A 69,742-nucleotide genomic window follows, 5' to 3' on the forward strand; every position below is an offset into this window, starting at 1 on the left:
GTGTAAACCTGTAAACTTCACGGCTCTGTCTTAGATTTCACATTTTACACCTCAGCAGCTCTGCAGCTCCTGTGTTTCCTCAAAGCGACTTGTCAAGCTCGTGCATATTTAATTGTTTGTCCACTGGGCTGCTATCAGATGAACATAAGTCTGTGAAGAAAGGGGGAGGTGGTGCTGATGATGATGATGGTGATGCTGACTGGGAAGATGATGTGTGAAGCAAGGGGCTGGGTTTGGAAAAGGCAGCTACACCTGCCCCTCCTCACCAGGGTTGGAGGAGTTATGAGATGGAGAGGAGATGTGAGCGGATCATTCAGTTCAGCTGTTGACAAAAGATCATGATGCTCACACTTTAAAAACTGGATCCTACACTTTTATTTGCTCTTCTCCTTATGTATCAACCTTGGATGGATCTTTTGGAGATTAAAGAAGTTCCTGAGGCTCTGACTGAACGGTTCTTTGAACGGAGGAATACTTCAACTTCATCACTGAAAAGCATAGAAAGCCCTTGTTACCTGTGAGGAACTCTTGGCGCCACTGAAAGGTGGAGCCAACCACTGGTGCTACAAACTCAGGGAGGATGAAGAACAGCTTCTAGAGGATTTTTTTTCTTTTATCAGAACAAAGTGTGCAAGGAAAACACAGTTTTAACATAAGTTGTGAAGAAAATCCAGAGACAACCTAGATAAAAATGCCTTTTGGTGGCTTAACGGGTTTGAAGGAGCAGGTTTTTAAACCTGGGACTCACGAAGTGAAGAGCTCAGTAGGCAACTCTCTAGGAAAACTGCAAAGGTGGGCTGGTTTATATGGAGATACATGAGGACTGTGTGTGAGCAGGATGTGTGATCCACACCTTTTATATAGCTTAATTATTTTATGAATGTTTTTCTTATTGTTCACATATTGCAGAGATTAAAACAAGTGAGCAGAAAGATCTGCCGTCACAGAGTCTGGAAACAAACCATGTTCTCATAGATTTTGACATTAAATAAATATTTGATTCTCGTGCTTGCCCCACAATCCTAGAGAAGTAATCACACGTTTTATTTTAAGACATAATACATATTTCATATCTGATACATATTTCACATAAGCATGTGTGTGTGTGTGTGTGTGTGTGTGTGTGTGTGTGTGTGTGTCTTGATGAAGGCAGGAGATAAAGCACCAAGTAGACAATTTCCTGTAAGAATATATTTCGTGTGTCATTTACATGGGTGTATTTTATTCATGTGGAGTAGCAAGGCAGTGAACACATGAAAAATCTATTATTTGCTAAAGTGATTTATATTCCTGCATTTTTCCTTCCTTCACATAAAGTAAATTACGTACAAAAGCTTTACGTTGATCACAAACTTGTTGCACCAGGCATCAAAAATATATGAATAACAATTTTTACAATAACCACATTTATTTGACCTGTAATGCAGATTACCTCTTTAAATAATATTATCTGCAGCCATCTATAGGCTGTTTTACAACAACAGGGCCATTCTTTCAAATACAGACAAAACAGACTAAGGTTAACAGTGTGCATACTCTGCTCCATCATAGCATTGGTCATATCACTGAAGACTGTGGAGTTACTTCTTAATTCACAAAACTGAATGTGACACAATAAACCACACTATCAAAGACAGAGGAGTAAAGGGAGGGATTGCATTTGAAAAACCGAGCCCAGCTTCTTCTGGTTTGTAGATACTCACATGCAGACAGACAGACAGACAGACCATATTCAAATATAAAATCCCAAACAATAAATGCAATGAAATAGCAATATAAATATAACATGCTATAGGAGTATACTCAGTGGCTATAAAAAAGAAAAGGAAAAGAAAATGTGCCTCCCCTGCCCTCTGCCAAAGAGATGAGCATTTTTTTATGTGAAGATTATGAAGTACACAGTTACAAATGTCCCCCTGCCATTTGCTCCTTAGGAAAATGGATGGTAGCAATGTAGAGGAAGAGGACCACATTGAGCTGACGGAGGACGGGCGTCCAGTGGCATCAGCACCGCGTCCTAAACCGCTGCTGGACTGCAGCTGTGGTGGTCTCCCTAAACGCTACATCATCGCCATCCTCAGTGGACTGGGATTCTGCATCTCCTTTGGCATTCGTTGTAACCTCGGTGTGGCTATTGTGGAGATGGTGAACAACAACACTGTCTATATCAATGGGACTCCAGTGCTTCAGGTATGTGGAGCTTTAGAAGACCGTATAACCCCTGGCTTACAGTGTCGGGGTGAACATTTCGACATGTTTTAGCAGGAAAAGCACAGGTGTAAGTGGTTAGGTTAACGATGCCTCTGTTTAGGTAATGCAAGTCAGGACAGTGCGAAAGTCAACCAGCCTGCACTGTGAAATGGAGGACCTGTGACCTGTCATAATGGCCACTGTGCAAAAGGCTCATTGAATGATGTATTTCAAACTTTTTTTTGTTTCTATCTTTCTATTAAATGGCACATACAATTCTTCATGTTCCGCTAATTTGGTAGGGCCAAGACCTTACAGTATTACAGGGGAATCCAACAGTTCATACAATAAAACGCAAACACTTGGCATCAAAGTAGACAAAAGAAAAAGAAAAGAACTCAGATGTGCAGCCATCTGCCTCGACAGGTTGGGGTGAAAGGACAAAATGGGGAAGAGGGCAGAGGAAAGGTGGAGAAAGAACAGGAACAGACGCATAGCAGTTGTATTTAATTACTCTCAGAATATGGTTGTTGTAATGAAATACATTTTTCTTTTTTTCTTTTTTCGCCAGAAAGCTGAATTTAACTGGGATCCAGAAACAGTGGGGCTCATCCACGGCTCATTCTTCTGGGGCTACATTGTCACACAAATCCCCGGTGGTTTCATCTCCAACAAGCTCTCTGCCAACAGGTCACATACACTAAATGACATCATGACAGCCCATAATTTTACTGTAAAATTGTTGCGTACCAAGAAACAAAGACCTTTCATGATGATAATTTACTTTTGTCTGACATTTTAATTAGCAGGTGATTAATCAGTACTGAAAACACTTCCAGTCTCACTGCACAGAAAATGGATGCTGTTGACAATGAGACAGAAACTGCAAACACTGATGCTGTTTTTTTCTTTTCATGTGGATCACAATCATTGCAGCCATGACAAAGTATCTGAAAACATAGGTTTTGGGGGAAGCTGACGAGAGTTAAAGGGTTAAATCTGTACGGTGAGGTGAGCGGGTTTGATGAAGCAGATAGGAGTCCTGTAATAAAAGCTTCACAGGAAAAGAGGACACGCCACTGACAGAGTTAATAATGAAAGATCCTACCTCTGATTTCTCTCTCCAACACCAGCCACTGGAATATTACAAGTGTCACTTACACACTGTTTCGGAAAAAGAGAAGGAAGGGGGGATGAGGTGAAGGAGAAAAGACAGAGGGGAGCTCAGTCGTGTGGTGGTGATGAAGGAGAAACTTGTGGGTTTCAAGGGATGTATTTATCTCTGAGATGCATGAGATCTGTCTCATTATGAAACTGACTGAGATGCTTTGACTGACAGCCAATATTATACATCTATAATATAATAATATAATATCATTCTTTACAACAGTCAAAGCACTAAAGTATTATTACATAACATTTTCTCTATCGATAAAATGAAAATATTTGCTCTTGCAAAGGAATCAAAAACCATTTAATGTTTGTAGAAAAATAGCTTTATGACACTCAATCTGCACTGAAACTAGCATATTTGTATCTTGCTAGCTTAGCCTGAAGACTATAGCTAGCTAGCTGAAGGAAAAGGGAACAGTGCGTTTACCAGCTGTCCAAAGAAGTCAACAAAATCACATTTAGTCTAATTTACACAACAAAATGTATGTATTCATAACACGGCGAATTATGTGGGAATTAAAAATCTGACACAAATTAACTGATAAGATATTGTGGTACGGGCTGGTGGATTTTATTAGCATTTGAGTTGCGCCGGGCTGGTTTTAAAATGTGGATATTAAAAAAAAACATAATTTCTGTCTTCAGGGTGTTTGGGGCGGCCATTTTCCTGACATCAGTGCTGAATATGTTCATCCCATCAGCAGCAAGAGTCCACTATGGCTGTGTCATGTTTGTTCGCATCCTGCAGGGCCTGGTGGAGGTAAGATATGGGTTTTTTGAGTTTTATGTGGGAATATAGTCTAACATATTACATTCTGACATTTTCTTAAAGCGCAGCTTATTTATTACAACAAAATACATTTTATCATCTAATGAGCTAAAAATGATATTTTTCGACTTTGCCATATGGTTCCCGTGTTCAGTCTCTGACCCTTGACATCTTCCACAACCTGTTCCTCCTAGGGTGTCACCTACCCAGCCTGCCATGGGATGTGGTCCAAATGGGCGCCACCTCTTGAACGAAGTCGACTGGCCACCACCTCATTCTGTGGTGAGTAGGGATGGGACTATAGGGTATTTTAGGTATCTTTGCACACAGCAATATTCCTTTTTCTGGATAATCATGAATGGTGAAAATTGTTAATATTACACATGTATGACTTTAAATTGCTGTTCAGTTTACCCACATGCTGTACAGTCCTGGTGATTTAAGTGCCATAGTAAGGGGCCAACTACAATTATTAATTCCAGGACTTCATGATTTATAATAACCTCAGTTAAAATTCTTGAAAAATGTCCACTAAGAAATATGTACCTTTAGTAAGCTGTTTTTGTAAGATTACAACATTTTTCATAATGTAAGTTTGTTTTTGCAATGTTAGTAACATATTTTTATGTAACACTGTAACACTGTAGTGATAACTGATAAATCCACATTTAAATGCTCCTAATATAACATTAAAATGGGACTGATCAGTCCGAGCTGTGACAGAGCTTTTTTTTTCTACACCGATGCCATGACAACGCATGGATCCAAACCCTCTTAACATTGTTTATTAATGAACACCGGTCACCTGTGTCATCTTCATCCATTCACCTGAATGAAGTGTCTCATGGCTTACTGTCAAAAAAACACTCTCGTTCTCCCCGCTCTATTCAAAACCACTGTATTCATGAATGTGTAGGATAATAGGAAACACATTAAAACACCTTTTCCCATCAAGACCGTGCCAATGACTCACGCTCACACCAACAAAATGTAATATATCCATGTACATGGTCACAGCAACATACAGACAAATGTAGTTGGGTAGTGGGTTTGCAACCCACTTTCACCGTCATGAAACATGAATTATTATAGTTACTTATCTTATTCATATTAATATGTAATAATGTACGTACAGTGCATGGATAGGAATTTTTCTCTTTTTTTCATGACAGCACAATATTGATTATACTATATGTATGTCTAAGCACTGGCAGGCCTTGGCTATAACATTTTAGTTTAATATCTTAATAAAATATTCAATGCAGAAAGAGTCATTTGAATTTAAACTGAACTACATGTTTCATATTGCTGTTGTTGAGTAACTTGCTCAACCATAGACAGAACTCTGAATCCTGGACTCTGGTTTGACTCTCTGCATTTTGGCTTTTTGAGTCGATATCAAATCGATGATATTTAATTTATATCACATGAATACATTGAAGTATTTTTGCATTTTGGGGTATTTAAGACACCATTTAATGTTGTAATGTAGCTTCAAGCATTTCAGTTGTCTATAATATGTAAACTTGTGAAAATCCCTCTGTGAGATCCTCTGTTGTGCTAAATCTCATAAATGTCTTTGTGAACAGGATCGTATGCAGGAGCAGTGATTGCCATGCCTTTAGCTGGAGTGCTGGTTCAGTACGTCGGCTGGCCTTCTGTCTTTTATATCTATGGTGAGTTGGATTTAAATCACATGTTCAAACTCAATACAATCGTGGAAAAATGTGCTCATCTGATCGCTTTTCTGATGGCTAATCAATCATGTGTTTTATTTAATAAAACAGGGTGTGAGTTGCCAAGTTGTGGAATATCGTCCACCTTTTTTCATTTACTCTCAAGACTCTCTCATGTTGTAATTCTTAACATGTATAACTGCAGATTGACTGTTTTCTAGAGAAGTAATTATTAATAATTCACCAACATTAGAACCAAAAAGAAAGGATGGATTACAGCTCATCTGTAATCCATCTGTAGAAATATTGATAACAAATTCTAAACCTTATATTTTAATGTTTACATGTATGATGTTCATCAGATGTTGTGTCAGTAAATATCCAGTGTCCTTTAAGTGTTTTTGTTAATCCCTTACTGACATGTTGCGCTGTCGCAGTAACACTTTGCACAATAAGTGTTATCTGAATTGGTTTTGAGTTGGATTACAATGATTAACACTCACATATGATTCATGCTTTTGCCGAATGTGTTTTAATAAAAATCTGCTCTGCTTCAGCTGTGATATTATCTTTTGATTTATCTGTGTAAATTTGCATTTTCCTGTCTGGACTCTGTGACTAATGACCAACTCATTTAATTTTAATAATGAAAATTCTTGCAGTCCACAGAAGGTCTGGGCTTGTTTTATTTTAATTAGTCAGTGCTGCCCTCAAGCTGCTCTGTGACACTTAAAAAAGTCGTCACCACTGAGATAAAGATCTTTAAGTGCACATGTATGGATTAATCTGCTATGTTGTCTCTGTCTTTGCTTTGAAAGGTGTGTTTGGGATCCTATGGTATGTTCTGTGGCTCCTGTTGGCGTATGGAAGTCCCGCCGCTCATCCGACAATCACAGACGAGGAGAGGTTGTACATTGAGACCGCTATTGGTGAAACGATGAAGCAACTGAGTGCAACCGAGGTTTGTGTTCCGCCACTTGTTGGTTAAGCTGGTTAAAATTCCGACACACAGGGCTTATGCTGATTTCTGTCTCACAATCACAGAAGTTCAAGACTCCATGGCGTCGTTTCTTCACCTCCATGCCCGTCTATGCCATCATTGTGGCTAACTTCTGCCGCAGCTGGACCTTCTACCTGCTCCTCATCAGTCAGCCGGCATATTTTGAGGAAGTTTTCGGTTTCCCCATCAGCAGGGTTAGTCTTAAACTCTCACTTCAGCAATTCACAGGACACATTATTCCTCAAAGGACTGATTTACTTAGTTGATTTCTGAATGTTTGAACTCGACAGGTGGGGCTCCTGTCTGCTGTCCCTCACATGGTGATGACGATCGTGGTTCCTATTGGGGGTCAGCTGGCTGACTATTTACGCAGCAACAAAATCATGTCTACCACTAATGTGAGGAAACTCATGAACTGTGGAGGTATGTTAAGGCGAACTCGCAATTATCCTGACACTGCAAATTTCATCATGAGACAATGTGGATGGCATGACAAAAATGGCTAGAATGCTTCAAGGAAACAGACAGAACAATCTAGTGTGGAGTGACAGCTTTGTGGAGAATATATAGTGATCTGTGGGGATGAGGAGAAGCAGGTGCCACTAATGCAACACGGGTGATGTCATCGACGAATGAGAAACATCACTAAAACAAGACACAAAATAAAACAGGGAGTCAAGTCCACCGTAATTTCCTCACCCACATGGGTGTCTGCAGTCTGCAGTCTGACCATTAGATGCCACTAATTCTTACACACTGGACCTTTAAAATTACATTGAAACTTGAACAAGTAATCTAGCACTCAAACAGGTTTTTTATAGTTATACTAATACCAATGCTGCACATTCTTTTGCCTTGTGTTTTCCCAGGATTTGGTATGGAGGCTACTCTGCTGCTGGTGGTTGGCTTTTCTCACACTCGAGGAGTCGCCATCTCCTTCCTTGTTCTGGCCGTGGGCTTCAGTGGATTTGCCATCTCAGGTATCACCACATCATTATGTTTTAAAGCAGAACTTTGCAAGTCAGGTCTCTTTTTCGCCTTTTTCTTCTACGGAGCGCCCCCTACAGTTTCGGAGTACATGACACACCCATAAACATCCATCCATTGTCTGTCGTATATTCTCATAGTTTTGCTTGCCTCTATGTTTTTCAATTCTTGCCATTTGAAAAAGCCAGGGCGATGTTTACTCATGTGTCGTTTCCTCTTCCTCGCTTTCCCCAACAGCGGTTTTCTCTGCTTCTTTTTCGCCGGCTCTGCCACAATAAACGTCTAAAATAATGTTAATGTAAAGCGATTCACGTTGCGACTCACAAGCTGTTATATTAGGTTTTTGTCCGTCTAAAAGTTCAACTTTTGGGGTTTTTGTCATGCATTCTAAATGTGTTTTACCTTTCCACAAACACATCACCTGAACATTTTATACATTTTTGTCATTGCAATGTAAAGCATTTCAATGTGCCTGTAGAACTGAACCATGTTCAGAATTGCTTTTCTCACCTTTCACGCTAATGAAATACTTGTTTGCTGTGTTTAGGTTTTAATGTGAATCATCTGGATATTGCTCCTCGCTATGCCAGCATCCTGATGGGCATCTCTAACGGGGTGGGAACTCTGTCTGGAATGGTGTGTCCCTTGATTGTTGGAGCTTTGACTATACACAAGGTACAGCAATTGTACATTATTTTAACATGTATTTATTATTACAAGTGAGCTAATAATGTTTGTCATAGTGCAGGGATCATATCAGTGGTGTGAGCTTATTTTAAGATGACATTAAAAATATATAATAATAAAAAAAAATGACTGAGTGAAAAAGACTTTATCTGACTTACTTAAGGCTGTAATGTTGTGATCTGACATGAAAAAGTGATATCAAGCCATCCCCATTTTAATCATCAAGTCATCATGACCTTGTCAATTGAAAGAAACTGAAATAATATACATTTTCCTCTGTTGCATGTAAAATATTGTATACCATGTTTGCTTTCTGGTGAAACACAGAGTTTTTCTATATATAATCTTGGACCTGTAATTTACAGAGCTGCAGAATTTATTATACCCATTGTTAAAATCCTTCTGCCTTGAGCAATTCAGGGGATTTACAGCTTCTCGTCAGTGGCATATCTTGGAAAGATCACTGACTCTTCTCCTCATCCTTCCTCAGACACGTCTGGAGTGGCAGAACGTCTTTGTTATTGCGTCCATGGTGCATTACACTGGGGTCATCTTCTATGCCATCTTTGCGTCAGGAGAGCAGCAGGAGTGGGCCGACCCCGAGAGCACAAGTGAGGACAAATGTGGCATCATCGATGAGGACGAGCTGGCCGAGGAGTCAGAGCTCACCAGCGAAAACATGGTGGCCCCCAAAAAGACTTACGGGACGACGGAAAATTCATCTGGCCGAAAACATGGCTGGAAAAAGAAGAGAGGTGTAACCATGCAAGAGGAGGAGGAACACTGTGGGAATGGGGACTACCAGGAGCAGTACCAGTGAGACTGGATCCTCCCAAACAATCACATTTAGTGAAAAGGAATTTCACACCTGTGGAAATGTCAGAAGAACCGAAGGACTGCCTTTTTTTGCTCAATACAGCCGTGTAACTATAATGCACTGCAATCAAAAGACTGCAGAACAAAAAATAATATAGGAACAGATATTGTAAAGGTTCAGTGTGTAATAATTAGTGACATCTAATGGTGAGACTGCAGATTGTAACAAATGGAGGAGTCCTCCATTCACTCCTACGGTGGCCTTTGCATACCAGAAAAAAGCCCCTAAAACAGTCCCTTGCCTAAAATATTAATTTTATTGAAAAAAATTTAATTGAAAAAGATTATACACTTCTACAGACATACTTATAAAAAGTAAATACAATTTATTCCAGCAAAACTTTCTAAATGTTACACACTGGATTTTTAAAAATCTTAAAATTAAACATGAAAGGCACAACAAATTAACAAAAATAACAAAGAATCATCCTCAAAAACAAGATCAATAATTATATTTCCCACAACCATACAGTGCATTGTAGATTAGTATCCTTACCAAAAAAAGAAAGTAACCCACAGATAAAAATCCATGGACCAGCTAATGCTGTGATAATGACACATATCAGCTTTCAAACCAGACTGCACTGATCATACGCAAACATTGACTCAACTTCATGTCACTTCCTTTTTTTTATGTCAGCTATGCAACATGAATGTAATAATGGCTTTGACATCAGATGACAGTGTTAATGTTTTTTTTTTCCTTGTATGTATTTGCTGCTGCCGAATGATTACGCTCTGTCACTGCTTTGCTGGCTTCCCCTTTGTCTGAGCAGCGCTCAGACAAAGTTCACCATCCGTTTGTGAGCCACGTCTTCCAGCGTCATTTCACCTCCATTATTTATAGCACTCTGAGCTCATAATGGGCCAAAATGGAGGGTGAGTTCAGTGCTGACATTACTCGGTGTAGCTTTTAGTGGAACTCTATTCATTCTTTTGGTGTTTGTCCTTTTTGCAGCTTCTTCAATGTTTGATCCATGGAGAAGCAGTTTGTTGCTAAACAATGTAGGGTAACGGAATAGCTTTAGAAATTTACACTGTTCATTATTGCTAAAGAAGAGAATGTCAATTTTGTACAGTCAATTATTATCATATTGTGTGAGAGAGCATTGATTTGATTTGCACTTTACTTGAACACACAGGAGATGGAATGAACTACATGTCTATTCTGTATTATGATCATTTAGAAACATAAAATTGTTCTGGATTACTGAGTAATGTGAATGATGTTATTCAATGTGTTATTTTGTGTATTAAAAACATATTATAAAAGGATATAATCAAATTGCAAATTGTTCAGTTGGTGTAATGTAAAAAAAAAGAGTGTATTTAAAAAACACACATGAAACCAGTTACCTGCACCTTGGTGGACTGCAACAAGGGGCATTTGCCAGGTAGTAACAAAATATTCATCTCTGCTTTTGGCTGCCTCAAATGCATAAACAAGCTTGACCAAACCTGTGTTTAAAGGTCCACTGTGCAACATTTAGGGCACACATTTCCAGAAGTTTATAAGTTTATAAGTTTATTTGGATATGTGCATAATTTGTTTAAAACCAGGCAGTTATTGCAGCCGAGCCAAAAGGCGAAGCTCAACTTTGGTCATGAGCGATGGCTCATCACTGGGTACAAGCGGCAAAAAATGGGTTTTCTAAAAATGGGTGACTGTAGGGAGACCCAGGGGCATACCAAGCACAAGGTGGAAAGATAATATCTCTTCACTGGCTTGGGAATGCTTGGGGATCCCCCAGTCAAAGCTGAACGATGTTGCCAGGAATCCCCCATCTCAGATAAGCGGTTGACAAAAGCTGTTTGGTTGTCATAGCTTTAGAATAAGCCTTTTATATATGTGCTTTAGGCAAGGGCTTGGCTATATGGTTGCTGCCATATTTGTACAGCAGCCTGAATGGACAAACTAGCCAGAGCATGCCCTTTGCACATGTTTATTACAGAAACAAAAATGGGGTCCTTTCTTTAGTTTCCCTGACAACAATCTGCAGTCTTTCTGTCTGATGTCTCTAATTCTTAAATGGACCTTTAAGACCAACATATGCTACTTACATGGCACAGGTGCATCTATTTTTGTTTTTACATGGGGCTCCGGACGGAAAGTGTTAATTTGAACCAAGGGAAGGTGCCTACTTGATGCTAAGTGAAAGATAAGGCCCCCCGAGAGTGTACAGCAGGTTTCTGTAAGATTGTACATGCTAATGATATCTTGCTAACATGCTAACGCTAACAGTGCTAACATGAAGAAGTGTAGCATTGTAACTGTAAATTACATTTTCTCAAATTACCATCTGAGAAAAGTGTTACAAACCGAAAATGTTATTTGGTTCCATCCTCGGGTGACAATAAATACCTGTGTATATAATAACTGTTTTACAGTATTTCAGTCTCGAATCAAGACGGCAATCCAAGAGGTTTGCCTTCATCCTTGCAGCTGCAGAGAAAGAAATAAAACATGCTGAAAATAAATAATCAAGCACTTTGTTCCTTCTACACTTTTTCCCCCTCTGTAGCTGATTTCCACTCTTGTCTGTCACGAGGGCATGATGATGTACATTCTCATTATCTTAAGTTGTCCCTAACACTGCCTGTTTTTGTTAGCATGCTTAAATTAGACATTTTTAAATATTCTGACAAAGACTGTTTCTGTTTCCCATCACCCTGTGGTAAACATCCTTTGTCTTATCTGCTTTTTACCCTTCTGCTTCATTTTCACCACAGGACATAATTACTGGACAGGATATTCCTCATGCGTGTCAAACTCACTCCTCCAAACTACTCCCACTAGAAGAGATGAGAACTGAAAAATGTCTAAATATACACAACAACTTAGTAATTATTAATGAAATCTTGTGATTATTCCCTCTTACACTGTCAATGATACGTTTTCAAGGCTACAGACGCTGTTGCTGGTCATCCTGACAGTGCCATCAAGTCCTCGAGAGCATGTGTCTGATTATGTCACTTTTGTGTTTTTGTTTTAGTGTGTGCGTGTCACTCACAATCCCGTGAATGGAAACACTAAAGCCCAAAACCAACACCTAATATCTGTTCTACTTTTCACAATAACAAACAGTGAGACAGATTTAAAATAGTTTGAAATCAACCTGATCCACACTTGTTAGAACTTTGACTACTGTACGTGTCTATCTTTTCCCAGAAGCCACCTCTGTCACCTCATTCCTCACATGTTGTGTCAAACAGAGACCACATAGTCCACAAACAACCAATGGCAAAGGTTCTGTTTATTTCAAAGAGACGTCTGTTGACTCAGAAGGGCCTGTGGATGGAGCAACAGCCTATCAATGATTAAACTATTGTTTGTATTTTTTTTGACAAATCAAGGATCATAAAGACATTAGGGGTTTGAATTTCGGATAATCTTAGAATACACAAAGCTATCAGGGTAGGTACACTCATGTATCAGAGTGCCAATGTACACAAATCTGGTGTAAACTGGTCCCTGCACATCGCAATCACATGGTGAAATGGCTTTGAGGTTTTCAAGGACGAATGGCAATGATCAACACACATGCTCAGGAGTTTTATGATATCCGATTTCTCGGGATGCTTATGAAAATATATATATGATATATCCATATGAGCAAACTAATAGATAAATAAAACATTGTTTCACACAGAAACAAGTGGACTTTAGAGCGATAGCAGCTCTGCTTGCTCAGATGTTTGTGTAATACTAATGACTGCATGTATGCTGCATGCGTGATGCTTGTGTATGTGGGTGGGATTTCTGACCATGGTCTGCTGGATTGGATTTGTGAGGCAGGCCTTGTTATGATAAAGTGGGATTTTTTTTTTTTTAAACGGAGATGGAGGAGGGGGTTGGCATGCACAGGAATGGACAGTTTAATTAATAACCATCCATTTCTCCCTGACCTAAACTGGTCACACATGCTCTCTCACTGAAGTCCAGACACATGCAGCTTGATGCACATCAGCTACTATTAATGGAGCTCAAAAACAAAGGCTGAAGAGAATTATTACCACACAGGAATAAAACATTAACCAACCAGAATAAGGTAAGAGCCAGAAGACTGAGTGTTGATGTATTTCATGTTCATGAGCCAGTGCCCTCTTATATGAGCCCAAAGGGAGCTTATGTATTTGACACGTATAGAGAGTTATGTTTGACCGTTGTGTGGGCTGGAAGTGTGGACGGGAGATTTCTGTATAGGTGTGGGTTGCTTTTTAATCTCAGGGGAAATTACACAGAGCTAATTAAAAGGAAATGTGGCCTGTGAGGTTTATGAAAGTATTGTTTCAAGTAAAGTTTAAAAACGATTTTCCGAGAGATTTTAACTCTACTGCTATTCATTTCATGTTTTCATGATATTGTTAAATGAGCTTTATATTCAAACTAAGCTAGAAAGTTTTCATAGATTATGTTTAGTTAACACTAATTTTGTCATGTATCATGTCAAGTCAACCCTGATGACTAATATGGATTTGAATATGAAATGGGACAGGACATTTAAAAAACTGATTTTCTTTCCTGATGTGCTCTCACAGAGGCCGTGTTGTAGCCTGACTTCCACCTCCAACCTCTTCATTAGCAGCTCCTGAATACATTATCCCTGAGTGGGAGAGAAGACTTGTCAGGTGTGTTGATGCAGAGACTCCCATGATGACGTTTAATTACTATCTGGTGCAAGTATACGAGCTCTCCTCTCATTATGACCCACAACTCACATTATTTCTATGCTTGTTACAGAGGTAAACAGAGGCACACCATTACGTTGGGGAACATTTCTTTGCTAACCCTGCGCTGGTGCCCGACGACCCTCCTGAATGAATGAGTGGGTGGGCCCCGACATCAATGTGGTGGGACCACTGCAAATCCCGCCCAACGATGAATACTCCATCTCAGAGAGCGCCCACTTTTTTGGTGAGTCTACCAGGCAGAAGCTAGCTCAAGGAAAGAGATAGCTGCAGTGATGTTAGTTAAATGCTAACAATGACAACATCATGCTGCAGGTAAATGTTGACTATAATTACCATCTTGGGCTACCATTTTTGGACGCTAATACTAGCATTTCAGAGATTTTTGTCTTCTCTTGATCACAGTCATTAGCTAAGTTTCCACTGAGTGGAACTGTTCCTTTGTAAGTATGGTATGTATGTTTTTGCGTTTTCCATTTGGAATAGTACCAAAATAACCAGCCCCAACCACACCATTCCTTGGCACCCTGCCCTACCAGAGGTACCAGAGTACATTTGTGCTGTACGGTCAACAACAGCTGATTGGGTGACAGAAAAAGCGTCACTCCCTGGCGATTGGTGTAAATATCCCATGGAATTCGAGGCAAAAGCATGCAGTCTATTTTCATACAAAGCTTGACGTCTTGTTGAGACAACCTTTCTTGATAATATCTTCAAGGAACTCAAGCAAGGCCAGTTGCCTACACAACTCCAGATGTTTCCACATGCAAGTGCACGTTTGTAGAAATCCAAACGCACCAAACAGTAGCAGCCAAATGGTACCACTGTCCAAATCTGACAACGACTTTACACACTTGTCAGCTACTTGTAATTATGTAAGAACGTGCATCTTGGATGTTAATGAGTAGCTGTCGCAACCTTTGCTCCCCTTGGCACTTCTCAAGCTAACACCAAGAGGTTTGGTTCTTCATCTGTTCTCTCGACTTTAGAGGAAACGTTTCCATCAGAATAGAGAAATTGATTTTTTTAAGCCAGGCATGGAGAGAAGGATTGACCTATTATACAGAATTGGACTGAGATCAGACAGTAAATTCTCTGAATACCGTGTTTGGTCACACTGAGATGGCCATGGTCCAGAGCAAGTCTTCAAGAGGTCAGTGGTTTACACATATTCTGTTTGTATTAACAGTGTCTGCTTTAAATACATGAGGATATTTCTGTACAGTAAAGGGATTCTTTTTTATAGCGTGTTCTTATAACTATGTATTTTTTAAAGGAAATGTGATGAACATACCATGGCACAATATTAGGATCCTATTGACATTCTTGCATCAGTTGCAAAAGTAACTTGTTTGGAGTGGAGTTACACGATGTCGGTAAAAGACACAGTGTGCTCTGTGCAAGCAAACTGTTAATCATTAACAGGTTTATAGTATGTAGTGTGCATTGCAGACTACTGCTGAGACTGTTTCTACTCTCACCGGCTTCTATAGACGTCAAACAAAACTGATACAGAGATTTCTTTCCACAATAAAACTGAAGTTCAAGGACAGAAGGAGCTGTGTTTTATACAGATTATAAATGCTGTAGTGTTTAAGGCAGTGTAAGAGTGTACCAAGACCAAACCATTGCTTTAATGGACTGTGACGAGCTTAGACCGAGCACTATATAATACTGGTTGGGCTCTATTTTATAGATATTTGGTTAAGTTTAATTTACCAAAAACCACTAGAAGTTAGAGAGTTATAACTCACCATTACCTTTTTTGCATTATGTTCTGCCAATATCAGACAACATATAGAGGTATATCTGAGTAAGTAGGCCAATATTGATCTACTTGTCTCACAACCAGGATTGGTTGCCTTTCAAAGAGGTTGTACAGCAATAATGTTTTAATACTTAATTTTGTATTTGAAGTTGTCTTCCTACAAAGAACAGAAGCCATGCCAAAAGCTGGTCCTGCTCACAACACTGAAAACACACAGGACACTATGACATTGTTAGCAATTATAATGTTATGTCTTATCTGCTAATTCCCAGGAAAAGTAATTCACTGTGTCCTAAAGTTTTTATGTGGGGACCCATTTTTAAAGATGGTACTCAATCATGAAATCACAATTATACTACTATAGCTGTAACACCTAATATCACTTTGAATTGGTAAAGAAATGATTTTATAAATGAATTACAACTTAATTTTATGCATGTTATTAAAAACGTAATTATACATGTAATTCTTCAAATGAATCAAAACCTTTCTTTGATCCCACATCATGAGAGCTCTCTCCCAAGTGAGAGCATGGTACAGCAATGTGGACCGTGGACCGTTTTCTGTTTTTTCCTGAATATGTTGTTATGCAAATTAGTTATTTGTGTTTTTAGGAAAGCGGATTTGAACAATTTGTTGACATTTCTCTCCCAGACTTTGTGTGAAAGAGTGGTGGCAGCTAATATCTAATCTATATCTATATCTATATCTAATATAATTTCGAGTACTTATGTTATTGGTTGTGTTTGAAGATAAAGGATTTTCCATTTAATCACAATAACAATTTGTACAAAATCAGTCAGTTGTGGTCTTGATATAAAATCCAGAAAATCCTCTATTGATCGAGACAGAGAAAGAAATCGAGTGAACATGTCAGACTCCAAGACAAGAACGAGACTTTTAAAAAGTGATCTTCAGTACAACAACACTGAATTATTCTCAGGTGCACTGAGCAGCATTCTCAGCTCTGCAACTTTGATTCTCTTAGGCAAACTTTTGGATTAAACATGATTTTTACTGTACATCCTGCAGTACTTGACTGCTCAGCTCGTAGACCAGCTTTTACTGCGTATGTTATCTACATGAGAAAGTTCATCCTTGACCTTGAAAAGTGCAGTATAATCTTTACTCAGTGTCCATTTATGAGTATTTTCAAAGCTCTCAACAATAGTTTATGATCTTGTTCAGGAGAAATTTCATGACTTTGCCTTTGTGTTCCTCTTGTTTCTCTCCAGACCTCAAGATGCCTGTTTTTTCTCAACCTGTTATTTTTATCAGTGCTATAGAAATTAAATTGTTGCCATGACAAGCCATGCAAAATATAGTTATTATTATTACATTAGATGTTATTAGGGCCACACGGTTGGTGTAGTGGTTAGCACTCTTGCCTTTGCAGCAAGAAGACCCGGGTTTGCGGCACGGTCGGCTCAAGGGTCTTTCTGCATGGAGTTTGCATGTTCTCCCCGTGTGTGCATGGGTTTTCTCCGGGTTCTCCGGCTTCCTCCCACAGTCCAAAAACATGCAATATGGGGATTAGGTAAATTGGACACTCTAATTTGACCGTGAGTGTGAGAGTCAATTGTTGTTTGTCTCTATGTGGCCCTGGGATGGGCTGGTGACAGCTGAGATTGGCACAGCAACCCTCATGTTGGAGGATAAAGCGGTAGAAGATGGATGGATGTTATTAGCTATACTTCCATATAAAATGTTCTCATTCAAACATCTGTGAGATCATTCTCCTCTTCTCGTCCCAGATATTCTGGCAGATCACGGCAGTCCTCTCCTGCAGGATCCTGACGTCTTACCCTTCACCGGCTATCCCAGCATGCAGTACCAGTCCATGGAGCCGACCATGTCGTCCACACAGTACTACTCCAGTCAGAACTACTACCCTCAGTACAATGGAGACGAATGGTACTCAAACACAGGGATTTATGAACTGAGGAAAGGATCTCTGGAGGTCAGCTATGATGCTGAGATGGAGGAGACGTCTGCTGTGGTGCCCACCGTGTGCAAGAGGACCCGGCACATGTCACAAGCTGGAAGGGTGAAAGGGGAGGAACTGTGTGTTGTGTGTGGAGACAAAGCCTCGGGATACCACTATAACGCTCTCACCTGTGAGGGATGTAAAGGTAAGATCATACTTTCATCCACACTGTGTTCATTTCAGCTGTAGTTACAGTGATTTCAGTGAGTTTGTTACCTATGTAGGAGATTTCCTGGCAGAACCTCATGTCTGAGGAGCTGGTTGAGTTTAGGGCTAACATTTGAATTGTAGTTGAGATTTAGGTTAGATATTAACTGGGTATGGTTAAGATTAGGGATAAGGCCTTGGGTAGACTGTCCAAATGTATGAGAGGATGTATGAGGTCCTAAAATATGAAAGAAATATGAGAATGTGTGTGTTAATAATATGAAAAATCAACGTTGTAATGTACTTTTCAGAGACATTCAACATCCTAAATAGGATTTAAAGCTCCAGTGCTTAAACGTGCCCGATGACATTCCAGTGCTGCACCGAGGAAGTGATTTTGTTTTGTGTTAGGACAGATGGAGGCAACAGCAGCGTGGCGCTAGTAAAGCGACTCGACTGCAAGCAGGTCGGAGTTTGACTGAAAACACAAAGAAGTGAATTCTACTGCTCAAAAAACTAAATATACAAACAACAAAAACAGGTGCTCTGCAGTTTGATTGGATAAACGCTTCTAGCCTCCACCCACCTCTGTGCTGCTGCTGCTGCTGCTGCTGCTGCATACACACAAACGCTCCCTCAGTCTGACAGTATTGCTTGTTTTCACACTGAAGCATTATCCAGTGGTCATTTATTTTCATTATGGCCACAAATTATTACAATTTGACTGTTGATCATTGCACACAATGGAGAAATGTGTCCTGTGCAATAAAAACTACTTTCATTCAAAAGAAAATTGATCAACTTTTTAAAATGTTCAGTGTATTTATTTAATCAAGGCTGTATTTCAACTGTATATCCAGGTCTCTGGATATGACAGAATACATTAGTGCTGATTTAGAGTGACATTTGGCCCACATTCAGAGATTAAGGTCTTGTTTTTAGCTGTTGACTTTTAAGAGCCACACATGACAGGGCCTGCTCATATCTACGGCAGCAGCAGCAGCAGCTGTATGTGAGTGTGTATCCTGTGAAATGTGTAATCTACTTATAGAGCTAAGACATTCTGGTGAGGACAGAATATGGTTTGATTACCAATATTTCGTTAAATGGTAACTGGTCTGTATGTATTTTGACAATCATCCACTTACACTCACATTTAAACAGCACTTCAAGGACTAGATGCAGAGTAACAGGCTGAAGTGGCACGGAAGAAATCTGATGGTCGATTTGAATTTTCTTATCAAACTTGTGTGACTTGGGCCACACAGTTGGTGTTGCCTGTGCAGCAAGATTTTCCGACCCCAGTTGTAACAATGGTCTCTCTGCGTGGAGTTGGCCTGTTCTCCCCTTGTTTTTCGGGGGTTTTCTCCTGTTTCCTCCCACAGTCCAAAAACATGCAGATTTGGGGATTAGGTAAATTGGACACTCTAAATTGACTTTAGGTGGTTGTTTGAATTGTGTGAATGGTTGTTTGCCTCTATTTGGTGCTGTGATGGACTGGCTATCTGTCCAGCGTGTACCACGGCTTTCGCCCTATGTCTGTATATGGTCCATGTGTCTTTAGTTATGAATGTGAATTATCAAATCTCATCTGTGTTGATTTGGATACTAAATTGGAATGGGTAATGCTATGTTGTGGTAATGCTAATGTGATGTAAGCCTATATACAGTTTTATATATTTTGTATAGCCACATTTTTTGGTTAAGAGTCATTTAGACTAGATGAGCCTTTAACCTACTGAGCCACAGTTACCCTACTTTTTGCCCCAACCACCTCTGAACATAGTGAACAGGACATTCATGCAGTTTTCAAATATATACTTCATATTCATTCAGACAGGTTTATAGAGAATATTGCATATGTATCTCAAGATACTGTATAACAGGAAAACCCATTTCCGCGTACAGTGTAAGTTGTCAGGGACCACGTCGTCGTGACCCGTAGCTGCTCCTCCCTCCACATGTTTGACGACACTGTGAATTTGCTGTGATTCATGCCAACAGTGGGGTGAATGGATATGAGTGTAATTCCACACTGTAAGGTTAGGACAATGGCTGGAGTGCAGCAGCTGCTCCATCCTGCCATTTGACTGAGAAGAGGCTCAGGTCTAACCTGGTGTTGCTGCCGCTGTCAGATCTGGTTGCCTCTCAGCTTTCTGCCGTACAATGCAGGAGCAACCTGAGCTCAGTTACGCTAATGCATGGCATTGTGCTAAATGTTGTAGCTCAGAATCTCTCTCTGTCTCTCTGTGTGTGTGTCTCTGTCTCTCATGAACCCAGTGGGGTTCACGGGATTCCATAACAGCATTAAAACAGCATTGTTTCACTCATACGTCCAATTATAATGATATGCATTTAAGTTTTAATTGTCAGGGGAAAATATTAAATGCAGAATTCACCATTTCAAACAAGACACTGCCATTAAAGGCACATTCAAATATAAGAGAAAGCACTCAGAGAACACAAACCTCCACCAAGCTCAAGTAACCATCATAAAGTAACAGTTATTTTTCTTGGGTTATGACCTACATTCCCAGAAAATTGAATCCACCATCCTTTGGCTGGGAAACATTTGCCTTCCTTGGCAGGGCTAAGTATCCAATGTGTCTTCAATTATTTTATGATTGTCACTGTTATTGGTAGGATAAGATAAGATAAGATAAGATATTGAAAGTTAAGATTATAAAAAATACAATAGAATATTCAGTATAGGAAGTAAGTGACCAAAATATATGCATATTAATGCATGTAAGCAACATTTCACTTTTTTAGCTGGTTGTAGGAGCTAAATTTCTCCTGTTTGTAGATATATGAATATTTCAGTATATGTCAGCTGAAATATTAACAAAATGTTAAAAATGCAGAGTAGCTACAGTACTTTTTTTGTAATAAGTGGTTCAAGGCCAAGCTGGGACCTTTGTAACATATAACAACAAGTGACAGCTTCAGTCTCAACTTTGTTCCACTCAGTCTATCATTCTTTCACAATGTAATAATGTCACAAAGGTTGTTTTTTGGAAAAAAAGAAAATTTAAAGGTATACTGTGGTAGCCTTTAAAATTAAGAAAAAATATTTATATTATTATAAAAGAGGATAATTATATAAATAATTATCCTCTTTTATCCAACTTAAAAAATATATCTATATCTAACAAATGCATTAAATTGCACAAGTTACGCTATACTTAAATACACTATTTAAAGCAATGTACTGTATTTATTACTACCTATCAAAATATGACCATGTAAAAAATGTATATAGGTCAAATGACTTTCATGTAAATTCATTTGTTATTCATTCACATTTATTTCTTGTTGAGCTCTGGTTTTCTTATTCAGAATAACACTAAGTGTTACAGAAGTAAAAATGAGGTCACGATAGTTTGCCATCTCTAAAAACTGGGTCCAAATATCAAAAGTATCCTGAATTGTGTGTCTTCTATGTACATAGCAAAGAGTATAGAATATCTCACCTTCTGCACCTTGTCAATGCACAGGTTTCTTCAGACGGAGCATAACGAAGAAAGCTGTGTACAAATGTAAGAGCGGTGGAAACTGTGAGATGGACATGTACATGCGGAGGAAATGCCAGGAGTGTCGACTCCGGAAGTGCAAAGAGATGGGCATGTTGGCTGAATGTAAGTATCAAAACTCGACGACTAACTCAAGGCGATGCATTAAACCGTCAATCAGTGATTAACACGGTAACGAATTGTCATGCATTCATTGAAACTGAAGCGCACCACCTACATGTCTGTTCAGTGTCAAGAGAGGCTGCACTGGTGAGCCCTCATTTTCCATTCTGACATGGGCCGGTGACTGTTACTGTGGATTGAATATCACTAACTAGACAATGGAGAGGTTCAGCTTTTGTTGCCATTACAGGAATAGAAGCAGTAGGCGGACACCAAGGGCTTCATTTAAGAAAAAGTAATTTGTCTTAAAAGTGATGCTTTGTGTCTTCTGGAATTTCAGGATTTATATATATAATATATGAAAAAAATGGCACTATATATAAATATATATATATATATATATATATATATATATAGATGTGTGTGTGTGTGATAAATGTGCTCACTCTATTAGTTATAGAGTCTATTACGAGCTGACGGCTGAAACGAGCAGAGGGAAAGACTGGACTCCTGTTGCTCATCAATAGTGCAGTGATGTTGCGATGAATATTGCAGGCTGCACTGAAGCTGCAGGCGCAACCACAGCTCAACATATTAAACCCCCTTTTTTTTCACCAGCGCATGAAAAGACACATATTTAATTTACTGGAGAAGTTGTTGTTTTAATATTTGATGACTTTCCACTGACTTATTTTCATCATTCACTTGTTTGAACTTGCGAAAAACAGAGAAATAGAAATGGGATGGAATAAAGATTTTCACACATGCACTATTATTATGACGATTAGAAAATGTCATACAATACTTTAGAGTTATTGTAGTAAAGCAAATGTGTAACCAAATTTGTTCTGTACCACAGCTTCTGCACATATTCATATTCTGCACTATTCGAGTCTTATTTTCATTTATTTAAGTATTTATTTGTGTACAGTTTAATGTCTTTATTTAATGTTGATCCTGACTGTTCTTTATTCTTATTTTCTTGTTACTGTGTTTGTTTATGGACAAACCACTAAAGCAAATTCCTTCTATGTAAATAGGTACTTAGAAATAAGACTGATAAGGTTTTATAACTGTATTAAGTCCCATGTCTTGCAAGGTTTAATTCTAAACCATCTTGAATTGTTATATTTATGTTGCAAAAACCTGCCCTGCCCTGCTCCAACACACCTGATTCAAATAAATGTGTAATTATCAGGCGTTTGCAGAGCTTGTTGATGAGCTGACCGTTAGAATCAGGTGTGTTGGAGCAGGGAAACATCTAAAACATGCCGGGCACCAGGGTTGGGAAACACAGCTCAAGATCATGTCACCATTTGAAACCCTGTTGTGCTAAAATGACAACAAAAGTACAACAAAAAATTCCAGATTTCAGCAGTGTGTGCAGGTTTAATATGGTCTCAAATGGACAATGAAAAATGAGCTGTGAGGTATTAAACAGGGCTCTGTCACCGCCGGCAGGCCTGCTGACAGAGATCCAGTGTAAATCTAAAAGGCTACGGAAGAACACCAAGGCTTCCCCGGGACAGTCCACCGGAGACGAGACAGAGGCGGCGGACAACACAGACAACAAACAGGTCACCTCAACCACCAGACTCTTCAAGGTGATCATCACACACTCGCCTTCATTTAATAGATCTGTGACTTAATGTTTCATACACGTGTTGATGTTGTTGTTGTTTTTTGGCTTTCTCAAATTCAGGAAAAAGTTAAAATCACCAAAGAGCAGCAAGCGCTCATGAAAGTCGTTGTAGAAGCTTATAACAGACATCAAATTCCTCAAGATGTGGCCAAAAAACTGGTACATTTAACTTCATATTTCTCCAAAGTGTTTGGCTTTTTTGTTCTATTTGTTTTTGGTCTTCAAAAATGTAAACAGATGAGCTTCGTCAAAGTGCTTTATTTTACAGCTTTAGCTAAGTTTCCATCAAGCTTGCTTACTCACTCACTCACTCACTCACTCACTCACTCATTCATCTTCTACTGCTTTATCCTCCACGAGGGTCACAGTGTGAGAGACAGGAAGCGGTTCAGTGCATTTCAGTTCATCACGTATGGTTTAGAGCAGCAAACCCGGATCTGGTTTCCACAATTAACATAATAGAAATGCATTACAGTTCTAGCACGACTCCACTCTACTTGGTTGTTGTTTTTTTTTGCTTTTCCATTAGTGATGGTACCTGGTACCTTTTAAGTATCTACTACTGGCAGTCTGTGGCCAAGTGGAAAGGGAACTTGACTTGTCGCCGGATCAAATCCCCACCTGGCCAAAAATGGCTGGGGTACCCCTGAGCAAGGTACCCAACCCCCAATGCTCCCCGGGCGCTACTCAGTGTGGCAGCCCACTGCTTCTAATTCTAGGATGGGTCAAATGCAGAGGAATACTTTCCTCGTCGTACATTGTTATACTTTCCCTTAATAACTTTAATCATTGGTCAGAGAGTGTCATCACTGGAGGACAACGTCTGACGGCCGTGCTATGACCACCCTGCCCACATTGAGGAGGTACTATAGTCATGGAAAAACAACGTGACTGATACCAAACTGAGTAGAGTGGAGTTGAGTAGAAGCCCTGTTTCCACCAAGTGGTTCGAAATGTTACTCAAACAGTGAGAAGAATACCAAAATAATTGATTTGGCACCTTTTCGTTGGGGAACCAAGCACAGTAATCCAGCTTCTGTTACACATTTATGTAGCTCCCACCACAAAAGGCAGATTAGGATTTACTTCTGGCTGAGGTTGCCAAAACTTGGGAACTTGCAGTCATTTTTATTCCTCAACAACCTTTTGACAATGAAACAGTTCCATAAAGTAACGACTTACGTCTCTTCCTCTGCAGCTACAAGAACAATACAGTGAAGAGGAGAACTTCCTTCTGTTGACAGAAATGGCAACTAGTCAAGTTCAAGTTCTGGTGGAGTTTACAAAAAATATTCCAGGTATTATTGTTCACAGAAAATATAGACTTTTATTTCTTATTTTTTTATATAGGGACCATGGTAGCAAACACTCCATTCCTTGCATGTTGCAGTGAGTATTTTCTGGATGTGTGTGGCAGGTTTTCTGTCTCTGAATCATGAAGATCAGATCGCTCTGCTGAAGGGCTCAGCCGTGGAGGCCATGTTTCTGCGCTCAGCCCAGGTTTTCAGCAGAAAGATGCCAAACGGACACACGGAGGTTTTAGAGGAGAGGATACGCAAGAGTGGTGAGTCAAAAATAAACTGGGATTCTAACTTGGTGAAAATAACTGTGGTCTTCGAAGTTCTTCTCGATTTTTAAATTATAACCACAGCTGTTGACCTTCAAGAGTCCGGGGCCTTTGCTCCACCTGTCGCTGGTGAACCTGCATCGTTACGACACTCGGTTGTAGTTCCTCATGCAGCCAAATCCAGTCGGATCCTCCTTTTAATAATTGATGGGCCTGATCTTTGTGATGCAGCTGCGAGATGCGTGCTGGCCTGTTAATCTCCAGTTTGGTGTAGATTACACCGACACACATGTGTAGAGTTTCACTCTTTTTTAAGGTCTGTGTGTTGGCATGCTTACCACTACCACTTAAAGGCATAGTTCAGGGTTTTTCAGCAAGTATGGTTTCATGAGGTACTGACAAATTATCAGCGATGTATTCACTGAGCACTAAACAAAAGACTCAACTAATAAAATATAGGCCCGCTTAAGTCTACAATATCTTAAATAAGTTTGCTACGTTTTTTGTTGTTGTTTGTTTTTACTGTTAGACAGCCTTTCTCCCCTGCACCAAAGTCATTAGAGAAAATACATTTTCGAATAGAGTTACTGGTCTACTGATGCCTTGTTTGGTCAGCTTGTGTCGCTGAGGTAAGTCTTAGGTAAATCTGGACAAAAGATTTCAAACAGCAAACTCGTGAAACAACAGATTTGAGTTTACTGATAGAGGCAGCAGTGGATTGAAAAACTCCTGTGTGCTGTGATGTAATATCGCTGATTTTCTCTATATGTTTTGGTGCAGGCAGAGTGAGCATTATACAAACGTACATTTCCAGCTGAAATAGGCTGCCTGACAGTGAGAATAAACAGCAAACATATTCTTAAAATATTGTAGGTTTAGAAGTGTCCCACTCTGGTGGATCCATGGAAATTGTTAGTCAGTGTAGAGAATTAATAAATGTCTCATACACTCACACTCACAACTCTCCTATTAGAGTGGGTAAAATAAACCCAGGTCTTCCATGGAATTGGGTTTAATTTACAACACAAATACATTGTTATGTAAAGTCCCACAGGCTGGGCGACTGGTGGCAAAATAAAAATAATTTATAAGTATCTGAGGTGTCATTCTGTCAACAGACTGGACAGTTAGACAGACAGTAGCAGTGTGTGTGTGTGTGCCTCAGTGGGTCCCTTGGTACATCGCTGGTGTGAATAGTAGCGATGGGAGATATTCACACTATAGGCCAGTCTGGGAGTATAAGGCAGCAGAGCTGTCTGAGGAGACCATTGTTTCTTATCAAAACATCGAGAGTGCTTTTGTCCACTTCTCTGCCTCTGAACCTCACTGGCATTTCTGATTTCTGCTTGCTGATGTGTCCAGACAGACAGACAGTGTCTTCTCCCCCAGTGCAAATCATAGAGAGAGCATTTTGTGCTCATGATTCTTCATGTCTATGAATAATAATGTAAAGAAGAAAATCAGAGAAGATTATATTTGTTATATGTATCTAGGGTTTTGCAGAGCCTACTATGTAACTACGGTGTTTTAATATGCTTGAATGTATGAAAACATATGGTCAACGATTTTTGTCTGAAGTGCAATCCCATTTTTCTTCTCTTGAACTGCATTTAAAGTGAAATGCATTCATTTGAAGGGATAGCTGTGGTTGTATAAGGTGTTAACACAGCATTGACGTAGCCAAGCACACAGCTATCTCGGAGAAAACGTGCAGAGATTTATGTTATCTTAAAAATATGTTGGCCACTGTTAATGCCATTAAGACAATATTTTACAGCTGGAAACTTAAGTTAATGAAGTGCTGACTCCTCACACCAAAGTCCATAGAAAATCAGGAATTTTGCATCACAGGACAAAAAGAGTTGTTAATCCACAACTGTTTTACAGAGAGGAAAAACGTAGTGTCAAGAAAGCATAGACTTAAGCAAGTGTAGATTTTATTAGCTGAGACCTTTGTCCTGTGGCTGAAATCTGTTTTTCCTTGTGTCCCTGAAGGCAGCCATGCAAACATTGAGAGTGAGCGTCCAAATACTAGGCTGGTACAGTGGCACGCTTTAGGCAATACCTCTTACAACCACTCTTCAAAAAAAACCCTGAACTATTCCTTTTACAATGGCTGTGGTTTGCAAATATACAGCACAAAATATTCATAAAGGAATCATGTGTCTGTCTTTGTTCTCTCTTCTTCCTCTCACAGTTACTCCTCCTCTTTGATAGTGCTCACCTCAGTGACCCTCTGAATAATAACAGAAGCGTTTCATAGTTAGTGTTTGAGCCTTTGAATCGTCTGTGAGGCAATTGAATTTCTCACTCTCACTCATCTTTGACCGCTTTATCCTCCACATGAGGGTCGCTGGCGGGCTACACGCTGGACAGGTCACCAGTCCATCACAGGGCCACATGTAGAGACAAACACATTCACTCACACACTCACATCTATGGTCAATTTAGTCAATGTAGTCAATTTAGAGTTTCCAATTTACCTAATTCCCATATTGCATGTTTTTGGACTGTGGGAGGGGACCAGAGAACCCAGTGACCTTCTTGCTGTGAGGCTACATTGCTAGCCACCTCACCACCGTGTACCTACAGCTCAGCCCAGTGGTCATTAAGCTAAGTTTGATTTGTACAAGTGGGGTGGCCTATGACATATTCTTAAGACTCTTAAGAGCAAACTGACTAGATTCCATAGCAACATCTTAATCTACCTCCTGAAAATGCACACATCTGCTGATTGAATGTCTCGGTTCAAAGTTCAGACTGTTATGTAAGACAAGATTCTCTTGCATTTCCTGCGTCTTTTTCTCAAAGTTAACTGTTCAAGAAGGCCATTTACTACTTTTCTTTTTTGATTTTGCAATCTGCAGTCTCACCATCAGATGTCCATGAGTCTTTCACTCTGGTGCTCTAAGAAGAGCTTGCGAAGCCAGTGCTCCAGCAATATTTTTTATTTTATTTATTTTTTTAGACTGCATATGAAGCCAAAATAATACTTCCTGTCATTTTTCTGCAGGTATTTCAGAAGAATTCATGACGCCCATGTTCAACTTTTACAAGAGCATTGGTGAACTCCACATGATGCAGGAGGAACAGGCTCTCCTCACAGCCATTGCCATCTTGACACCAGGTAACACAGCTTTTTAACAACTACCTGATCCAGACAGGGTATTTTAATGACGGTATATTATCTTTGATGCCTAAAAAAAAACGGTGTTTCCCAAACTTTATGACAATCTATCACAACCTGACTCACAATATTAATTGAGACAAGAGAAAATGTGTTCTGAAGTCATTAATTTTATGCATGTGCTATTTCATAAATATAGCTAAATCTGTAACATAAACTATAGTATTTTAAATTCAAGAAGCTGTTCACGCGCACCCAATGTGCACCTAACGCGCACCTAACGCGCACCCAACACGCGTTAATGACGCATTTTACATGTCCGCAGGCGCTGTGCACGGAAGTACATCGGGGCCTTTAGTCAGGTCTGATAGTATTGCTTGACAGATTCTGTTTTCAGATGAAGGATGCATTATTCTTGTTCTCAAAAACCCAACTGAGGCAGAATAATATCAACAACAAAAAAAATCACCAAAAGTTACACACTGCAGCTTTAATTAAAATTCTGGAAATAAAATACCGGCAAATATATTTAGTGACCCCAAAAAATGTCTCCTGACCCCGGTCTGTGGGAACAACTGCCCTGAAAGACTAATGTACTTCTGCAGACCGGCCCTATGTGAAAGAGCAGCAGGCTGTTGAGAGACTTCAGGAGCCCATGCTGGACGTGCTAAGGAAGCTGTGTGTCCTGCAGCATCCACAGGAGCCGCAGTACTTCGCTCGTCTCCTGGGCCGCCTGACGGAGCTGAGAACACTCAACCATTACCACGCAGAGATGCTCACATCATGGAGAATGAACGACCACAAATTCACCCCGCTGCTCTGCGAGATATGGGACGTGGAGTAACGCAACGAGCACCGGGAAGGACCTCTAAAACATATTATTCATGGTCTCACTGCATGATCTGGAATGAAATTCCTGCACAAGTTTGTTTGACCTTGATGACATTAGTCATGTTTGGACTCCAGGAGTTAAGATTATCGCTCCGCTCGTGGACTTTCTTCATGGCTCACACCATCAGTGTGTTCATTTTCCTGTGTCAGACTTTTAAAAGCATTTGAAATGACAGTGTTTACAGCACAGAGCGGAAACCAGACCTGTGAACATCATGTAAAAACATCTCAAAGACCCAATGCAATTAGTCAAGTACAAACACTGGAACACAATCAAAGTGTGAGGTTCAATGGAATCATGGCCTCTTTTATTTTTCATTTCTAACAGTTAGTCTGCATACTATGTGTGGCATTGAAGTGTTGTGTTCTTCCTCTAAATAAATCATTTGATTAAAAGGGAAAAGATATGAGTTTTCAGCACAGAGAAAACAGCTGCATCTGAAAGCTTTCATTTCAATTTTTCAATTGTCCAATATGTACTTAAATTATGTAACTTAAATATCTATAACAGCATTGACTTTTTATGCCTCAGTATTTACCACTCTGCCAATATTTATATTCTGAGAAAAACAGTCTTAATTAAAACACCATCAATGTGCTTTCCCTTGTTTTAGCCTGTTTTTTTATTTAAAATACAACTGACCTTTTGACTTTTTGAATAATGTTCCTTCCTTCAATCCTTCTACTACTTCTTTTCTTTGATGTTTTATGACAGTTGATATCCAAAATGTTGCATTCCTCCTTATTCCGTCTTTTCTTCATGTACCATTTCCTTCCTTCCTTCCTTCCTTCCTTATTTGCTTAATGCCAATTATTATTAATGTAGTTGTAGCAGTAAACTCACTTGATTTTTCACTGTAGTCAGTAGATTGAACTTATTTAACACTTCTTAAACCCACTCAAAACATTTTATATTAATTGCCAAAAAAGGAACATACGACTTTTGAATTAAGTGTATACATTTATTTTTAGATTAGCCTGGGAGCATAAAATAGCAACATCACAGATACAGAGCATCCACACTATTAAATATAAAATTAAACGATAATAAAACAATTTGGACTTCACCAATAATTTATACATAAACACAAATAATACATACATCCTTTTGTTTTTGAGCAGGAACAAATATAACCATGTTGCACACTGGTTAATGTGCTTAATTGTGTCATAGCACCATCTTGTGGTGTAATTTGGAATTCAATTATTTACTGAGAATGACATAAAATGCAAACAAACAAACAAAAAGCAGTGAATTTTCTCGCTCTACAGTGATGCAGAATCTTTTTTTTCTGTTTCTTTTTTGTCTTTTCTGCTACTTTAACAAAAACACATTCAGAGATGAGTTGTATTTCAGCTCGTCGACGGTGTGAAGAGTTCTGCCTCAGGATAAACCAGGAATCCAGAAAAGGTGGTGTACCTGCCCTGGTTGCTGTAGACGGCGTAACGTTCATCCTGCTGACTGTACAGCCAAACCGTGTCGCCTCTCCTGAGAGACAGCAGCAGACTCTGACTCTGCATTTCCCGTCTCTTTGACGTGTCGTCGTCGAACACCATCGCCTGCACGTCTCCCTTCCCGGTCATCAGCTTCACAGAAACGGCCTTGCGAGGGTGTTTCCCCACAGTGAAGGCAAAGAAGTAAGCGCCCGGGAAGCGACATGTGAAAAGGCCGGAGGTTTTGTTGAAATGTCCCCCAATGTTGATATACTCCACATCAAAGGTCAGAGGTCGCTTGTTCTGCTGCCTGCTGCTCTGACCTATGAGCGTGGACGTCCGGGCCACAGAGAAAGCTGACCGTGGCTGCACTGACGTCTGACCTCTGACCTGTGGGTCAGCAGGAGGAGGGCAGTGTGGGTAGGACTGGCCTGGTGGAGCGAGGTGGTTGTTGATGTAGCTCGCTGTGGAGACATCGGGGTAAATGAGGTAACCAGAGAAGGCGATGTAAGGCCCGGCATTGCTGTACAAAGCATACTGAGGAGACGGCTGTAAGAGCAGCCAAACAGTGTCCATCTCCCTCAACTCTATCATGATGCTTTGACTCTGAACTTTCCTCCCTTTCTTGAGGTAGTCGTCATACGCCATAGCCTGCACCTCCTTCCCGTTCTTCGCCAGAATGACTGACAGTATTTTCTTTGGAAACTTCCCCACGGAGAAGGAGAAATAGTAAGCCCCAGGGATGCGACAGTGGAAGCGGCCGCTGTCCGGATGGAAATCCCCTCCGATGTTGACCATGAGCCTGTCGAAGGTCACGACCTTCTGCCTGCCTCCCACTATGCTGGTGGTTTGTGTGGCAGAGAAAGCTGAGCGGAGACCTGTCGTGACTGGAGGGGCGTGAAAGGCAGAAACTGGTCCAGAGGAGGCGATCATGATGAATATGCACGGCAGGATGTAGCGTGTGCTCCAGTGAGCTAAGAATAAAGAAAAGAAGTCAAGGAAATAACCGTTATGTATGAAAGACATTCATCACTGTAAATATTGGTTAGAACATGATGACTTAATAAATAAGTCGAAAAAAAAATTCACAATTAGAAAAACAATTTTTTAAAATATTCGTCCACAATTTTGCTGAGTTTTGTTGTTATAGTTACAGTAGCAACATCAAATAACCTGGGGGCCACTGAGCATCTCGTCTGGTCAGAACAGGGTCGACATTGGCATAAAATGATATCACAATATTCCATCATGAGATTGCAATCACAATATGTGACGATATTTCGCAGAATTTCTAAATAAAAGTGTCTGTGTTGATGAATATTAAACTAAAAATTAATCTATAACTACAAAAACATACCAGCTGTCAATCACACTGGTGTCCACTCATGTGCACACACCTTGGTTTAACAACATGGTTTACAAACTTGACAGCATGTTCTATTAAAGACCTGAAACGAAGGATTGAGACCATTAGCTCCTCAGGTATATCAGATGTTCACTGGTATTAATGAATGAATTAATTCAACATTTATATAAATATAAATAATTTATTGATTGATGAAGTGAGAGTTAGACTCATTTTCCCACAGATTCCCATTCAAGCTCAGTTCTTATTGCAGCCAGTGAAGCTCCCCCCTGCTGGCTGTTCAATATAGTGTTATTTCCAAGTTGGATTGATCTTGTAAACCAGAAGACCATGTCAACTTTTTTATATACTGTCCATGCATGAAACAATACAATTATAAAATGAAAGAAAATGACAGAATCATACAAAAAACAAACATGTTTTAAGCGTTTCTTCACTGACACTGATGTTCAGGTTGGACACCTTCATCCTACAAAGTTACAGAAGATAGACGTGTTTATTGGCAGAAACTGAATATACTACTTTCTATTCTATTTTAATTCCAGTGTTTTCATTCTTAGACACTTTGTGTCTATCTAAATACAACTGCCATTGCCATAAAAAGTACACAAATGATTTAGTTTTCAAGTCTTGGACATGTACTTTAGGCAACTTTACAGAGGCCGTGTTTCTACGGAAGTCTGAACTGTGTTTTAAAGCAGAGGTTTTGGACACAAACAAGGGACAACAGTGTCCTTTCTAATATGGGGAGGCCACCGTAGTTCCCTGACGTGCTTGAGGAAAGGTAAGGTAAGTGTAGTCCTGCGTTTGTTATCGCTAATTCTTACACAATGTGACTTTAAGAAGAAATAAGCTAAATAATCCTTCCAGTTTCAAGAGGGTTCTTGCAACCTTGTTGCTCGAACCCTAAATATTGATAACTACATGTAAGTTACATATTTAGTTGTTTGAAGAGTAATTCTGGTGTCAGGCTGACTTTATTGTATCTAAGTAAATTATTCCCAGTGTGTTTAATCCCTGTCAGAAGAGATCTTCACACTCTGATCAAGGCGTGTGTGAGTGTGAGCAGCAGCCCCTGTAATGTGGCTGATACTGTCTGTTCTCTCTGTGCACTGAGAGACGGCACCAGATTAAGCGCTGGTTCATCTGTTTCTGTGTGCGTTGAACAATGGAAAGTTTTTGGAGGGATGTTAAAGTGGGGAGGGGCAGAAAGTGAAAAGACACTGCAGCAAAGAATAAATGAAAGTGTGGATAAGTGACCGCAAATCATTTTGTTCTGTCATAAATGACACAATTGCAAATATGAATCATATTTTTAGGGTTTTACTGTATTTATATTCCAGTAATTCTGCCTTTTTAAGGCCAAAATTAAGGCCGATTAAGGCCAAATGAGCAGAAACCTTTTCAATGTAAATGAGTTAATAACAGGCTCACATTGTGTACTGCTGACTGTGATACACATGTTTTATAAAAAGTCAATGACAGATGTTTAATGCCATGTAGTGGCAGGGAATGCAGGGTCAAGGTTTAGCCATGACTATCACTGACAAAGCCACAATAGCCCATACTCAGATACTCGTCAAAAATGATAATAAAGTATAAATAAAGTATTTTCAAAACGATCTCCAATAAGACATACTCTATTTTTACTGCATGGCATAAATGTGAAAAGAATTGTGAGCACCATGAAAGAGATCATATAATAGCTTATTATTCTGGCAAATTGGGAAAAAAAACAAAAGAATCTCTACACTCCTGCAGTAGCAAACACTAAATTGATCATACCACAGAACAATTTAAAGAAAGATTCAGCAATTACAAAACAATAATAATAATAATCAAACCCACCTGTCGAGCTGTGTTGAAGCAGAAATTGCATGCTGGACAGAAAATTAGAAATTTCCTAAGTTCCTCTTAGTTTAGCGCACAGCTAATGTTCACGTAACACACGGAGAGACAAAGCTTTTGTCCACATGAATATGTCAGGGAGGAGCTTCCACACTGCTCCTGATCTATAACTGCAGAAGGAAACAAGGGGGAAAAAAGCAAACATGCAGAGATGAAGAACAGAAAAAGGGAGGGTATATGTACATTCAAAATTATTTTTAATATAAGTTTTAAAGAGGATTGTTCAGTCATGCATTTCAGTGATTGAAATTAAAGTCTTATTTCATGTAGAAACTGGTGGACGGCTTGGATTACTGAATATTTCCCTTTCCACATAAAGTACAAATACGTAAGAGGGAAGCATAGTGTCCATTTACTTTTCCCCAAAATCAAAAAATACTATTTATTATACTAGTTCACAGAAAAATTCATTTTCTAGTGCAGTACTTGCATGTCAGGCACATTGCATAGCATATTTTCTTATTTATCTAATCTTATTCTTTCATTTCATTTCGCGGCCCCCTGGTCGACCGTGATGTACTGCAGGTGGGCTGTGAATTTAATTAATTTTTAATATAAATAAATGTTTTTAATTTTCAGTTTTGTATTTAAGTTTTAAATTGATTTTAAGAATGTACAATAGATTTTAAGAAATACTTAGGTATTTTAAAAAAGCCATGGTGCTTGAATTATATGTATATTTATTTTATCTGAACTAGTATAGCAGCAATATTGTGTCATTTTATGTGTAAGTATCCAGTGTCTGCCAGTCAGCATATAAACCTAACATTTCAGTATTTGCACTCAATGTTAATTTTAATCCGTAATTTGTTATGTTATGTTGATGGATAATTACACACTTTGAGAGAGAGCACTTTGTTGTGAAGCCAAACCTTTCAAATATGACATGGAGCCCAGCTGTAATAACCACACGCGTGTTGAAAGATGCAAGTTCAGAAATGAAGTTGAATTTTTGTATCCCCATGAGAAAACAATAATACATATGGGAACTATTGATCCTAGTCTTAATCAGAGTTGTGATTTAAGGTTTGGGTGTGGACCTCAGAGGATTTTCACATTTCAAATACAATACAATAAGACAAAGTTTCTCAAACACATTTATATTCTACACAAAACATGTACCTGTTACAACACAACAGACAGAACAATTTGTTTATATCTGTCACATTTACACTACACTACAAGCACTGGTGACCTTAATGAGTCACCTGCCATGTTTGAAGCCTGTCAAGCAAACTGTTCAACTGAACTGACCACAGACGGAGGGACAGACTCTGTTTAGGCATGCGGAGGAGTCATCAAAGGACTTGCCTTTGACAGACGCGACCACAGACAGTAGCACAGAGAGAGAGAGAGAGAAGCCTTGAATTAATTAATAGAGAGATTAATCTTAATACAACTGCAGAACATCATTCCACTTAATCACGCGAGTCGCTGCTCTGCCCTCCATCCTCTGTCAACGCCAAAGGACCCGGAAAACGCGTGTTAGCTGACAGTATCAACAACAACAACAACAACGACGACAACGACACACACAAAAGCACACACTCAGAGAGAGAGGGACCGAGCGAGAGAGAGCGAGAGAGAGCTAAACGCCCGCATTTAATTCAAGATGGCAGGACTGCCCCGCAGGATAACCAAGGCAAGTATTTATTTCACATTTAAGCAGCTGCGTGTATGACTCACAGTTACAGCTGGACAACACACACACACACACACAGTCTGACGCACAACCTGAACTCCCAAAGCTCCGCCGGTGTGCACTTTTTTGTGCTAACGTTAGCATCCAGCTGGCTAACGCTAGTGTGCTAAAGTAACTTCCGTTTCACTCCCATAGCGCAGGGGAATAGGTACAATACAAGGGCGCCGTGTTGATAAGACAGTTAATTTCCTCTATGTGGAGCTCGTCTTGTGTTTAATACACGTAATAAATACGCTTGTGTTCTGAACTTTTTACTGTTTGGTGCTAACTGAATTGTTGGCTAGCCAGGATAGCTAATTCTGTGTTAGCTCTGTTGAGCATCTGACAAGATAACACTGTCCTGTCAATCCCACATTCTCACTTTTATACTTAAAGATATGACCGAACCTGCAGTCTAAAGCAACCTTTTTATTTTCTCATAAAGTTCTTTACTTATTCATTTGACAGTTTTTTTTTTGAATTTTTAGAATTTCTATTAGAATTTTAACTCCAGCAGAAAAGCAGGAGGATGAAATTGTATGGCCCCTGACTGAATGAGACAGCATCAGTAACTCATGTTTAGAGACAGGAAAATATAGGATATTATACATGAGACATATAATAAACACTCCTAATAATGCATTGTGGCAAATGTATGTTACTGGGATTATCATGAATGGAGAAAATAATTTAAAGTCCAGTGTGTAAACATTAGTGATATCTAATGTTGAGACTGCAGATTGTAACAAATGGAGGAGGACTCCACTCTATTTCCCAAGTGGATCAGGGAACTACGGTAGCCTTCACACACCAGAAAGGATATTGTTCTTCATAAGTGTAGCAAGCTTTCACTCTAAACTGTTCTGGCTGGTTTGTCCTGATGGCAGCCCTTGCCTAAAGTACATATAAACCAAACAATTTATACAAACATACTCGTACATTTTATTTAACTTACCCCTCCTAATTGTTACACACTGACTGGACCTTCAATATTTCAGTACAAAGTGACTGTCCATCTCAATTCCATACAGTCCTAATGATTTATTTCCAATTGCCACAAGGGGGAGCGTGCAACCTTTTTGGTTTTCTTCAGGATATTTATTAGCTGAAATTTGTATTTGTTAAATACCTTTTTTTTCGTTCATTTTCTCTGCTATTGAATCAAGTCACTTGTAAGGAGCTGAACTTGTAAGTATGTTGAGGCTGATATCTCAGGAACATGAATGTATCTTAAGAGTGGTTTGTGCAGGTGGTGAATAAGCAAACCACAGACTGACACAGGCTGTTGGTGGGAAAAGGTGGGAAGTTTGGAAGTTGAAGTTTTGTGGACAGAGCCCTTGAGACAACAGAGCGTGTGACTGGGACTGGGAGCCCCTCTGGTGTCTGTGTTTTCACTGCATGGTTTTGTCTGTGGGTTATCTGAAATATTTCAGGAATCTCACTCCCAGCTGCATTCAGGAGAACAACAAGAGTGGTGGCAGTTGGATATGCTATGGTTTATAGTTCATTTTACAGATTTGTTTATTTATTGTCCTGTTGTAGGCAGCTTTAATGTGTGTATTACACATACAGGTATCGCTCAAGACCACATTTTAAGCTTAACAACACATATGTGCTGATGCTTTAATGATGTTTTCGTCTGATATCCGACCCAGTGATTTTGACCAGTATCGGCCTAATACCAATTAGTTTATAAATAAAAGGCTCCATGTCAAACAGGCACAATGTGTTTCCTTGTTGAAGGCATCATTTGGGTCAGGTGCGTGTCACTTGTCCTGCCTCGTGCATGTCACACCCCAGGTATCTGCTCTTCATTTAGGGTGTGTGTGTTTCTGTAGGTCACTCAGCGGTGAGTAGATGGGAGTAGCTCTACTGCAGTGGCTGATGGGAATGACAGTAATTGTCTACTGTGGGGGGGCGGGCGGGTGGCTGAGTCAGTGTCACCTTTAGAGATAGACAGTTGCCTGCTGCACAGTGTGTCCTCAGTCACAGCACTGAGTCACTCATGCAGTTAAAGTCTGCCTCCCTCTTAAATGTTAGTGTTCAAATTTCAGTAACCAATAATGATAATTATTTATTATTGGTTATTACTTTTTAATACAATGCCAGTATTTTGATCATGTGTAGAAAAGGACATTCATTCTGCTCTAGCCTGATGATGAATTAGAATAATTCATTTGCCAACATAAACATATATTATTACAATAACTAAAAACAAGCTCTTAAATGTGCTCTTGTGTTTCATGTTTCTGGGTTTTTTTTCCTTTCCCTTTGGTTTTTCTATTATTAGTCAGTCAATATAAGATGTAAGACTATTTTTCTTTTTCTGCTTTGAATCAATGATTAATCAATTTATTGAACTAATAATTTGTTAGTTGCACCTCTAGCAGATAGCAACATTTTCCAAAAAACTGTCTAGTAATTGTTTTTTTTTTTAAAGAACTGTCTAGTAATTGTCTTTTAAAATGGCAAGTGCATAACAATTGCCATTTAAAAAAAAAAAAAAAAAAAGCCAACACTCATTTCACTGCTGGACTGTTTTAACACTGGATATTGTATCATCGAAACTGTTGTGTTGGTGTTTTGTTTTCTCTTCAATTTTCTTAGTTTCTTTTTGTATTCCAGGAAACGCAGCGTTTGCTTGCAGAGCCTGTCCCAGGCATCAAGGCAGAGCCCGATGAGAGCAACGCCCGCTACTTTCACGTGGTCATTGCTGGACCTCAGGACTCACCGTTTGAGGGCGGCACATTTAAACTTGAACTCTTTTTACCTGAGGAATATCCCATGGCAGCTCCTAAAGTGCGCTTCATGACCAAAATATATCATCCCAATGTAGACAAGTTGGGGAGAATATGTCTAGACATTTTGAAAGGTAAGTCAGTTAAGTGTTCATGTCACTGTTCACTGCTCAGACATAGAAGATTGTGTTTCATGAGGATGACCCTGAACTCATGTCCAGTTATGTCTGGTATGCACAATGTTTCACCTTTTTGGGGGAAAAAAGGTAGTCAGCCTACATATTTGGTATGTGAATAAAGGAATTTACATAACACTGACCCTTATCTGTAGCTTCTAACTACATCCATGATGTATTATTATTATTATTACTATAACATTTAATGTTGCTCATCTGTGCTCAAACACAACATTGTCATGCAAAAATAGAGCCAGGGATGTTTTGGAACTTTTGAATGTTTTTGAAACTACATGGTGGATAACAGGCGTGTCCAGAATAGAATGTATGTGTTTTAAGAGAAAAACGGCAGTATGTAGCCTCTAACTGCTGCTGCATCAATTTTACACTCATTAACAGCTTTGTTTTTTTCCCCTTCCTTTAGATAAATGGTCACCAGCTCTGCAGATTCGCACAGTGCTGCTCTCAATCCAGGCATTACTAAGTGCACCCAACCCTGATGATCCCCTAGCAAATGATGTTGCAGAAAAGTGGAAGAACAATGAAGCTGAAGCCATAGAAATAGGTGAAAACCACTTAAAATTTTTGCCTTTGTTAGTCACTTTAAATTAAACCAATATCCAGCCACAACACACAATACTGTACCTACACAAAATTAAAACATAAAGTATGATTTATTTTTGCTTTTTCAGGAGAATTCCCTATTCCACTTTTTTTGCAAAATATTCAGTGAGTGAAATATAATGAATATTTAATCTTTTATACTTCTTTATGACTGGATACAGGGTCATAAAAGAGCCATAAGAGCAGTGCCTTGTGGTAGTTTCTCACTTGATGACGTCATTTATAATTCATAGCAGCTAATTCAATGGATTTTTACAATGAAGTTTACCAGTACAGTGTGTCAAATTTAGCAACATTTATTGATGAAGTTGCATGAATGTCCTCACCCTTCCTTTCCAATGCTGTGTTTCTATTATGGTCCAGTTCAATTTAGAAGAGTGAAGCCCTTGGTCAGGCTTGCGTTTTAGCTGAGAACCGTACATACATACTTGGTAGGCAGAGTGTGCGCTGTGCTCAATGGCCGTGTCAGCGATATACATTGAGCGGCGTTGCGCCGACAATGAACAACATCAAATCTGTCACAACAGACAACAATGGAGGAAGTCCAGCAGCTAATTTTTTCCTGCTTCGTTTGTTGCTGTTGCTGTTGCTGTTGCTGGTTTTTTCAACAAGACGTCAAGCTTTGAATAAGAATTAACACTTTTCTGTCGCCCAATCAGCTGAGTGTTGTGGGTCTAGCTCCACCTGTACTGCACCATTACTCTAGTACTATCCCTAATGCAATAGCAAAAAACTATCTACCGAACCATTCCACTCAGTGGAAACATGGCTCAAGTGTGTGGAACAATCTATGTAGCCTTCAGTTAGCTTCAGAAATCTAAAATATTTAGTTTGTCCATTGTGGGCTATTGTAAAAACATATGGCAGCCTCCGTACAACTGACGAGGCTTCTAATTTAAACATTAAAGGCTCATTCTAGCATAAAGAAAAACGACAACTCCTACAATCAGGTAATTGTGCACTAATACAAATGAAGTATAAATATTTTATCTTAACTGAATGGAAATAATTTTACCTAAATTGTACACACTGGACCTTTAAAATAATGCCATGAGGATTGTTGCTGTTGTTGAGTTTTTGTGTATTAAGTCTTTTAAGTAAATTTTTCACAGTGCAAGCTAAGCAGTAATGCTGCTAAATTGGACTCATGTTGTTATTCTGTCTCTCCACAGCCAAGTCATGGACCAGGCTTTACGCTGGAAGCAAAAATGAAATATAGAGCAGCCCAAGTGCAATGAGACGCAAAATGGAAGTCAAGTGTGTGAACACAACTCCTCATGTTCTTCCTACTCCATTTGCATTTAAAGGACACATTCTTATACGGTATACACACACTTATGAAACATTCAACTTGAGTATATTGTAAAAGAAAACACAACTGTTGACAGCTGGTGATTTAAATGCACTTAAGTAATGAAATAGCTTGTCTTTGTCCTTAACCCGCTACTGTTCAAAAATGCATGGGGCCGAGGTTTTAGATTTTCTCACCTGGCTTTCTCTGTCCATTGATAATTGGAAGGCTTTTATCACCTGTGCTTGAACAGATATGTTCACAGGGAAGCGGGGGGCGGGGGGGGTGGTTGTATCCTGTGTGTGGAATGGGTGAGAGACTGTTGAGACGTGGTGAATATGGTATATATCTTAAGTTTGTTTGACTGTTTTTTTAACTTTGTTTTATTGTCTTGCTGTTTGTTTATGAAACGGAGCTAACTACTACTTCTAACCCACCGTATGTAGACACTCACCTGAAGTTGGGCTAGAGTTTTTTTTTCTCCAGCAAAGATGTCACAGCAGGACAAAAAAGCATTTTGAACCCGCATCTGGCTTCATAAATTTAGAAAATAATGACTGAGAAACAAACTGAGGGGATGTGGAGGGTTTAGATGGACATTTTGGACCTTTACTTTTAGCACCTAGTGTATGTTTTATGACCATATCCAGTCTTTTATATGTGAATAAATCTTACTGTTCCTATACTAACTGTTCTGCTTGTTTCCCCATTGTCATCATCACAGTCTAATTCTAAGACAGAGGTTTTACTTTTTCCTTAGTCATTAACTTCACAAAGTGAGGAGTATGTAAGCTGTTGGTTGTTTTATGATAACAGTGGGTGTCAGGGGAGTTGAGGCAAAGTACATAATGTTAACAAACGTTCAAAAGTTCAATGAAGGCTGAGAGACTCGATTGATGTAAACTGGTCTTTTGCCGAAAAGTCTGTATACAGTTCACTGTTTGTAAATTATTTCTATAAATCCAGGGAGGAAATGATGTGCTGCTCTCAGATTGCTTTGGAACAGTTCACCTGCATATTGTCATGCTGTGTAAATAAAATATATTGATTAATAACTTGCTGTTTGTAAATCTTGATGTGACAAGTACTGCTGATGTGTGTTGGTATTTGGATAAGGTTGGTGGCAGGTGGGCTTTTAAGACCACGGTATGAATGCCCATAAGCAAAATTAGTTTTGTTATAAGTACTTTTGTTAAAAAATAATCGAGTAGTAAAAGTTCTTCCTTCAAGGTTCAGTTAAAAAGATCTAATGGAGTATATTTTTTCCTTAGTCAAACCATGTGTTTAAGTGTCTCAAAGGTGTTGGTATTATGTAAAATAGCATAGTGCTAGATATTGAACTTCGTTATATTGCTAATCCATTAAATTGTATTGAGGTAATTAAATGTAACCCCGTTTGGATCTAGGTCAGCATCACCTCCGTCATAGTTTTTTATGAAAGATTAAAGGAATAAAAGGAAGATAAATGCACATCGTACCAAACAAAACTTCATATGAGGCCCTCTTAATGAGTGGCTTCATAATACATACAAATATATTGGAACAAAAAGATGCATAACATCAGACTGGTGGAATTTCTAATATGAGAAGGTACATAGTTTCAACGGAGAGGTCCTGGAATGAATAGAAAAAGATTGTTCTGAAAAAATGTGAAAATAGAATGGTGAAGGAAATGGAATAGGAATAGACTGAAAAATAAAAGGAAAAATATCAAACATATTAGAGAATTATCATTCTAATAAAGTGTTTTTGAAAAATAGAACTATATATGTACAAATACATATATAGTTAAATATAGGCTGATAAGTAAATAATAGATATAACAATAATAACAGTAATTTTAGACTACCTTCTGTGTTCACTGTAGTCAAATTAATGTTAGTCTTCAAAGATCACGACTGCCAGCTTGTCAGTCAATGTCGTTTGTAATCCACTAGAGGGAGTCCTTGTTGAGCTTTTTAACATTATTGCAAACTAATGTATGAGCTTCTGCTGATAATGATGGGTGAGGTATTCAGGACGAGCTGGGCTTGTCACAGAATGTGATGACAATTTATATGCCCATAATGAACCTTCTCAATGTATTGATGTCAATATAAACATACAGATTTTTTTTTTTTGCTGATACTTCCTGCTTGAAGAGTATCCTGACTCATGCCTGTAGAAACAAGAGGCAGAATTAGCTACATTTTACAATACAGTTTATCAAGATATAACATAATATAAACTGTGGCTCAGCAGAATAATCTGAACTCCAGTACATGAGAGCTAGTAACAATAATTCAGGGTTCACAGTGAGTTGACCTAATGGGAGCAAGTAATGAGATGCATTCAAAGACCCTGGTAAATGTCATCACTTCTGCAGGATCTAAAGCAGGGGTAGGCTAGGCAAAAAAAAAATTCCACAGGGCCACATGGACATACATGAAGCAAGAGAAGGGCCACAAATAAAAGGTTTTAAAGAAATAATAATCATTAAACCCATATTTTCAAAATAAATGTCTAAAACATGTCCCGAAACATGTGTTAATCTCCAACAGTTAGCAGGGACATTTCTAAAATCTCAACATTTAACAGAGGAGTCTGGTGTTTTTAGCGACAGCACTGCTGAAAGCCAGTGGTCGTGAGCTGAATCACAACCCGTTCAGCCATATTTCATTTCAGTGACTGCGTCAGACGGAGTCTGTGCTCTGGTCATGCAGGAATTACTGAACTAATCTTTTTAATGATTCAGTACACTGAAAAGAACTGCTTTGGTTGTCACTAGTTACTTCAACCCACGGAGTGAAGTATTGTTTTTAGTGGCTCTGTGTGTCTGTTTGTGTTTCCACCAATATGACCAACAGAGGCTAGTTGCGTGAATGGGGTGAAGTCTGAAGCAGACAATACGATGACCCCCCCCACCCCCGCCTAGTTGAAGAGGTACCTACTATCAAATAATGGAAAATGACGTGCCTGATACCAAACTCCAAACTGAGTAAAGCCGAGTAGTGCAAGAACTGTACAATGGAAAGTCATCACAACTGCTAATATCACAATGTTGGAAGGGAGCCGTGGGCCGGAAAAACCTGGTTTGTGGGCTGCTGCCGGCCCCAGTGCCGTATTTTGCACATGTGTGATCTTCAATGTTGAGTTTAGAGGATCAGCTTTAAGATGATTTCAAGAAATCTCTTATATGTCCTCACTTCTGTAAACCTGCCACCCTGTGATAATAGGCGTACAACAAATTAAGTGGGAGTTGAAGTATTAGTTAAAGTTTTTATATGCAATCAGTGATAAAACATTTGTTCTTTTGTTTTTGAATATAGCACAAACAGTCCCAGTAACTGATTTACGTTTTATAATAACTTTATATAAACTCTGCAAAGAAACTTAGCACAAAAGGTAACAAAATAAATAACTTGCACAGGTGCAACATGACTGAGTGACACTAATTGGTGTATAGAACGTGCAATTTCCCCATAAAATCCAGTCATAAATAATAGCAATACTTGTTTGTGTAAAAGTAAACACTGTTAATGTTTTAGTTGTACATTGAGGTATATGTTACTTTTTCTTTGTTTTGATAGTGGATGAGTATGATGAAGATATTGATATCATTAAAGAGGGAGAGGTCTTCAGTACGTCACTGGATCAGTCACGAGAGCAGCAGGGACAATATGTTTTGGTCAGACAGTTGAAGATGTAACGTCTCCACACGTCGACACGGAGACCACAAAATGTGACGGTGTCCGCGGTACAAGAAAATTCCACAGGTGCGCGACATGAAAGGGAAATGTGAGCGACGGGTTTTTTTTTCTGTCCATGTCAGTTACTTTAACGTTTTTGAAAGTGTCGCGCGACGTAGTGTAAATCAGACTTAACTGTTCCTGCCGTTCGCTTCACTTTTCTCCAGTTGTTTGAAGAATATTTTTCGCCTTTCCTCGGGATATTTCCTTGCACTGGACGACTGAGGACATATTCATGATGAAATATAAGCCCAACCAGACCAGGACGTACGACGGCGAGGGATTCAAGAGAAGAGCGGCGTGTTTGTGCTTCAGGAACGAGAAAGAGGACGAGGTGAGCCGAGTGTGTCTGACCGTTACTGTCCGACTGTGAGTCTGTCTACGGCTGAGGTTTGATGACATTTACCAAGAAGGCATTTATTTTCTTTTTAGCTTCTTATGCTCTCAGTTTTCGCTGACCACCATACAGTTGTGTACCTCAGTCACACACATTCACCGGTTATGTGTGCAAGATGGTGCGTTCACGTGTCAGATTTTGGGCAGAGATGGAAGGCTGTCCTGGCGGAGAGGGATTTAAAATTGTGTTTTCAGTCAACTTAAATTAATTAATTTAACCATACAACAGATTGAGAAAGGTTAAACAACATCAACCTATAGTTTCAGAGTTAATTAAACACCAAATAGAGGAGACAACCTACGAAAGAACAAAAACGTAGCACAGCACCAGGGGCGTTGCTAGAAAATAGAAAAACACAAACCTAAATATATCCAATTCCCAATTTTACAACTTCTTTGTAGAAGCACTACTAAAGACTAAGGAGTGGTTCAACTAGCCAGCTATTAAATAAGGGTTTGCAAATAGCCATTTTTTTCTTTCTAAAAAATAGATAACCAACTGCCCCCCAGCTTTTTGCCATGTTTTTTTTAGATAGTTTGAATTAATTAAGGATGACAGAGTAATTTATCATTCAAACTATTGATTCTTTAAGCATATAATAACATCACTGTGAAGCTATGATTTGCTCTGTGACAGAAAGCAAACCAAGACTGAACTATTAAATGTGAGTACAGAGGTCAAGAAAAAGGGTGATCATTGCATCTTTGTAAAACAAGCAACAGCCATGTTTCACTATGACATCATTACTGATAAGAAGGTGGGCCCCTCTCAGTGTTGGGTCCTTAAAATCTTCCTCCAATGTCCCTGCCTAGCACTTTTATTATTTGTGAATTGAATCAGTCAAAATTAGCAGGGGGAGAGGCACTGTTTGTGAATTTGACCTCTGGATTTAATCAATCCTTTTTTACACACCAGTAGTGAACACACACAAACCAGATGCAGGAGCAAGTCAACAACCCTTGACTTGTCCCGAAATTTGAACCAGTGACCCTCCAGGTAACAAGCCCAATTCCCTTCCTGTTGTCACACATTTCTCATTCAATCATTTTGTTGTTTGCTGTAGTTGCATTAGGCTTAAACAGAGGGAACAGGAGATACAACTGACGAGGGCTAAGCCCCCTAATGCCCCTTCGTGGCGCCGGGCCCAGCTAAAGTGCCAAATATTTGACCTATTAAACTACATGAGGTCTTGCACCCACTGTAACCAGATCTCGCTGCAGGACACCATCATGTTCATTTCCTGTCCAGATTGCTCATGACACCTAAAGGCATCCTCCAGTATTAACTGTGCAATGCCAGTGACAACAATCATCATTTTGTAGTTGAGTTAAGTTAAGTTAAGTATTACAGGTGCACAGTTGCATTAATGTAACACACCCTGGTCTGTAATTACTACCTGTCATTAAAAAATCCATCGACATTCACTAACTCACTCACACTTGCACTGACATGAGCTGATGTGGCAAATGCAATTACAAGATTATTTCAATATCTACACATGCCTTTGGGATCACCACTCCTCTGCAACTCCTGCACTCTTCTGCTGCTACATACGAGGAATGGGACACATGTGCGATTTTATCGTGCATCATGATAAAAAGCCCTTACAATAAGTTGATTGCCGTGAATTTTCATTATTACAATAATCATGAATGGAGACTATCATCAGTACTGTATTTTATCAGTGAGTGACTTGTAAATGCTGTCTAGCTTGCAAACATACAGTCCTAGTCAATCTATTTTGAAGTGCTATAAGGGGGCACCTACATTTGTTTCAGTCATTCCAGGACTTCATGATCTGTAATGATCTCTTTTAAGGTGAAACATGTTTTTGTAACAGTACAATATTTTTGGTAACACAATATTAGGGTGAAGTTTGTAACATGTTTTTGTAACATTGGTTACATCACTTCCTTTGATATTTCTTTTGTGCCCATTCTCAGAAAGCTTACGGATACGATTAAGATAGTTTCGGGAGGTTTTGTACATTTTTATATTTAAGAATCACATTTATCTGGCAAATGTTCATGTCGTCCCATGCCCACTGCATACAACATGTAGTGACAGAGTGCATGGGGGGCACAGGGGTGTCCTAGATCACGACGTGTCTGCCTAGTGACGGCAGCCCATCTCAGGACCACATGTGATAGGGGAGTGGGGTCGTAAGGGTTGAGTGTTACACTGAGTGCTAAACACCAAGTGACCTATTAGCTGCAATTTATAGAAACAAGGTGCAGGGACTTGCTGTCCCCTGACAGATATGCTTCCCTGCTCCTCCTTCCCGTACACTGCCTCTCTCTTTCTCATTCTCTCTCTGTGCAATCCATGTGTGATATATGTGCTGACATGTACTAAACGGTACCTTTTGATTATTGTTGGTCTGACTGGAAATGGAAAGGTTCCTGCGTCGTATACAACACTGATTTCCACTGTCTTTATTTGTGTGTGTGAGACAGGCTTTATGTGGTCAACGATCCACCCAGTCTGCATACCTGCTTTACTGTCACTTCCTCAACATGTCAGCTGGAGTTTAGGAGGACAGGAACATGTCCGAAGAAAAAGATGTCATCTGTCTGTTCTCACCTTACAGCTTATGTTTAGAGCTGGACACTTATAGCTTTTTCTTTGGCTGATTCTAATCTTTAGAAATCGGGGCTTAGGGATGATGAAATTATTTTCCAGTTTAATAATAACAAATGTTATTATTAAACTTATGGTCATTTTTGTTGTTGATGTTATTATTCTGCCTCTGTTTGGTTCTTGTGAACAGAAACATCGAAACATTATTTGAATGATGTGTCCTTTATTTAAAAACAGGCTCTGTCAAGCAATACTATCAGACCTGACTGAAGGAACGTTATCTCATGTTACTTGTGCTTGTGTTGACATAAAACGAATCACCTCCTGTGTGCAGTGTGGGAATGTCACCAGGTGACACAAGATCTAAACACCGTTATAGAGAAAAACAGACAGTTGTGTGGAGCTGATAGACTTAATCATTACTGTGTGAACGCCTCCAACACTTTTAGTATGTCTCTCCATTCTATATTTTGTGTTTACCCATCAGTGTACTTAAGTATTATAACAATAGTGTTGTGTAACTGTTCCATAGAACATTAACAAAAAGTACTACATTTAGATGTAAAACATCTTGTACTTGTACTCCACTAAAATTATACTTTGAGTATTTCTATCATGTTGCATTATATTGTGCAGGTGTTTATCAGTGGTTGCAAGCACTCTATCATGTCAGAATTGACAATAATAATGTGGAAAAAAAACAAACTTCATACAGGTTTCTGTTTACTTTTCTTACACCACAATACCTCATTACTTTGTGTGAGAATAATGTCTGTCAAAAGTGTTTTATCTGGACTGTGATCAGTGCCATCACTAAAAGCGGATGTGGACATGCCCGAAGTGTGTGGTGCCTGTTGGGGTCATTAACCTTCTCTGCTAAGCTCTGTTGTTTTCATACAGAAAGGCAGCTGCTGATCCAGTGGTTTTTGAAAAGCCTTTTGGCTCTGAGTACTTGTGTATTTGCTACTGCCTACGTGTTTCACATGCTGTTTGTGTAAAATTGCCCATAAGAGTGTGGCCAGCGTTTCTCCAGCCCTGAAGGACTATGTACTGGTGACACAGACAACAGTTTATTGCCTGTGTCTTTTAGGTTTGCTTATAAATTCTGTATATTTAGCACCTTTATATTCCATAGTAAAAAAAAATCTAAGCTTAATGTTAAGTAAGCATTAAAAATGAAAGGGAAATTTGTAGTGTAATAAGTTGCTATGCAAGTACACTACTCAAAAAAGTAATGTATATAACATTAGTCTTGTCTTTTTTAAAGATAATTTAATGTAGAAATGTTATTATATCTTTAACCTTGCAAGATAGGGGAGTGTATGAACGCTGTGGGGAGTGTTTTCTCTTGTTTCATTTTGAAATGTAATTGTTATGCTTAAGGTTGGCCTAAAACATTGCCTTTGATGTAGATAGTAGTGATCCTTTCTTTGAGTTAAAATAACATCAAATATAGTGTTTTCACTCGCAGTAATAGCAAAGGCGACTAAACGCGTCGTCAGTCGGTGCTTATGATGTAGGAACATGCAACAGCAGGTTTATAGATTAAAAAAATCACACTAGTTTCTCACATTCACTTATTTTAATTATGGGGTGAAGAGTGTGACAGGCACCACAGAACCAATTCACACCACACTCATGTTGCATTAAGTAAATGAAGTGAATGATATGTGAGCCATTCAATACATGTGCTGCCAATGAATAACATCATGCTCCACTGCCACCAGACACCTGTAGTGATGATAAACTCTTTGAAACCCTGAACTCCGCTACAGATACCTGACAAAACGCCTTCCTACTTGGCAGGTGCTGCTGGTGAGCAGCAGTCGACATCCAGACCAATGGATCGTGCCTGGAGGGGGAATGGAGCCAGAGGAGGAGCCGTGTGGGACCGCTGTCAGGGAGGTGTTTGAGGAGGTGAGCTCATCGTGCACCATTACAAAGTGTTGGCATGCACGGTCTACTCTTTGTGGTTGGCACCAATTACAAATATTTAGTTAAGTCTGTAATTACACAGTGATGTATTTGCATGTTTTACTACATATTTCACATCACGACTGGTTGGTTTCAGAAGCGTACTTTAGATTGACTTTGAATTGAGTGGAGTTCTTCTTCTGTTCAAAGGTCCAGTGTGTAACAATAAGTGTTATCTAATAATCTAGACTGCTGACTAGGACAATTGAGAACTCCTTCACTCACCGCTCTCTTTCACAGACTCCTCATGGAGCTACAATGGCCTTAGCATACCGGAAAGGATGATTTATTTCTTAATTTGCATATAAGCAAATCATTTACTCTGGCTGGTTTGTCCATTTGGGCTGCTGTAGAAACAAATATGGCAGTGCAAGATGGCAGCATTTATAAAGCAAGACCTTTGCCTAAAGCACATACATGTTAAAAGGCATATTCTAAAGCCGGGCTCACACTTGATGCATGTGCGATGTGTGGCAGCTGCTCTGAACTCAACAAAATGCCACAACTTCCCAGTATCCTAACCCAAAAATGAATGAAGTCAAGGAACTGAAATGCTACAGTGCTTTTACTTTGAAACCGAAATGGGACTGATGCGTTTATGACAATTATGCCAGAGATGCTCAAATTGTGAAAAAAGCTTGAGTATTAACTACAAACATGCCTATGGGTAGGATACTCATGTTCTGCCAGTAAACACCTCCTGATTATTACACAGGACCTTTTTACAATGAAGTTATGTGACAGAGTAAGATATTTGAGCTATTAACAGTTTTCCACCTCACCTTTTCTGAAACTATTTCATGATTAAATTATTTTTATTTAAAGAAAAAACTCACCCTCACCACACAAAATTGCTCAGAGAAGGTCTGGTGTGGCAGTTGTTCACATGGTGAAAGCTCCCACAACCATGTGAATGCATTAATCATTTTTTAAAGAATGTATTTCTCAGGACTGCATTGCCATGTGATTACAACCTTCACATAGAAGCAAACACTGGTATGATTATTTGGCCTTGTTACTTAACCATTTGTTTTATGTGACATCATTTACCAACCATGACTGCACATTCTGACCAAATATAAACCAAAATGTATTGGTTCACGGCACAAAAATTCATTGTCGTAGCCACAGATTCACAGTTCTAATGTTGACATTAGAAAAGCAGAGTTTCACGTAAAATACACATAAACTTGTTTGTTTGACTGAAATTGCACTAATTGTACCAATTATGATTGGAATTTGAGCTACTACTGCACATACTGTATACCTTCAGTAGGACTCATTATAGTAAGTAGAAGAAGCTGGTCCACAGAAGAATAAGACAACATTGCAAAATTCAGGCCACTACATTTTGAGGAGACCAGTTTTATGCTTTTTCAGCTTAAAGAATTGGACACTTTTGTTAATAGATGGCGTGGTCCAGCTTCAACTGTAGCTTAACTGTGCGTGGAAACATACAATGTTTTGCGAGCCACATCCTGATGAGGGCTAAAAATATTTGGCAGTAATGCATAAAAGGCCGCTTAATTGTCCTGTGGTGTAGTAAAGGAGTCACTGGTAGTTGGCCAGTAGTGTCTACAGCGGAGTGTGTGTTTCTGCCCAGTGTGCTGACAGCTTTGAAGCATGGCAGTGACATTTGGGAAGGGTTTCTTGTTACCCACCTGCTGTGCTCCCCAGACCAGACATGTGTCTCAATATAGATGAGCTGTAAACCAGAGACTGTGGCAAGACACTCATTCAAAACGTTGTGTTTGAAAATCTAACACATTCATCAATATTACATCCATGTGATAGTTTTAATTTGTGCACCTGAATGAGATTATATGATTATGCATGGTATCCCCTGCACAGGTACAGGTAAACAGACATGTTTGCTCCTTTACAAATAGACCTACAACATTCAATTTACTTTCTTAATTTGGACCAAATTAATATTCTTCAGGCTCTAAAAAAATATTTATCTGAGAATGTGCATGGTCTGAATAACAGGTCATAAGCTCTTGCTGTGTTCTAGCTGTATGAAAATGTTGCATTGCTTGTTTTGCAAGGACAAATGTATCCTTCCATATGAACTACAATGGAAAGAAAAAGGCTGCTGACGAAATGTTGCATCGCACTATGGTGCCCTCCATAAAGCAAAGTACATTTAAAAGGCTTTACATATACACACAGTATGTTCAATTTCTGCCAGTAACCCCCCTAACTGTTTATACAACCCTGTATCTGGTTTGTAAATATGTTAAATTATTCTTTGCATGTTTTCTATGTGTGTGCAGGCGGGTGTTAAGGGGAAGCTTGGCAGACTGCTTGGGATTTTTGAGGTAAGATAGTCAAACTGCCATAAAAAGGTAATAAAAATTCTCAAATGGCATTAACACTGTTCAAAATCCTGTGTCAACTGAGCTGCTAAACCTGCTATTGTGTTATCATACACCACTCCTGAGAGGGGGAAGTCCTTTAGTTTAGATAGTTTAAAAAGAAACCATGAGTAAACTGTTAAAAAAAATATTAAATGTGTTATGACTTTGACTCATTTTTTATTGCCTCATCTAAATCTTTGCAGTATAATCAGGACAGAAAGCACAGGACATACGTCTACACCCTCATAGTGACAGAGACACTGGAGGACTGGGAGGATTCAGTCAACATTGGTATGCCGCTATGTTTAAAGCTCACTCTGTCATGTCACCACCATTTCTGCATAAAACAAGGCGTGTGTGTAAGAAGCAACTTCACAGTGTAAATGTAATGGTTTTTGCTTGATTTGTATATCATAACACGCATATTTGAAATCAGTACATAATTCCTGCTGACCATTTATTTTCATTATTAATATAATATATTAATATTCGGGCCTCTGTAAGATAGGAAACTGGCGCACAGTCTTATCAATGAAGTCAAACCACCTGACCCATGGTGTTTTGTCTTCCTCCCTTAAACACAAGTTAATAATTGAACTACCTGTTTGAGTTGGGTATTACTCCACCTGTGCTCTTTATCATAATGCTACACATTGATGACGTTATCCATATTTGTTCTGTCAAATATTTTGGAGTGCATAATTGTGTGTGTGTGTGTGTGTATAGATTTTAGCTTCTTAGTTATGAGGAATATGCAACACTTTTGTTAATTACTAAAATCTAAACATTTTGTTCAGCCATTTAAAGATGAAAAGATCAGCAGATAAACTCTGACAAAATGAATTGTTAATTAGTATTCCAGTGTCTCATACCATATGCCGCTGCTTTTCAAATTTCGCTTTCACTGTGGATTTATTGGCATGAAGTGAAGTATTTGAAGTCCAAAAATGATGACCAGTATTTGTTATGTATTTCTAAATGGAATAGAAAATAGTTGTTTATGATCATTAAATTTACTCCCTTCTCCCACAGAAATAGTGTTAGATAGAGTTGAGCTTGTTCAGACGGGGCAGAGAAGTTTGCTGTGATCACTTGTTTCTCCAGTTATCTCCACTCACCACAGCCCCCTCCTCACTTGTCCTCTTTTTCCCAGCACTATTGCTGACACTGAGCAGGAAGAGTTCAGGACCCTTCATTTAATTTGCTCTTTCCCTCTGCTGCAAGGCCAGCTAGGGTGCACTTGAGTGTGCCGACATAAAGCGGACAGATCCTGTTCTCGCACACCACCCTCTGATCATCACAGGAGGCCACAGCGAATGCTGTTTGGAGATGAATAGGATGAGGTCAAACTTTCATCCGACGGTTAACTGGAAAGAACTTGTTCATTCATCTTCCCCAAATGCAGACAATTTACACTTTGTCCTGTTCTTTGCTGTTCTTGCAGGAAGAAAGAGAAAGTGGTTCCCGGTTGATGAGGCCCTCAAAGTTCTGCAGAGCCACAAGCCTGTCCATGCAGAATACCTACGCCAACTCCCAAACACCTGCAGTCCAACCTGCAGTTCCGTGTGTGACCCCACTAACAACAACAACCTGAGCTCCCAAATTACTGACAACAACCCTCCTCACTGTGATTGCTCCACAGAGAGCACAGATCAAGTGAACAGATAGGATCGTCAGCAGCAGCAGCCGTTCTTCTGAAAGGATATCTGGAAGACGTATGTTCTGAAAAACACTAATGGAGCCTCTTAATATGCACAGCAAAGACTTCTTAAAGTTGATGTGAAACCACATTGAAGTGGGCTTAAAGAGTGCCAAAGGTTTATAAGTATATTTAAGATTTTATATGTATATTTTTACCAACTGTCTCTGGTCCCAAATCTATCAGCTTTAGATGGATTGTTCTCCGTGTGCTGCTTATGGACTGTAAAGATTCTTCTATGTCTTACACGCTGAATAACTGACTGGCAGTACACACAATGATGGTTTGGTTTCCTGGAGGCCAGTACTCGAAAGTGGTGTCGCAGAGGGAGAGGGAGACCTATCGGTCCTGAAGAAGCTTTATGTACATTAATATTTTTTTTTGTGAACTGTTATGAAGCCTGGGAAGCAAAGTTGACGAAGCTGTCAGTTTACAGTATCATCATGAAGTACTAGTAACACTGTAATAAAGGTTTGAGGAATATTTGTAGCCACTGACTGGAAACAAAGCCTTAGATAGTCCTGCTTCATTATCTTTTTGTTTGTTCATATTGTAAATGTAGTCAGGCTGACTTTTACATTTAGCTTGAGACAGTATATTGACACTGTGAAGTTAAATGACAGCTTGTGCAGAGTAGAACAGAGCCTCAGTCAAGTAATCAAAACAAAAACTCCCAGTTGAAAGGACATATTAAATAAAAAATATGTGTCTTCTGCAGATGCTGTAATTATGAACTCTGCCCAGTTTTATTTTCAGCTATGCTTGTCTGTTTAGCAGCTTAACTCAAGAAAGTAAAGGATCCTCACCAGGACCTCCTCACAAAGAGTGAGGAGGTCCTGGTTTTAGAGGGTTATAATGTGTTGTGCTACAATATAATTCTTCTAAGTGCCTTCAAACACAATAGTTTTATGTACAGTATACATCCTGCAGCACTGACCGGAAGCAGTGCACAATGCTGAAACCAACCCTATTTTATTTTTCAGCATTGGATAAGTGTGAACTATTTAAGTTTATTTAAGGACATTTCATGTTATAATTTAGTACATACCAACAAATAATTAATTCATGTTTCATGGGATAATATCCTCTCCTATTGTTAGAAACAATGAACTGTCAGTTACAAAGCCTGATCCTTATTTGGTCAGACATTTTATGGTCAACAATTTATAATTCCAGTTTATTTACTCAGAGTGCTTCTTGTTCTGTGGAGCATGGGAAGTATCATGCATTGATTTCTATTTGTGCACGTGGCTGTAATATTCTACTGTCCATCACTGTGTTGTATATAATTCCTTTTAAATAAACTGTTTATTGACCATTGTCTCTGTATTTTATTTAGTGCTGCAGAACAGGGGGAGCACTTGTTAAGTACTATCTTGACTGTAGACACCGCTCTGCCATTCCTTCCCTGACCCGCCCATTCGCCGCTGCTCCCTCAGCTAGGTCAGGTGTTAGTCTTGCAGCTACGGGCGCTTTGTATTTGTGGAATTGACTGTATTTAGTGAGCGGACAAATACAGCCGCGGCCATGCTCAGGCGGATACTTCAAATGGTAAGCTTTTAAGGCGACAAAGGTAACCGTATCGCTGCGGTTTAGTTTCACTCAGTCGTTTTCCTTGGAAACACGGGGCCTATCCTTGTCTGTTTCCATGTTGGGGATGTACGTTTTAAAACTACAGAGTGTCCTTGGTGGGCGGGGTTCTTATTGGTAAGCGAAAGGGTCGCTCCATTGGCGTAGTCCCGCCACCCCGCCAGGTTTTAGTGGACATATCAAACGCTCCTTTACGTGGGATTGACACAGCTAGCCACGATAAGCTAGCTTGTTTCTAATGGTTGCCAGCTTCTACCGAGATCTAACGATTGTATAACGCATTAGTACATACTTGGCTAATGTGTCGTCGTTCATGGTTAACGAAGGAAAGATTGGTTTACCCAGCTAAATACATTTGTTAGTGAATCGTTTCGTTTTTGTGGTTACCGTGTGCTAGCTATGCTGTAGGTTAATTCATCATCCAGTTATCATGTGCTAATACTGACATTAGCCACTGACTGTTGTGAAGTCCACTGTCAACAAAAACATGTAATATTACACTACATGCTTTATTCAAACGGGGTCATATCAATTTGAGCAGTTGCGTTTTTGTAGGGATTAATACATTGCTTGACATTCAAGTGAAAAGTGACACTAACAGATGTTAGCTTCTTGGCTAGCTTCTGATTAGAACTACATTTCCCACGGTGCATTATTGGCCGCATATTTGACGTCTCGGCCTGTAAACCGGGGAAATCCACATTCGACCAAATACCCTTTAAACCACAAATTCCAGACGAAAAAACACGGCTATAACTTTATTGAACAGTCTATCTCAATTATTTGAAAGATAGCTATATAGTCATATAATTAAAATGCATTTATGCAATTGTTTACTACATGAAACACAATTATATGGGTTCTGATTTATAATGCTTAGTTGGAGCTATACGTTTGTTTAACATTTGCTTCTTCCCAATGATATTTATTTCCAAATCGAAGCTTTATATATTTTAGAAAGACTTCTTTCAAGGGTGTATAGTAATTCCTTTGATAGTGTTAATAGCTCAGTTATATATGGGTGCTGTGCTAAGGTTTATATAGTAAAACAGTAGCTTATTTAAAGGTTAGTAATATTTTCATTGTGGGAAAATCAGTGCAGTGCTGGATTATGCATTATGTTTGTTTGAATGGTGTCAACTTTGTTCCATGATGTGAATGTTCAGTGTTCTTTTAAAGTGGTATGATCAGCCCTCCAATATGCTCCAAGATTGAATGGTTCAAAGTCCTTATCTTATTACGCACGCACACGCACACACACGCACACACACACACACACACTCTCCTGTATTTTGACCTAGTTCATTCATGCAGACAACTGTCAGCCCAAACACTTTTTTCCACATCCACTCAGTCTGTGTGTGTTTTTGTCCAATGGACTGAGCTGATCTCTAGTGACCACTTCTCAACCTCTTCCTGAGCCGCTAAGAGATTACTTCTACCTTCTCCCTTTTCAATGCCTGGGCGTGCTGTTTAATATAGCCTGTCTTGCCAACGGCCTCTTTTATGACTAAACAGCTTCTGGAGTGCTGCAGTAAACTTTATGCCAAAGACTACGTACTGAAATGCTGCCTATTAAATTCAAATGTCATAGACTGTTCAGTCACAGAGTTGAAGAGATCAGGGGAAAGTAGCGAGTATTATAAAAATGCATGGCACAGATGTGCACATCTGATTACAGTGTCTTCAAATATGGTAGGCATCTATCTCGAGTGAGCTCATATCGATCTCAAAATGGGAGTTCAGATTGTTACGGGTGACGCTACGACTGGTTACTACTTGGATGGGAGACACTGTACAGACTTATGTTTAGGTGTTTCACCAGTTGCATCATTGTGGCTTTTGAAAAAATGCTTAAAAAAAGACCAATCGTGGAAATGATCCAGCTAATGACGCTAGTGGGTTCTACATCACACGCCAGGTTTTGCACATTTAATGTTGTAATTATCAATTTTTATTTCAATTAATTGAAATCATGAAGTCATATGTGTCCTATACATATATATGTATAGGATTCATGAAGCTTAGTAGCTCATCTCCATACATAGCCCTGGCGATGTGCTGATGGAGAACTTAAAGGACTTAAAGGTCCAGTGCGTAAAGTCTACGCCTACAACTAACCATTATTTTCATAACCAATTCATCCGTCAATTATTTCCTCGATCAATTGAAGACTTAATCAGTTTTTACCAAACCTGAAAAATGATCATGTCCTCCTCAAACCAAAATGATTCAGTTTTAATGATTTCTATGTTATATGGAGCAAAAAAAACCCAGAAAATATTCACTGAAAAATCGGAGAAAAAACAGTCTGATTAATCAATTATCAAAATAGTTTACAATTGATTTAGTAATCAATTAATAATTGAATAATAGTTGCAGCCCTAGTGCAGTCATCTGATTATATGAGTTTCATTACCCCTGAATGAGCCTTTTATATTTCATATATTAGGAGCCATGTCAGCTCTACAGAGACTGTGGTACTTTTCAATTTTAACGAATTTTCCCTGCAGGGATCTATGAAGTGTTTTTTCTGAGTGTGATTACCCACTTTTAATCATTGCAAACTCTACAGAGAAAGAGTGCAAGCATAATTGGATATGCCGAGTACGTACATGCATTCATTATATTTCAATTTATATTCTCCTTTTAAGACTCCTGGAAAGGGAGGCTCCCAGAATGCAGAGTCGGAGCAGCCAAGCACAGACCTTAACCACGACCAGACGTCTGAGGTAACAAGCAACTTTCCATTTTGTGTATTGATAACTTGCACCTGATTGTACTCTGTATGTAGAGGTGCTGAATTGAAGCTGTCTGATAAGTGTTTGTCACATGGTTGACTCTCCTGGTGTGTTTCCATGTTCAGGGCTTCATCTGTCCTCAGTGCATGAAGTCTCATAACTCTGCAGAGGAGCTCTTCAAGCACTATGAGCTGTTCCATGATACTGGAGACCTCCCAGCTCACATGGCGCCCACTCGGTGATACTGCTATTAAAGTTACATCAATTATGACATAGAGTCTGACCTCTGACATCTTTTTACTCATTCATTTTTGTCTTTGCATGCTGTCCTCCTTTTTTTAGGGAAGACCTCACAATGCTGCGGCAAGAAGTTCAGGACCTGCATGCCTCTCTAAAGGTGTAGTTGAGTTTTAATTCTGTGGCTGTTGAAATGGAAGGTTCATTCAATGACTTCGCTCTGTGTGTGCACGTTTGTGTTTTCACTTCATGTAGGAGGAAAGGTGGTTCTCTGGAGAACTCAAGAAGGAGTTGGACAAAGTCCAAGGACATCTGAAGCAAGTAATTCCCTCAAGTTACTTAACTCGATTAATTGCGGAGAGTTTCTAAATGTAACACTGTTTAACAAAACACAATGGTGATGCATCCTCTTACTGTACATGTACCTGTCTTTTCTTTGTGTTCTCAGAATGATGGGCAGACCTCAGAGGATTTAGGTCAGTGACATTTTTGATTTAAGAGTATCTGAGACAAAAAATGTCAATGTCTGTAAATGTGTTATTTCTCTCTCTCCATCTCTCAGCCCTTGAAAAGAAGTTAAATGAAGCAGAGACAGAAAAGTTCAACATCAAACAGATGAAAGACCTGTTTGAGCAGAAGGCTGCCCAGCTGGCCACAGAGATAGTAGGTTAGTGTTGGGCCAGGAAACTGTAAAATCTTTGTCTACATCATTTAACACAGTGAACAATGAACTGTTGAGCTCAATCCACCCACTGTGTTTTCCTTTTTCTTTCTTTTTCATTTATTTCCAACTGAACTCCTTTGATCTGTTTGGGAAAATTGGATTAGAGGCATATCTGTTTTGATTTCAATTGTTATTAAAGGATGTCTTATCATTATTATTATTATTATTATTATTATTGAATCTGACAGATTTAAAGTCCCGATATGATGAGGAGAAGAGCTTAAGGGAGGCAGCTGACCAGAGGCTGACAAAACTGACTGAACAACTGCAGAATGAGAAGCAGGAGAATGAGAGACTCCAAACAGAGCTGGTACAACCCATACTTAAGTATCTCTTGGTATTTATTCTCTTCTTACTCGGCTTGAGATTTGCATAACTGAATGATATGCTTTAAGAATAGCATTTAAGCTATTGTTGACCTGTAAACTGGTCTGGTTTGAAAAAGCTTCCTTCATTATAGGTTTGTAGTTTGTAGTAGAGGGGAGCAGCTGGTGATGTCTGACATTTTACACTGGACTGGCTATTTCCCAAAACTGTCTGGCCTTTTGATTTATTCTGTAATATAATTGATATATAGTAGTATCACAGCATCTGTTGCTCAACACCGGTCTCCATGTCCTCAACAAAATACCTCTGCACTGCCCTCTAGCTGCAGCGACCAGGAGTGGAGGATGTGGACGTCCTGAAGACAGAGCTGGTGCAGGTGCAGACGTTGATGGATCAGATGACACGTGAGAGGGAGGATGAGTCTGAATGCCTCAGGAACCACTATGAGCAACTGCAGGCCAATTACACCACCGCAGAGGTGAGGCTGCTCACCGTGTTATGTCTTGCAGACGGTCAAATGTAGTTCTCCTGATTTTCCTCAGTGTGTTGCACATCGATTGGCTCGTTACTAACCACAGTTTAAATAATCATCTTCAACATAGTGCTGAATAGAAATAAAGTTTAGTTCTGATTTTAGCATCTGTCCATTTTGCTTGTTATTTACACAGACCTTACACTGCACTGTTTTTGGAAATGAAAAGATATTTTGATTCTTATTCAATTAGATGTGGGAAAATGTATGGAATAGTTTGTTAATAATTGACTGTATTCATGTCATATCTGATGTCAATGTGCCAAATTCCTATTAGTATATGTCTGAGGTATAATTCAGCTTAATTTCTTGTGTTTTTGTTTTTTATTGTGTTTCATCATACAGCTAAAGAACCAGAACCTCTCACTCGGTATAGCTTTCTTCTCTTTTCCTGCACTTATTTGAACACATTTTAAAATGACCTAGCAAGTCTTCTGGTCGAAATGAAAGAGGAGAATGCAGTAATGCACTATTACAGATGCCAACTGCTGTGAAACACCAAGAACAACAACTACAGCAGTAGACTTCTGAAATGTGAATTTTCTGTCCCTGCAGCCATACACAAAAAACTTTACACAGCATCCTTTCTTCTCTGTAAAATATTCTGCATCATGTCCCCATATTAAGTAGTGGGTGTAAAGACTTGTGTTGTAGACTTGCCTCTTGTTGTTATGTGGTGACTTACCCCTGGTCATGTGTCTCTTTCCCTCCTCTTCCTCTTCTGCATCTCACATATTCTATCCCTCTTCAAGATCCGTAAACTGGAGGTAAAATTCAAGTTGTCCCCAAATTGACATACTTTTTTATTTTTTGCTGTAGTAGTGGACAATCCTACTTTTGTTGTTTTTTTGTTTGATACATACTTCTTCATTACTAATCCATGGCGTTTTGATTGATTTTGCTTTACTTTAATCTCAGTCCTTCACAGTGATTCTTCTGTTCCATGATTGTACAGCAATCTTTTTACCAGAGAGTCTAATGTTCCTGTCTGTTGTATTGCAGATGACCATATCACAACTGAAAGCAGAGCTGGAGAAGGGTCCTCAAGAAGCAGCTGTCTACACCCAAGAGATCCACCAGCTGCAGAGCAATCTGAATAATTTGCAGCAGCAAAGCCAGGTAACTCATACACACACACACACACACACACAGTTTCTAAAGCTGAGGCCACTTCTAGATATAACCCTAACCATCACAACTAAATGCCTAATTGTTACCGCAACTTTAACCCGAAACAAGTTTAACCCACAAAACTTTAAGTCTTCATCCATCCTGTATAAATCCATTGAAGTTGAGAGGACTGGTCAGAATGTCCTCACAACCTTAAAAGGACAAGCGTACACTGCCAATGATCATGTGACAATTAAATGACTCTGAACAGATCACTGCAGGCACAAACATGTCTGTTATGAGTATTGTGCAGTGTTTACTTTAATTTGTAAATGTGTAAGTCTCATCAGGTGCCCCATAAAGCAAACTCTGGCTAATGCAAGGCCCTTCCCAAAGTACATATGCCCTTATATTATAAGGGTTATTGCAGGGCCACAAAACCTAAATTATTTTTATTTGATAGAGATTATGCACATATACAAATACACTTAGAGGCATTTCTGTCAATAAACCCTCTTAAATGTTTCACACAGGACCTTTAAGCACAGGGTTAGTTTTCTGATGCTCAGCATGCGGCTTGATCACAATGCATTGCCGTCACCAGCCTTCTCAACGTGTTGATAAAAAAATTACAGGCAGCTCTATAATTAAACCAGCAGGAGGGAGATTGTGCCAATATGTCAGTTAGGGTGAAATACAAATATAGGTACCTGCACCCTGCAATGGGAACTGGAGAATGGAGGCACACAAGTAATTTACTGGATGGGGGTGTAGGTGTTACAGGAAGGAATCTCAAGTGCATTACCCCTCCCACTCCACACTACCCCCCGCAACAGGATACCCTTAGACTGGGAGGACTAAAATCTCCTCAAGTCAAAGTACCATTACTTTAATGAACTTTTACTCAAGTACAAGTAAAACGTACATCACTTAAAACATTTAGGGAGGTATAATATGTCATTTTTAGTGGAGAGTGGACATTTGTGTTTTATTTATATAATACAATTTTTTTTTTTTAACTTATATCTCTTAGAAAACATTTGATTAATTGGGTCATGAAGAATTGTCACACTGGTGTAGACCATTTTACCTTTATTCACTAACAAGTAAAAGAAAAATTACAGATTTTACACAAACAAAATACTTAAATATAGTAGAGCAAATAAATGTAATCTGTCATTTTCCACCTTTGGGCATTTCATGTTAACACAATAGAAGGAAGATGAGGATATGAGTGAACAAAGTCTACAGCAAGGGTTGCTAATGTTGTCCAGCTGCTCCGATGGCCTGCAGGGTTTTCCTGGAAGTCTGTGAAGTCCTGTTGAACTGTCATACTCCATAGTTAGCAGCACGCTCAACTATTAACAACATTTTGTTCTTTATCACCTTGTTGCCAAGTTTACTGCCAGAGCTGACATCAGGACAAGTGCTGCATACATACCACTGTATTCCTCTGTCATCAAGTTCCCATTAGAAATGCCACACCTCACTTTATTCTTGACTCTTGACAGTCGTCTGTTCTTTTCTGTAGCTTATATCACATGAGGTGAGAGTGTCCGTGCCTTGTTGCAGATTCTACCATGCCAACTGTTTTAATTTAGAACACTCCTTGCTCCCTTTCCCACTGTGGATTAATTAATTCCCCCCCCCCCCCATCAGTCTTCATCTTTTCTCACGAAACACTGCTCTATCTAGAAACTGTGTTTAATTTTAAATCTTTTTACCCGTATTTCAAGCAGATGGCGCTCATCTGACAGATGTTGTCTTCTCCTTTTTCTGTCAGAGCCTGTCCGAAAAACTGTTACGTAAGGAGAAGGAATATCAGGTGCTGGAGGAGAGTCTGGGTGCTGAGAAAGCTGCCAAGAAGGAAGTTCAAGACAGCCTGAGGGAGAGGGAGCTGGAAGTCCAGGAGCTCCAAGCTCGGGTCTCAGGGACAGAGACTTCCCTGCAAAAGAGACAGTCAGAGCTTGGAGAGAGGACTGAGGAGGTAGCAAAGCTGAGGAGCGAGATTAACGAGCTTGAGGTGAAACATGCAGAGCTGAAGGTCGAGAGGAAACAACTTGAACAGCAAAGGGAAGAAAAAGAGAGCAAGGGCGCTCAGCAGCAGTCTGAGATCAGTCAGGTGAGTAAGACTGACACAAATGATGACTATTGTATGCAGCACAGCATAACAAATTATATAAATGCACTCTTTCCAGCTTCATGCCAAACTGCTGGAGGCAGAGAGACAGCTGGGAGAAGTGCAAGGTCGTCTGAAAGAACAGAGGCAGCTCTCTGGGGAGAAACTCAAAGATCGTGAACAGCAGGCGGCCGACCTGCAGCTAAAACTGTCACGTGCAGAAGAACAGGTAGGCATCAGAGGAAATGACTCATCACTGCAAGGGGAGTTAATGCTACGGAAGAGTCACAACATTTGCACAAAAAAGTTTTGCAATGAACAGTTAAAGTTATGCAAACGTGGTATTGGTTGAAGTATTTTTTATTTTTTGCCTTATTTTGTCTGTATTTGCATATAGACATTAAAAGAGAGACTGGAAACAGGATCGTAGATGGTCCAACTGGATGGGATTCAAATATACTGTATATAAACTACAAACATGGTTTTCATTTTCAGTTGAAGGAGGGCACCAGTAAGAGCACAGACTTGCAGCACCAGCTCGAGAAAGCAAAGCAGCAGCACCAGGAGCTTCAGGCGCTGCAGCAAAACACCAATGGCAAACTCCGCGAGGCACAGGTCTGTTCCACACATCTGAGGCATTGTTAACAGTAGCATGAAGCCAGTAGAAGCTTTGCTCTGCAGTAAGATTCTCCTTATGCAGTGCTTGTTTGTGTGTGTGTCAGTGCTTTAATAGACTGAACCCAGTGCAGTAAACTATGGTGGGGTACATATTTTAACCATTCCCTCTTATTGGCTTGTCGTCATGCTGTAGAATGACTTGGAGCAAGTGCTGCGTCAGATTGGTGATAAGGACCAGAAGATCCAGAACCTGGAGGCTCTGTTGCAGAAGAGCAAAGACATTGTGAGCCAACTGGAAGCTGAGAGAGAAGACTTGTGTGCTAAGATCCAAGCTGGCGAGGGGGAGACGGCTGTACTTAAACAGCTTAAAGAGAAAAACCATGCACTACAAGAACAGGTAGCTTAAAAGGTCTACATGTCTCTAGTGCAGACGTGAAACAACAAAAATAACACACACCAATTCCCTACTTTTTCTGCATCATAAAGGTGACACAGTTGACAGACAAACTAAGGAACCAGTCGGAGAGCAACAAGCAAGCTCAGGATAATCTACATGAGCAGGTACAGGAGCAGAAGACGCTGCTGCGTTCGGCCCAGGACCGAGCCCTCACCCTGGAGACGTCAGTCTCTGAACTCACCACTCAGCTCACAGACAGCAAGGAGAAAGTTGGCCAGCTAGACACTCAGGTAAGCCTGTAAATAAGCATGTGGGGAGGGTTCTCAACTGCTATGGTATGCAGAGGAGAAGAACAACCATGTTTGTGTCAAGCCATTCTATATAAATCACTCATGTGTGACATGGATCTAATAACTTGGATGTCAAGTATGATGTGTGAAGAATGTATAAGGATCATGATGATGACACCTAAGATGTCATTAGCTTAAGCTAGTGCTAAACAGCAGGATCAGCAAGGTCAATCATGCTTCCTACCCGGCAGCTGCAATTTGGCTGCTAATTGCATCCATATAGTATTTTTAATGATGTAGTAACAGCTTAAGCACAAATTGTTAGCTCCTACACCATGTTGTGTTGATCAGTTGGTGATATCAGGTTGCATTTCTATTGGCTCGTCAGTAGATGTCGTAGAAGTACACACTGTGAGATGGTCATCATAAATGCTGTCGGACAATTTTCTGAAGCTGCCCTCTCACAGTACAATGTTGCACCAATTATTTTGAGCCATGATTAAAGTATGATTGTCATCTATTGTCTGGGACTAAAGCTGCAACTAACGATTATTTTCATAATCGATAAATCTGTCGATTATTTTCTCGATTAATCGTTTGGTCCATAAATGATCAGAAAACCTTAAAAAATGCTGAGCGGTGTTCGTCAAACCTGGAAATGATGATGTTCTCAAATGTCTTGTTTTGTCCACAAACCAAAATGATTCACTTTTAATGATTTCTTTGTTATCCAGAGCAAAGAAATGAAGAAAATAGTCACATTTAAGAAGCTTAAACAATCGTAAATCTTGTTTTAATCATGAAAAAAGCTTTGAACTGATTAATCGATTATCAAAATAGTTGTCGATTAATTTAGTAATCGATTAATAATCGATTCATCGATTAATTGTTTCAGCTCTATCTGGGACAGACCTAAGTCACACAATGTATACCGGGCATAAAATATGTTGAATATAATAAGAGTATTACATTTTGATGGTGATAATTTGTGCCTGGTTTCCTGCAGCTGAAGGCAAAGACAGAGATGCTGCTCTCTGCAGAGGCAGCAAAGGCTGCACAGAAGGCCAACCTGGAGAACAGCCTGGAGACTGCCCAGCATGCACTGCAGGACAAGCAGCAGGTGATCCCCGTCGCGTGGAATATAACACATTTCCTTCACCCGTCACGTCACTCGTGCCTTAACGTCTTTGTGCATCCTCTTCTTGTGTAGGAGCTGAACAAAGTTCAGAAGAAGGTGGACGAGCAAGCTCAAAGGCTGAAGGAGAGACACGAGCAGTGCACACAGCTGGAAACCTGTCTGAAGGAATGCAAAGACAAACTTCTGGCCTCAGAGCAGCGCGTTGAGCAGGTCGAAGGTCTTAATAAGGTTAGTGACAATTAGTGACATCTTATGGTGAAGGTCAGTTAGTATTGTGTTTTTTTTTTTTTGCACATTAAGGTGAGGAAAAAACGTTTGAAGGAATTGATGCTCTATTCAGACATGATGACTCAGCAATACTTCCACCTGTTTTTGCAACATAAAAAGCTAAATAAATTTAGCCAGTAGTGGCATTACTTGTAAAAAAAAAAAAAGTCACATTGTTTATGGTTTCATTCCAAACAAAAATACTTCCAGTATGGCTGCATTTTTCACAATACACTGTACATTTTGTCTTAAATGACTTAACTGTAATTACAACTCTGCTAATCTCTTTATATATTTGGCTATGAGCAGCCCAACAGCTTTTGTTATTTCTTTGTCTGAATTTGTGGGAAAGTGAACTTGTTTCTTTCAGTCCAACTTCTTCCTTGTCACGTAAATGTCTGGGTGACGCCGGCATAAATGGACATTACCCAGGCATTTCCTGAGCAGACTCTGAGACTTGACTCGCGTTAAACAATTCCTGCAGAGGGTCTGTGTTTTATTGACAAGCTTTCTCTCCGTCACTGTCACAGTTGACACTAATGGAGCCACACAGTGGATTTAATAGACCGTGGTTCCTCAAACGTTTGATTTTCTCCTCCATTCGCCGTTCTCTGCTGACACTAACGCTATATTGTTTTGGCTTCCGCTTCGTTTCCATCGCCCCTAACATTGTGTGACGCGTCATTCCTATTGTGACAGTTAATTGGTCGGTAATTGCTCGTGTTGCGTTCATAAATGTGGGATAAAACACAGTTGCGCACACAATCCAATCCATGCTGACTTGTGTATTGAACGATTAGCTTTTTTACAGTTCGGTTTTGCACCCCTAATACAGTATTTTTACAAACATTTAACTTCTGCCAGTTAACCCTCTTAATAACACAGTACTACTATGCGCACCTTATTTGTATTGTATTTCTTCAGGTTTGTTAGTTGTGTATACTTACTGATTTAATTTGACATTTCAAATGGACAGAAACTGGAGTCGCAGGTTGGGGAATTGCAGGCCGCTCGAGACCAGGTGCAGCAGGAGGTGCAGAAGTTGCAGAAGGAAGGGGCGGAGATTAAACGGAGAGCTAAGGAGCTGCATCGTTCGCTAGAAACAGAGAAAACCGGGTAAGATAAAGTGTGCACTCTTTTTATGCCTTAATGCTGGTGGCAGCTAGTGGCCAGAAGCATTATGTTTATACACTGTCTTTCTGAGTTACAATACCTGGCACTGTTGCTACTACTAAAAAACTGGACAAGTAAATGACTCAAAAGTCAATGGAGTTTGATAGATTTTCAGTAAGCTGCTAAATAGGCCCGTCAAACATGCTCTGTATATCTAACGGATTAATCTGTCAAATTGATGTGATTCTTTCATGACTAGGTCTTCTACTACAATTCCTAATGTAGCAAACATTTTGTTTGTTGTCAAGGTCTGCAGCACTACAGGAGGACTTAAAGAAGAAGACGGCGGCTTTAAATGACATCCAGCAGCAGTTGGAGCACTGCGAGCAAGATAAAGCTGTTCTGAAGGTGAATCTGGACAAGGTGACTCAAGAGGGGAAGACTCAGCATGCAGAGCTGGACAGGAAAGCCCAGGGTCTGGCAGCAGACCTAAAAAAGACTCAACAGGAGAAAGAAGCTCAAAAGAAGGAGCTTATCTCGACTCAGGAGAGCCTGGGAAAGGCTAACAAGGCACTGAAAGAGAATCAGAGTCAACTGGACACAGAAAGGAAGAGCCATAAGTCAGCCATGGAGGAAAAGGTAGGTTTGAAAATCTTAAGACAGAGATAAGTAGAACTTGTGAAGATTTTCTGGAATACGAAATAACATCACTGGCACATTGTTTTGTATCTTCAGGAAAAGTCCAACGAGAAGGCCCGACAGGAACTTCAAAAGAATAATGAGACCAGTACAAAATCACTGGAAGATACAAAACAGCAGTTAAAGCAGATTAAAGAGGTGAGCTCCTAAAAATAAAACACCAGGTATTTTTGTTTTGAATGTAACACCTCAACAACTATTGAATGTCCAGGTGGAGAAGAAGCTGAAAGGACAGCTGAGCTCATTAGAGCAGAAGCACTCAAAGACTCAGGAGGCACTAAAGGAAAGGGAGAATGAGTTGGAGAAGCTGCAGGCACAGCTGAAGACAACTCAGGGGTCCTTTGAAGAGGAGCAGAAGAAACTGAAGGGACAAGTGACAGAGTTACAGGAAGTCGGTGTCAAGAAGGTAAATAGGCATTTGTAGACCACGTTCATTTTCAGTCTACTTGACTATGTAAATACTGTGCCCATCCTTTTTAAAGGCTTGATAATAAAGATAATCGTCTAGCCTCAAATGTATTTGTGTATACATTTAGTAAATGTGCACATCTGTCTTCAGGCAGAGGAGGAGAGTAAACTGAGGGCCCAGATGTCCGAGCTCAGCAAGGAGCTGAGCTCTGAAAAGACCCAGACTGCAGAGCTGCAGAAGACCTTGGTGCAAAGTCAGGAAAATTTCACTAAACTTCAGTCTGACTTCTACGGGAAAGAGTCAGAAGTTTCTGCTCTGCGTCAAGACCTCAAGGTATGTAAATGCCCAGATAAACTTTTCCACTTTTCTGTTTCAGGAAAGACCCTGTGTGTTGAAAACATTTGCTTTTTTGAATATTTTTAAGACCATATCACCAACAACGTGCACTTTGATTAGAGGTGTACCTGTCAGAAGCAAAACTCAACCTCAGTCTGAAACATTAAAAGCTGCTAAATTGCCCAGTGGCATTCTGTCCTTGATATAAAACTCTTTGGAGCACAAAGGTTTATTTTCTTACTCTAAGTGACTCTTTTGAACTTTGTTTAACTGAAGGCTTCAGAAGAAAAGCTGAGCTTAGCACAGGAGGAGTTGGCTGCTAACCACACCCATCAGACAGGTTTGGAGGCTCAGATCCAGGAACTGAAGACGAGCCTCGGCTCATTGGAGCAGAAGCTCACTAAACGAGAGCAGAAGCACCAGCAGCAGGAGCAAACACTGAAAGAGCTACAGAAGCAACAGGTCAGAAAGAACACATACACACACACATGCATTTGACATAATGTGATTAGGATAATTCATTTTCAATTGTGCTGAACAGAATCACATTAAGGAGGAACTGGGGAAGGAGAAGAGCAAAGTGGAAGAGCTGAACACAGCCAAGAGTGTCCTGGAAAAGAATAACAACAAGTTAACATCGGATTTAAAAGCACGAACAGAGAAGAGTGAAAAGGTCAGTCACGCCAGGTTCCCTTTCATTCAGGGAGAAAAGAGGGGACACAATTTAAATTCTACCTCAAATGCTAAATAATTCAACTGTTAAATGTGTAATGGTGAGACTCTGACTCCTCTGCTTCCCTGCTCACTCTCCCAAGAGTGTCGGTGAGCTACAGTGTCCGTCACATACCAGAAAGGATGTCGTTCTTCTTTGTTTTTGTAGTAAGCTTCTGCTTCAAAACATAAAATTAACGCACTGTAGTATTTGTCTGTGCAGGCTGCATTATGTCCTCTATAAAGCTTGGTCCCCTGTCTACAGTGCATACAGAAGTCTTATTCTAAGACTACGAAAGTGATTATACACTTATACAAACGTGCTTATGAGTAGCATGTTAAATCTCTGCCAATAAACCCTCACAAATGTTACACACTGGATCTTTCCACTTGTGTTTGTCTTACTGGCATGACCTTCTTCCCATGATTGTGTCTGACATAAACAGATTAATGCAGGGACACCACAGGTCATTGAGGCCACATTCTTCAGGAGCATAACTGAGTACGCTTGAGTGGAGCACTTTGACAGTGTGCTGGATTTTTTTTTTCTTTGGAATGAAGCTTTAAAAAAAGTACAAATCACACACTCTGAGCACAAATCTTAAACTCAATGTGAAGATCTGACTAGGCTGTGTAAAATCGTTACAGTCTAATCTTAAAAACGTGAGGTGCTGCCTCTTTCTTGAACCAAAACCAACTGTTCTGCTTGTGGTTATTATCGGTTTCTTTCAGGAGCTGGGTGACCTGCAGGAAGCCAAACAAATGTTGATCCAGCAGAAGCTGGAGCTGCAGGGTCAGGTGGAAGCTGCTCAGGCTGCGCTGGACAAAGAGCAGAAAGAGCACCAGGCCACCAGGGACAGCAGGAGCCACAGAGAGGAGCAGCTCCATGCCCAAAACAAGAAAGTCCAGGATCAGCTGGTAGACTCACTCACTCACTCACTCACCAACCAAATCTAGTTTAAATAAACAGATTAAATGTCATTCACTCACCGTCGTGACTCTTCTTTTGTGCTTCTGTTTTGCGTTTCCTCCTAAAGGCAGCAGAGAAAAGAGCCAAAGAGGAGCAGGTGAAGCTCGGGGAGGAGGCTGAAGCTAAGCTGGGTTTGCAGCTGACGGCTCTGAACGAGAATGTGGCCACGATGAAGCGTGAGTGGCAGGGCAGCCAGAGGAGAGTGGGTGAGCTGGAGAAGCAGACGGATGAGCTGAGAGGAGAAATCGCTGTGCTGGAGGCCACAGTACAGAACAACCAGGATGAGAGACGCGCTCTTTTGGAAAGGTGAGTTGGTATTTGTTCTGATGTGTGTCTGAGCTTGTTATTATATACATACATATGTGTATATATCGCCTACAACTTTGAATTCACTCATCTATAATTTTGTTTTTGAAGAACTTTGTTTCATTCTGTGTAAAATGCAATTGAATTGAGGTTGAAACACCTTGAAAGAGCGTTGTGGTGAATAAAAATCATTATTATTCGTCGAAGTACTGAGCCTTTAAAAGTATTACTTAGCAAACCTGTTATGTCGTCATGTTTCAGGGCATTTTTCATTGTTTATCTCATTCTAGAAATATTCAGCTTGTTGTTGATGTAAGAGCTCCTTACATTAACTTGTCATA

The 69,742-nt window shown here is 39.6% G+C and overlaps 6 protein-coding genes across 12 annotated transcripts in view; 5 read left to right on the forward strand and 1 right to left on the reverse strand.

Moving 5' to 3' along the window:
• Nucleotides 1–251: 251 nt before the first annotated feature.
• On the forward strand, nt 252–10,135 carry slc17a8 (solute carrier family 17 member 8). The gene is made up of 12 exons (XM_058645702.1): nt 252–792; nt 1,935–2,190; nt 2,762–2,880; nt 4,009–4,123; nt 4,327–4,414; nt 5,722–5,808; nt 6,627–6,769; nt 6,853–7,002; nt 7,099–7,231; nt 7,678–7,788; nt 8,343–8,470; nt 8,973–10,135. Exons 1-12 carry the CDS (start codon nt 692–694, stop codon nt 9,300–9,302), a joined length of 1,761 nt encoding a protein of 586 aa, XP_058501685.1. The 5' UTR covers nt 252–691; the 3' UTR covers nt 9,303–10,135.
• Nucleotides 10,136–13,189: 3,054 nt separating this feature from the next.
• Nucleotides 13,190–29,410, forward strand: nr1h4 (nuclear receptor subfamily 1, group H, member 4). 3 transcript variants are annotated; one of them, XM_058644363.1, is made up of 11 exons: nt 13,191–13,407; nt 13,898–13,987; nt 14,100–14,273; nt 17,570–17,947; nt 21,447–21,587; nt 23,046–23,188; nt 23,287–23,385; nt 24,425–24,524; nt 24,644–24,790; nt 27,807–27,920; nt 28,526–29,410. In XM_058644363.1, the coding sequence occupies exons 3-11, from the start codon at nt 14,177–14,179 to the stop codon at nt 28,762–28,764; spliced, it is 1,458 nt and encodes a 485-aa protein (XP_058500346.1). In that variant the 5' UTR covers nt 13,191–13,407; nt 13,898–13,987; nt 14,100–14,176; the 3' UTR covers nt 28,765–29,410. The 3 variants fall into 3 exon arrangements, with proteins under 3 accessions (XP_058500348.1, XP_058500346.1, XP_058500347.1); XM_058644365.1 differs by lacking the exon at nt 23,287–23,385 and having other exon boundaries at nt 13,190–13,407; XM_058644364.1 differs by lacking the exons at nt 13,191–13,407; nt 13,898–13,987; nt 14,100–14,273 and adding an exon at nt 14,856–15,200.
• A 387-nt stretch (nt 29,411–29,797) lies between these two features.
• c1qtnf13 (C1q and TNF related 13) lies at nt 29,798–33,613 on the reverse strand. Of its 2 annotated transcripts, none has more exons than XM_058646031.1 (2): nt 33,460–33,613; nt 29,798–31,219 (listed from the first exon to the last, which is right to left on the reverse strand). In XM_058646031.1, exons 1-2 carry the CDS (start codon nt 33,488–33,490, stop codon nt 30,165–30,167), a joined length of 1,086 nt encoding a protein of 361 aa, XP_058502014.1. In that variant the 5' UTR covers nt 33,491–33,613; the 3' UTR covers nt 29,798–30,164. The 2 variants fall into 2 exon arrangements, with proteins under 2 accessions (XP_058502014.1, XP_058502015.1); XM_058646032.1 differs by lacking the exon at nt 33,460–33,613 and adding an exon at nt 31,603–31,641.
• A 1,193-nt stretch (nt 33,614–34,806) lies between these two features.
• On the forward strand, nt 34,807–41,084 carry ube2na (ubiquitin-conjugating enzyme E2Na). Its single transcript, XM_058646493.1, has 4 exons — nt 34,807–35,161; nt 37,826–38,072; nt 38,539–38,679; nt 39,911–41,084. The coding sequence occupies exons 1-4, from the start codon at nt 35,132–35,134 to the stop codon at nt 39,955–39,957; spliced, it is 465 nt and encodes a 154-aa protein (XP_058502476.1). The 5' UTR covers nt 34,807–35,131; the 3' UTR covers nt 39,958–41,084.
• A 2,585-nt stretch (nt 41,085–43,669) lies between these two features.
• On the forward strand, nt 43,670–54,083 carry nudt4a (nudix (nucleoside diphosphate linked moiety X)-type motif 4a). 3 transcript variants are annotated; one of them, XM_058646570.1, is made up of 6 exons: nt 43,671–43,806; nt 43,925–44,091; nt 48,541–48,651; nt 50,985–51,029; nt 51,272–51,359; nt 52,513–54,083. In XM_058646570.1, exons 2-6 carry the CDS (start codon nt 43,993–43,995, stop codon nt 52,734–52,736), a joined length of 567 nt encoding a protein of 188 aa, XP_058502553.1. In that variant the 5' UTR covers nt 43,671–43,806; nt 43,925–43,992; the 3' UTR covers nt 52,737–54,083. The 3 variants fall into 3 exon arrangements, with proteins under 3 accessions (XP_058502552.1, XP_058502553.1, XP_058502554.1); XM_058646571.1 differs by having other exon boundaries at nt 43,683–43,784; XM_058646569.1 differs by having other exon boundaries at nt 43,670–44,091.
• A 103-nt stretch (nt 54,084–54,186) lies between these two features.
• Nucleotides 54,187–69,742, forward strand: part of eea1 (early endosome antigen 1) — a 21,679-nt gene continuing 6,123 nt past the window's right edge. Inside the window, exons 1-27 of one of the 2 annotated variants that reach the window (XM_058645154.1) lie at nt 54,187–54,318; nt 57,012–57,089; nt 57,224–57,336; nt 57,441–57,495; nt 57,591–57,656; nt 57,784–57,811; nt 57,898–58,002; nt 58,248–58,369; nt 58,709–58,864; nt 59,671–59,685; nt 59,921–60,037; nt 61,812–62,150; nt 62,227–62,376; nt 62,643–62,762; nt 62,959–63,162; nt 63,252–63,452; nt 64,459–64,572; nt 64,663–64,818; nt 65,834–65,973; nt 66,279–66,609; nt 66,706–66,807; nt 66,881–67,075; nt 67,229–67,411; nt 67,691–67,876; nt 67,956–68,087; nt 68,858–69,043; nt 69,163–69,401. In XM_058645154.1, coding sequence (XP_058501137.1) covers nt 54,295–54,318; nt 57,012–57,089; nt 57,224–57,336; nt 57,441–57,495; nt 57,591–57,656; nt 57,784–57,811; nt 57,898–58,002; nt 58,248–58,369; nt 58,709–58,864; nt 59,671–59,685; nt 59,921–60,037; nt 61,812–62,150; nt 62,227–62,376; nt 62,643–62,762; nt 62,959–63,162; nt 63,252–63,452; nt 64,459–64,572; nt 64,663–64,818; nt 65,834–65,973; nt 66,279–66,609; nt 66,706–66,807; nt 66,881–67,075; nt 67,229–67,411; nt 67,691–67,876; nt 67,956–68,087; nt 68,858–69,043; nt 69,163–69,401 — 3,857 coding nt within the window. In that variant the 5' untranslated portion in view covers nt 54,187–54,294. The remainder of the gene's footprint in view (nt 54,319–57,011; nt 57,090–57,223; nt 57,337–57,440; nt 57,496–57,590; nt 57,657–57,783; nt 57,812–57,897; nt 58,003–58,247; nt 58,370–58,708; nt 58,865–59,670; nt 59,686–59,920; nt 60,038–61,811; nt 62,151–62,226; nt 62,377–62,642; nt 62,763–62,958; nt 63,163–63,251; nt 63,453–64,458; nt 64,573–64,662; nt 64,819–65,833; nt 65,974–66,278; nt 66,610–66,705; nt 66,808–66,880; nt 67,076–67,228; nt 67,412–67,690; nt 67,877–67,955; nt 68,088–68,857; nt 69,044–69,162; nt 69,402–69,742) is intronic. The other variant, XM_058645155.1, reaches the window with a different exon arrangement.

This window comes from Solea solea, chromosome 12, assembly GCF_958295425.1.
Source record: "Solea solea chromosome 12, fSolSol10.1, whole genome shotgun sequence".
In the NCBI taxonomy this organism is placed as follows: domain Eukaryota; kingdom Metazoa; phylum Chordata; class Actinopteri; order Pleuronectiformes; family Soleidae; genus Solea; species Solea solea.

Excerpts from the sequence above, each read along its gene's own strand:
- slc17a8 (XM_058645702.1), top strand. The coding sequence starts at position 692 with ATGCCTTTTGGTGGCTTAACGGGTTTGAAGGAGCAGGTTTTTAAACCT. Across the intron at positions 7,232-7,677 it reads GAAACTCATGAACTGTGGAG|GATTTGGTATGGAGGCTACT; the intron begins GTATGTTAAGGC and ends GTGTTTTCCCAG. Across the intron at positions 8,471-8,972 it reads GAGCTTTGACTATACACAAG|ACACGTCTGGAGTGGCAGAA; the intron begins GTACAGCAATTG and ends ATCCTTCCTCAG.
- nr1h4 (XM_058644363.1), top strand. The coding sequence starts at position 14,177 with ATGAATGAGTGGGTGGGCCCCGACATCAATGTGGTGGGACCACTGCAA. Across the intron at positions 14,274-17,569 it reads AGAGAGCGCCCACTTTTTTG|ATATTCTGGCAGATCACGGC; the intron begins GTGAGTCTACCA and ends TTCTCGTCCCAG. Across the intron at positions 27,921-28,525 it reads CATTGCCATCTTGACACCAG|ACCGGCCCTATGTGAAAGAG; the intron begins GTAACACAGCTT and ends GTACTTCTGCAG.
- c1qtnf13 (XM_058646031.1), bottom strand. The coding sequence starts at position 33,490 with ATGCAATTTCTGCTTCAACACAGCTCGACAG. Across the intron at positions 31,220-33,459 it reads GCTTCAACACAGCTCGACAG|CTCACTGGAGCACACGCTAC; the intron begins GTGGGTTTGATT and ends CTTTATTCTTAG.
- ube2na (XM_058646493.1), top strand. The coding sequence starts at position 35,132 with ATGGCAGGACTGCCCCGCAGGATAACCAAG. Across the intron at positions 38,073-38,538 it reads ATGTCTAGACATTTTGAAAG|ATAAATGGTCACCAGCTCTG; the intron begins GTAAGTCAGTTA and ends CCCTTCCTTTAG. Across the intron at positions 38,680-39,910 it reads AGCTGAAGCCATAGAAATAG|CCAAGTCATGGACCAGGCTT; the intron begins GTGAAAACCACT and ends GTCTCTCCACAG.
- nudt4a (XM_058646569.1), top strand. The coding sequence starts at position 43,993 with ATGATGAAATATAAGCCCAACCAGACCAGGACGTACGACGGCGAGGGA. Across the intron at positions 44,092-48,540 it reads GGAACGAGAAAGAGGACGAG|GTGCTGCTGGTGAGCAGCAG; the intron begins GTGAGCCGAGTG and ends CCTACTTGGCAG. Across the intron at positions 48,652-50,984 it reads TCAGGGAGGTGTTTGAGGAG|GCGGGTGTTAAGGGGAAGCT; the intron begins GTGAGCTCATCG and ends ATGTGTGTGCAG.